Below are 58034 nucleotides of genomic sequence, written 5' to 3' on the forward strand. Positions count from 1 at the left end.
AAGTGCTTTCCTGAGCTCAGATTCCAGCATGAAGCCAGGCCTTGGGAATCTGGGTCTTCCTTTCATCCTTTTCTTTAATCTCAGCCTCTGCCCCCACCATCAGTTTGATCCCTTGGCTCACCCTGAGCCTGGTTTCTCCGCTCCAGTTAGTGGGAATTTCCACATCCATCAATCCTTATCCCAGTTGTGAGGTTTTCTTCCCTGGCATTTCCCCCATGGCATTCCTGGTGGGCTCCAGGCCTGGGCACGCTTTGGCTGAAGTCCTCAAATTCCTGCGGGGGACTGGGGGTGAGAACGGGCATCGTCCCCTCCTTGTCCTTGTTCCTTGTGATTCCCTAAAAAACACATGGATCCCATTTTTTGGGGGTTCAGGGGGCTGGCAGGAACCATTGGCACATGCTGGACAGGATAGTAAGGCCTGGGGGGCACACACTGTCCTTGAGTGGCTGCAGGGGACAGTGTGGCCCTGGCAGAAGCTCCCTGGGACTTTTCCATTCCCCACACAGCTCCCGAGCTCTGACGTGGCTCTTTTCCCGCTGGCAAGGCCGGAGCTCCAGATCCACTCATCCCCTGCCCAGCTTTGGGCAAACCTCGGCCTTCCCCTGCTTTGCTCACAGCTTCTCTTCACCACAAAGGGGATCTGGTGTCCCCCAGCTGCTTTCACCACCCTGTGCCTCTCCTCCTGCATCTCTCCGAGCTGTTTTGGGAGCTCTGGGAATCTCCATCCCTCTCCCGGTGCCAGCCCACTCTGCAGGGAGGTGACAAAACCGGTGGGGGCCGAGCTGAGGGGGAGTTCAAAGCTGGACAAATCCGCAGTTGTTTTCCAGGAGAGCTGATTTCCCAAGACAGCCGGAACACACCCGGCACCTCTCGCTCTGTTCCCGGCCCTCACATGCGGCCGTGTCCCTGTCCCATCCAGCGTGGTTCTCCTTGGCACAGCCCCACTGGAATGTCAGCTGGACATTCCGGGCTCCTGCCAGCGCCGACGCACTCGGGCCGTGCTCAGATGTTCCCTCATTCCTCGCCGTGGAGCCTCAGCGAGAGGCAGCGCCCTGAGGCTCAGCCGCAGCCCCCGGCGGACACCGGCGCGCACAGGTGAGGGTTGGGCTGGTGCCAGGTGGGGTGGATGGTGTGACGGGGACACAGCTTTGGAGGTGGGTGGGATGCTGGCAGGAAGGCTCTGGCTGGTGGGAAGGGATGGGAGTGGTGCTGGGGGCTGGTGGGAATCTCTGGAGCGACCTTGCAGCTGGTGGAATGGCTGGGAAGTGGAGGGGAGGGAGGTGCTGTGGAAGGCAGAAAGTGGGCAGGGGGTGAGGGAACCTGTGCCCTTTTCTGCAGAGTGGTGTGGCACCGTGTCAGTGGTGGCACTGTGTCTGTGGTGGCAGCGGGTCCATGGTGGCAGCGGGTCCATGGTGGCACTGTGTCTGTGGTGGCAGCGGGTCCATGGTGGCACTGTGTCTGTGGTGGCACCGGGTCCGTGGTGGCACTGAGTCCATGGTGGCAGGGGGTCCGTGGTGGCAGCGGGTCCATGGTGGCACCAGGTCCATGGTGGCACTGGGTCTGTGGTGACACTGTGTCCATGGTGGCACCAGGCCCCAGCTCTGGGGTTCCATGCAGGGCTGGTTGGGGCTCCAGGCGAGCTCCAGCACCAGGAGCACACACAGATCTCAGCCACGTTCTTTTCTTGCCTTTTAATGAAGCAAAGGATCTGCAGTGCTTGGAACCCAACTTTGGAGCTCTGGGATGCTCTGGGAGCAGGGAGGTGGCCAGGAGGGGCCACACTGAGAGCATGGGCCTGTGCACAGAGCTCTTGTTTCTAGAGAGATTTTGCTTTTTAATATTCCCGGGTGTTTCTGCCACAAGGACCCAGCCCAGCCTGACTGCGCGTTTCTCTCAGGGCCACACGAGTCCTCTTTGGGATGGGATGGAGTAGGTGCCACTCAAAGATTGGAGAATTGAATCTGCCTGGTTCCTTTTGGCTCAGTTTGGAGTTGGGGATAAACAACCAGTTTAGCTGAGACTCCTTTGACATTTGGCCCAGGGTGGGAGGTGACAGTGCCAGGGGAGCGGCGCTGTCCCCAACGCTGCAGCAGAACTCTCCCAGCTCCAGCCCTGCCAGGAGCAGGGGCACCTTCCACGGTTTCTCCAAAGCCCCATCGCCTTCCTGGAGAATGGAATATTTCTCTTCCATGCAGAGGAATATTCTCCATATCCTCCTTCCCCAATATTTCCTGGCTCCACCTGCAGCACCTGAGCTACTTTTCCTTTAGCTGTGGGAAAAACACTGATGGATTCTGGTTTTGCTTGGAGGGTCTGGATTTATCTGTAATTCTGTGTATTTTCAGTGACGTAAATATCTCCTGGCATTTGCGATACCTTGAGCCAGTGGAAGTGATTTATTTCCAGTGTCTTGTTTCAGGGGAGGTCAGTGTTTGCAGGAACATTTATCTGCTCCGAATGGATGAGCTGCTTCCCAGCAGAAACTCCCAGAAAAGAACCTCCTTCTCCTGCTGCAAATCCTGCTCTGAGTTTTGCTTGGGAGAAAACATTCAGGAGCTTTATCGAATTGTGGATGTTTTTTCCCCATCTCCCTTTGCAATGCTAAGGTTGCCAGAGCTGTCAGGGGGTTGTGTCAGCTGAGTCTCAGCCTTGGACTGGCTCAGAAGCAAGAAAGGATTTAAGTCGTGTTGTTCCCTGCTCCAAAGAGGTGTTATGACAAATCCACTTGCTTTTGGCTTTTCTCCTTCTTTTTAAGGATGGGAGGAAGGGAGGGAAGAGCCACACAAAAAACCTCACAACAAACCTGCGGCTCCCGAGGCAGAAAATCCTCTTTAAAAATTGCCACAACTTAACAAAATGCCGAATGCTTTTATTAACACCCGGGAAGGCTCCGAGGAGCCGCTTTCTTCCCGGCTGGAAAGCGCTGGGCTCGGGAGCCTGGCTTTGTTCCTCCGGGAAAGGTAATTGTAGAGCAGGAATTCCTCTCCAAAGAGGAATAATGGGAGGGGAAAAACCCCACCCTGGGGGAGATAAAGGAGCCACTGGTGCGTTTGGAGGTGGCTCTTCCCTGCCTTCAGCCCACTCCATCCCACCGCTCCAGGTGGGAAACAAAACCGGCACCTGCAGCAGGTGCTTTTCCCTTGGGGGTTAATCCCGGCAGGAGGAGCAGGGGAGATTTGAGCATCACAGAATATCCCGAGTTGGAAGGGACCCAGAGGGATCATTGAGTCCAACTCCTGAGCTCTGGATCCTTCCTGCAGAATGGGGAATATGCTCCGTGCCCGCAGATCCAGCTCGGGGTCAGCGCTGGCTTCAGGGCAAGCCCTTCCTGCAGAGCCCCTGCCCACCGTGGGAAACTCCAGGTGCCTCCAGGAGGTGCCACCACCCCTCTGCTGTTCCCTGGCTCCTGCACAAGGAGGGGTGACAGCGCTGCCCTGGTCACACCTGTCCCGTGGGGCTGCCAGGGATGGAGCTGCTCACCTGGCAGAGCATCCTGGAGGCTTTCCCGGCAGAACTGGATCTTGCAAAGGCATCATTGTCCCCTGCACTGGGGTTCTGCTGGCAAAAACAGGGTGCAAAGCTCCCCAGGTTGTGCTGAAGCTGGAACAATCTGGAGAAAGGGTCTGTGCTGCCATGGCCCCATCCTCAAATGATGATTTTCATGATTTTTTCCCATCCCTGTGAGTCTGGGATATGGAGTGTGAAGCCAGGCTGCTCCAGCACCAACATCAGCTCCTTTTTGTCATCCTTGGTGCATGTGGGATTCAGTTCCTGATGTCCAAGAGCCATCCATGGGTTTCCTGTGAGGAATGGGGGAAGGAGCAGGTGGTTGTGGGTGCTGCTGCTGGGGATGCACCACGGATGTGCTCTGTGATTTCCCTACGTTGCTGCTTTGGAGCCGAGACTTGTTGCTATCAGAATCAAGGAGGAATTTCTGGAATCAGGCATGGATCCATTTCTGGGGGCAGGGTGGAAATCTGGGTGTGAGCCCTGTGGGTGCTGGTGTGACACATCCACATCCCCCTGTGCGTGTCTGTCAGCCTGGGAAGGAAATGCTCCTGCTGCTGCTCCGGTGTTTAAATGCCAGGAAATGCCCCAAACCGAGGTTTCTTCGGAAGGTGCAGAAATTGTTGCTCACCCCACCTGCAGTGTTGTAGAGCAAGGGAGTGCCTGGGGGCTTGCAGGGGCTTTATAACAATGTTGGGAATGTCTGAGGGAAGGCCTGGGACCGTCCTAACACGGCCTGTGGGACAAACTGGGGGTGTTCCACAGCATCAGTGCAGTGTGTTAATGACCTGTCCAAGGAATCCCTGATCCTGCTGCCTTGTTGTCACTGCTTTGATTCACAGCTCTTCTTGGTCTCTGTCTCTTGTCCCCAACACAGTGAAATTGGGGCTTTCTTGAACTCCATGTGCCAGGCCCTGGGCACTGACAGATCTCATCCCACCCCGCTGGGTGACCCTTCTCTAATTCTTTAATTCCCTCTGTTTTGCAGATTTCATTGCTGAAAGACCAGCGTGGAGGAAAACCCAGAGTGGGGGAAACAGCAGAGTGTGTGAGAACTGGCCCAGCACTGCCCGTGCCAGCCTGTGCTTCCCATCCCCGAGCGCTGCTGGGGGTGGGGCCAGAGCCCCCTGGGCTGTGCCTGGCACCATGGTGGGTCAGAGCCCGCTGGGCCCTGGCGAGGGCAGGGCTGCCGTGCTCCTGCAGCCCTTCGTGCACCAGGTGGGCGGCCACACGAGCATGCTGACCTACGATGAGCACACCATCTGCAAGCCCCTGGTGTCGCAGGAGCTGAGCTTCTACGAGTCCCTGCCCCTGGCCATGAGGCAGTTCACGCCTCAGTACAAAGGTAAGGGTAGCTACAGAGCTCTCACCTTCCTAAAAAGCATCCCCAGCTGTGCCAGGTGAGCCTTTTCCAGGCGCAGAGGATTCTCCTGCCTGTCCCTCTGCTGCTGCCCCATCCCTGACCCCCATTCCCAGTAGAATCTCACAGCCCAGCCCCTAGAAAGCAGCACTGGGAGAGCAGCACCAGTGTTTTTAAAAGACATCCTCCCTCCCTTCTCTTTCTTATTCCCTCAGTATTTTCTCCTTTTACTGCCAGACTTGTGCTGCTCATAAAGCTCCTGACCCTGGCTTTTGGGGGAGGCGAGAAGCTCGGTTGTCACGTAAAAACTTAAAATATCTCTTGGTCCTTCGGCATTACAGCAAAGAGCTCAGTCTGCCACGGCTCCAATGCGCTTCCAGCCCAATGTCTCCCTTTCCCAGAAAGTCAGGGGCCTCTGCAGATTTATGGGACAATATTAAAAAGATGCTTAAGGGAGAAAAGTTTTCTCTGAGCGGTTTCCTCTGGCAGGAGCTAGGTTTGGTGCTGCAGCACTGGGCCCTCACTGATAAAGCTGCTAAACAGTCCCAGGTTAATCAGTCCAGGGGTGCCCTGGTTATTCAAACCTTTTTGTCTTTTCTTCTCCTGTTTCAAGTCCCAGAGAGTTTTATGATGAGGGGTAATTAAAAAGCAATTCTCTAATCTGGCTCACAGGTTTATTCCTCTCTCGGCTGTCCCAGCCCTGTTGCCAGGCAATTAAAAAGGTGAAATGCTTTTCTGTGAGGATAATGAAGGGAATGAGTGTCCAGAGGGATGATCCTGGTGGCTCCATCCCCCATTCACACGTATCCATGTACCTCATCTCTATTTCTGGGCTGTGGGAACAGCCCTGGGACCATTATGTAATGGTGACATTCTGTGCAATGGTGATATTCCCTACAATAGGGATCAAATATCATTCAAGCCTCACCCTGAGCCTGTGGCTTTTCCTGCTCACTTCCCCCATATCAGGCAGTTTGGTGACCTTGGGACCAACTTTTTTCCCCTTTGAAGGCCCTGTCTTGTCCCAGTTGAGCTCACAGGGGGATGCTGGGCTTGTTTTCCAGCCCAGTTCTGCTCAGGTTCCCAGTGCCCTCGACAGTAGATGAATGTGCTTGTAAACACAAAAATAAACCCACAAGGGCAGAGTTACAGAGTGAGGCTCCTGAGAGCCTCTGGGATGCCACCAGCGTGGTGACAGCACCCAGAAATACTCTCTGGCTCCTTGCTGGTGCCGGCAGGAGCGGGATTGGGGTGTCAGTGACACCAAAGGCCAGCACAGCCAGGCACCCAAAGGCTTTGGAGAGATGTTTGCCCATGCAGCAAAGGAGGAGCTCTGAGGGTTGTCTGCCACACACAGGTCACAGCAGGACACCTGCAAACCCCCGTGGGATCCCCCCAGGAAACAAAAAGCACTTTTCAGGCTGAGCTGTAGGTTTTTTGAAGGCTGAATTTCCAGCTGGGAGGAGGGAGAGGATCACATTCCCTTCCAATTTAACGCTCAGTTCTCTCCTTTGAAAAATCTTCCCATTAATTTTCATATTAATGGCTGATATTAAACAACTCTTACTTTCACGCTATATATAAGTTTTTTGGGGCCAGCCCGTCAGCACTATGCAAATGAGCCCAGCCCTGCTGACTGCAGGCAGGAACTGGGACAGTTTTTAAGGTTATGGTGTTTGCAATTGAGAGCTCCAGTCGCCTCCCCGTGACTTTTTAAAATGAAAAAGGCTTTGATTTAGGCAAAAGACATGCTGGCTTTTATTTTTTTATTTTTTTTTCCCCCATGCCTACATCCCCTGAAAATGTGAAGCAGTCATCCAGGCTGAGAGGAGATTTGTTTGCTCTCAGAAATATGGATTTTTTAAGAATGGGACTTAGGGAAAAGTTAATGCTGGAGCCTGAGGAAGATGGAACTCCCTGAGCCGAGCATAGAGGGCTGGGAGGGGTAAAAATATTCCTTTTCCCCCTAATGAAGGTTTGCAGCCCCTCAGCTTCCTTGGCAGAGCGGCCTGGGTAGATTTCCCCCATTTCTGTGCAAAGTCAGCCTCTTTAACCCAGCCTGTTCACAGTTATGCTGATTGAACAGCAGAAGGGACCAGGAATGGTTGTGGTGAGGGAAAAACATCCAAACCTGAGGTTTTGGGGTGCAGGACCTGGGGAGGGATGGGCACCCCAGTCCAACTGGGGTGGCTGCAGGGACCATTCAGGTGGGGAAACCCTCCTGGGGCAGCAGAACCTGGCAGGCAAAGCCTTTGCTCAGTGTTTGCTCACTGGAATCACTTGAAATGGAGAGAAGGGGCTTTGCGTGTTTATTTGCTTTGGCACCTTTGCTTGGGAGAGCAGAATTGTTTGTTAAGCTGCTGAGATCATCTCCCCACATGCCCTGCAGACCTGGTGGGGATGCCCTGGGCACAGCTGGACCCAGTCCAGCTCCCCAAATACCTCACATAACGCCTGGGCACAGCTGGATCCAGCCCAGCTCCCCAAATGTCCCACAGAACCCCTGGGCACAGCTGGATCCAGCCCAGTTCCCTGTGTCCCCAACAGGGCTCTTTCCAGTGCTGCCTTTGCTGGTGCCCCTGCCCTGTCCCTGTCCCCTGCCCTCTCTGGGATCTGGCAGCCCGCTGAGCCTCAGATCACAGAATCACAGCATGAACCAGGTTGGAGATGACCAAGTCCAACCTCTGACCTAACCTAACAGCTCCTCATCAACCAAACCATGGCACTGAGTGCCACATCCAGGCTTTTTAAAAACACATCCAGAGACTGTGACTCCAGCACCTCCCTGGGCAGACGATTCCAGTGCCCAGTCACTCTTTCAGTGAAGAATTTTAATTTTTTTTCTGATGTTTAACCTAACCTTCCCCTGGTGCAGCTTAAGGCTGTGCTGTAAGAACGCCCCCGGAGCGTGGGGAGGCTCAGGAGGCTGTGAGGGAGCAGGATGGCGTTATCAGCCTTTCCCAGAAAGGTCAGAGCCAGCGGCGCAGGGATCCATGGCCATTCCTGCGCTGTCACTTGAGACATGCAGACAGCCGGCCCCGTGCCAGGGATGGGCTCACGTTGGGCTAAATCCGTGCTGGACTGGCTGGCATTTGAGCCCTGTGATTCCTGTCAGAGTCAGGGAAAATTGCAACGTTCAAATGCAGGATGGTGTTTTAAGCACTCAGGGTGGAAAAAAATAACCTCTGGTCACGGTGTTGGTCCCTGGAGGGCACAAACACCGGGCGTGTGACACTCCGGACCCCCGTGGGATATCTGGGTGCTGGTACTTGGCGCTGGGGGAGGGACACGACCATGACAATGTGTGGGCAGTGCCAGCCCATGGCCACATCCCTGCCCTGCTCCTGGGGCTCTCCAATTAAAAGAAGCAGTTGGCACGCTGGGTGTCCTTGGAAAATACCTTGTCCCAACCCTCCCTTTTCTTCCTGCCAATGAAATGTGTTTCCAGCCTTGTGCTGTCTTTAAAAAGCACTTAAATTCCTTGTGATAAATAAGCTGGGAGCTCCTGACCTGGAGTGGGGGGCTTTTCTGGGTCACATGGGGCACAGCAGAGCTTGGACGGGTGAAACAAAGGAATGTGGGGTTCAGAGGAGGCAGGTTGCAAACTGAGCCTTGAGATGGGGAACACTTGAAAGTCCTGAGAGTATTTTCCAGGATCTCAGCCTAATGATATTTTATTTGGCTTGAAATCAGAGTGGGATCAGTAAAAGGCCACGAAACACAAGGTGGTGGCCAGGCCCCTGTGATACCCCACGGGCTCATCTCTGTCTCGTTTGTTTTCCTCTCTGTCCAGGCATTGTGTCCGTGCACCTCAAGAAGGACAGCATGGGCAACCTGACCCTGATGGCCAGCCCCAGCCTGGGCCAGCCAGACAGCTGCGGCTGCCTGGACAGTGCCGGCGGTGACCCCCCGGTCACCTTGTGGCACAAATGCAAGTGGAGCCACACCCAGGTCACCAAGACCTTCAAAGACAGGTGAGGGTCTGGCATTGCCTGCAATCCTTCTGGCTGGCATCTGCCACTTGGGTGGGGTTGGGATGGGTTTGTGGTGGGTTTGGTGGCCCAACTGTGGGTTTAGGGCAAAAGCAGTGCCCAGCTAAGGTGAAGAACAGCAGAGCCAAGCAACACACAAGAGCTGTGTTTGTGGTTCTGCTCTTCCCTGGCATGGGGATGGAGTGGGGTGGAACTGGGATGTTGTTGCTCAAATATGTGCCTCAAATTCTGCTCTAAACCCCATTCCTTGGAGCACAGCATGCTCCAGGAGAGGAGAGGCCATGGGAGAACAGTCACCGAGCAAGGAATGTACCTTTGCTGGCAACAGAGGAGCTTCAGTCCCATCCCATCCCATCCCATCCCATCCCAGGGGAGAGCTCTCCCAGGAAGGCACCTGGTGCTCCCAGCACCTCTGGCTCACAGAGGTTTTCTGCAGGACATCCTTCATTCCAAACTGGCTCAGAGCAGGCCTGGGCCACCTGGGACTGCAGGTGGAATATCCCTGCTGTGGAACCGCTGCCTTTGGAGTGATGGGAGTGGTGGAGTTGGGATGAGCGAGATCAAGGAATGGCCCCCCAAGGAGAAGAGATCTCCTCATCACTCTTTCCTTCCCTCCCCTCCCTGGAGCCAGCCCCTCCAAGTTTGGAATCATTCCCATTGTTGGACCATTTTCCTGTGCTGTGCCCATTAGGTGGATAAATAGAGATCCCTGGCAGCTGGGGCTGTGAATGGCTTTTCAAGGGAGCCAGCACACTTTAAATTATAATGAAAAAAAAGTATTGGCAGGCAGCAATAGCTGGCTTTCTGAAAATTACTGTTATGGAGTAACAAAGGATCTCTGCAGGTTGGACATGATCAATATGGTTCCTTTGAGAGTCCCTGAAAATCCACCTTATCAAGTTTGAGGCCCTACACAAAAAAAAAAAGGAAAAAAAAAAGGAAAAAAAAAAGGAAAAAAAAAAAGGAAGGGAATATTCTCCTCTGGAGCTTATAAACACAATGTGTCCCTTTGTGTGCTTTGTCTAGCTGCCCTGGGAAGATGCTTTTGAGGACAGACCTTCAGTATCACACAGATTCCCTTTTGGAAGATGCAAATGGGAAGCAGCCAGAAAGGAAGAGCTACAACCCCTGGGGACTGCACTGTCACCGGCAGCACCTGAACCGCATGTCCTCCAAGCACAACGAGAACAAACTTCATCGTATCCTTTCTCCTCTCTCCCCTCCGGCACAGTCCTGGATAACAGATCAGTGTAGGGTTTATTGCAGAGGGATGCATCCCCTCCTCTGCACAGACTCTAGGAAAATAAGGAATATTCTCTGTTACCTTCTGTCACTGTTAAAAAAAAAAAGAAAAAAACTAAAAAAATAAATCCCATTTCCCATCAAGAGTTCTCAGCAGAAGTCAAAGATCCCCTTGGCATACATTTAAAAACACAACTATACAGGAATTAGCAGCTGCCTCGCCTTTTATTTTCCTATTACACTTCATTACCCACCAGTCATGTGAGTAATAGAGTTTAACAACTTCCCCCACCCACCGGAGTGAGCTCAGCACCAGGGAAGGTGTTGGAGTGACAGCCCAGGGCTACGGTGTCACTGGAGAATGGAGCTGTTGGGGCTTTAATTGGTAGGGCTGTAGTACAGTAAATTAACTGCAATTGGCAGCGAGAGGCCCATAGCAATGACACGTCGGAGAAATTGGCTCAGAAAGTCTCATTACAGTTGTGAGCTGTTATGGAGAGTGTCAGCAGTTGCTTTGATTTAAGGCATCTTTCAATTAGAATTTAAAAGTATTGGGCTTTCCTGAACTCCCACTCAGAGTTTCTCCTGCTGGAAAATGTGGTGTCCAAGTACAGCTATCCCTGCATCCTGGACCTGAAGATGGGCACTCGGCAGCACGGGGATGATGCCTCAGAGGAGAAGAAAGCCCGGCACATCAAGAAGTGTGAGCAGAGCACCTCGGCATCGCTGGGCGTGCGTGTCTGTGGGATGCAGGTAAAGCCTCCATCCCCTCGGTGTGTTGGTTCCCCCCTTGGTTCCTCACTTGGAACCAAGCTGGAATCTCCAGCTTGGCTGGTGTGAATTATTCTCTTTTCCCCCCAAACATGGGCTGTAAAAAGTGGCCTTTCAGAGAGGGTGTCAAATATAGCACATTTAGGGTGACCCTTCCTCTGTGCCACTGCCACCAGTGTGAGCAGCTGGAACCCTTCACTCCATCTGAGAAGCTGCTTTTCCACACAGATTCCTGCTCAGCTCTTGGCTGTTGCATGAAAAAAAAACCCAAAAGCACCACATTGCCCCACTTGTGCTTTGGCTGAGCTGCCCCATCTTGGGGCTCTGAGAGCCAGGGGTTCATTTTGGACTGAATTTTTTCTGCTGGAAATCTCCATCCTTCCTCCTGGAAACCCAAACGCATTGCATTTCCCTCAGTCACTATTCTCCAGCAGATTTCAAAACCCTGCCTGAAAGATAAATTGAGAGTAATTAGAATAGAATGTAAAGCAAAATACGTAAAGTCAAAACCTGTGTCATTTTAAGTCCTTTCAAAACCTATGTCCTTTTAAGTTAAGAGAATAAAGTAGATACTTATTAAAGTTCTTCAACAGATACACCTTTGGCAGTCAAAAGCCTCCCAGAGGCTACACCCAAGATGGACAATGGTCACAGGTTTTTCAGACAGATGTTATAAATTTGTATTGTGATATTGGCTTTCGCAGGTACTAAGATGAATATTATATGTTAAATACTTTTTAGCTATGTATGTACTTTTTTTCTTGCTAACAAATTTTAAGCTTAAAAGAATTTCCTAGGTACAGGGCAAGGAAACCCCAGAGGGCAAGGACAGTGGGGCCCAAGCTGGTTATCAGGAGAACAATAGAGCCCAAACTGTTATCAGCAGAAGATATGAAGCCCAGCTGCCCTCAAAGGAAGGATGAGAGGCCCGGACTGTTATCAATACTTATCATTTGCAGAAGAAAGGAAACCAGACTCAAAATAATGGTGGTCAGCAAAAATAATGATGACCAGCAAGAATAATGATGACCAGCAAAAATAGTGCTGACCAGCAGAAAATAAAAATTGTGCAAAAGCATATTCTAAGAAGGCGTAACTAGGGAGGGGACATGTTTTGAATATGCATAAAATCCTCACAGCAGGAGGGGATAAAAAGAGTGTTCCCAAGATACCAGGTGTGTTCCTGGCAACCCGCCAGGGCACCTGGCCGTTTTAACCCTTTGCTTTATTTCTTTTGTCTCCTAATTGTCTTTTGTTTATATTAAACTTTTTATAATTTATTAAGTGAATCTTGTTTTTAATACAGATATGTTTGGTCTATTTGCATATCAGGGGTTAATTCTCCAATTACAGGTAATGAAGTTATATTCCCCCAGTTTCCTACCCTCCAATTACTTTTGTTAATACTTTTCAGGGCCTGAGGCTGTGGGATGTCCTTGGGTTCCAGGCCCAGAGGAATTATCTAACCAAAGTGTGTCAGTGTTAAGTGTGCACTAATGCAGCACAGGATTTGAAAAATATAAAGGCTAAAATCTTAAGGCATCATTCGTGAATCCCTCACAACTCAGGATGATGCTGTAAGTTTTAGCTTTTATATTTTGCATATTCTGTGGCGCCTAGGTGTATAATTTTAAGGTTCATGTTAAGTGTTAGTGAGCTCTCTTCACAAAGCAGATAGACAAAACAATTCCTTTTCTAGCTTGCTACGAAGGACAATCAATACAAGTTTCAGGCCCAAAAGCATCAACAACAGTGGACTGAAGAGAGAAAACAAGCAGGATGGGACTTCATAACCTGAAGCTGTAATTGGACAATTAACCCAAATATGCAGATAGACCAAAACTTATAAAAATGTGAGACCTCGTGACCAGATGTCCATTTTTGTGACCATTTTTAGGTCCATCTTAGGTGCAGCCCTGGCCAGGATCTTGTACTGCCCAAGGTGTGTCCTTTAAGGCCCTCCAATAAATCCCAGCTTTATTCTGAACTCTGTCCAGCCCCTGCTCCAGGTCAGCCTTCTTCAGGCATCAAGGATATTCTATGATTTTATGGATTATTCCTCTCTTCCCTCCCAGGTTTACCAGGCAGACACTGGCCATTTTCTGTGCAAAGACAAATACTACGGGAGGAAGCTCTCGCCGGAGGGATTCCGGCAGACCCTGCGGCAGTTCCTGTGCAATGGGAACCAGCTGCGGACAGACCTGCTGGAGCCCATCGTCCTGCGCCTCAAGGCCCTGCTCGCAGTGATCCGGAAGCAAAGCTCCTACAGGTTCTACTCCAGCTCGCTCCTCATCATTTACGATGGGCAGGAGTACAAGGAGAGTGCGGATCATCACCTCCCCTTCCCAAAAACTCACGGCACGAACCCCTCCAGGGTGGATGTGAGGATGATAGACTTTGCCCACACCACCTTCAAAGGCTCCAAGAGCAACCCCAACCCCACCCCACACGATGGGCCAGACCACGGCTACATTTTTGGCCTGGAGAACCTCATCAAAATCCTTCAGAGCTTGTCAGAAGGGAAGTGAGAATTTCTGTGAAACGGCCTGGATTTCCTAGTGATTGATAGCCCTGAAAATCCCGCCTGGGGTCGGCTGTGTGGGACCCTCCAGCCACTGGATGTGGCATAGAACGAGCACAGATAAATTGGGAAGTGCTGAAAACTCTCTGTGTCACTGAACTGAAGTGTGGAAAGCAGAGAGCTGGAAGAATCTACTCTCTCTGCCATCCATCAGAAGATTTATTTTCCTTTCTGGTTTTACTGCTGTCCTTGATTTATTTGTGAGCCAAAGAAAGCATTACTTGAGAAGAGTCTTAATGATAAACCAAGAACTTCTCACCCTGCAGCTGAGAGGGAGGAGGGTTTGGGGCAGGAACAAACAGATGGAGCTTCCCTTTGGAGCTTCCCTTCCTGCTCCTGCTCAGGTGGGAGGGAAAAACACCCTCCAACATTCCCAGTGTCCCTGGTCGGGATTCTCTGTGCACGTGTTCAGACCAAGAGCTGCACCTCACCAAGCTTTAACATCCCTGTGGGGGTATAACAGGGAATTTTCCATGGATTTTCTAGGAAAGAGGCTCCACTGGGGCTGGAAGCATGGGAATACGATGACTCTGTCAGGTATCAGCCACAAAAAACTTTCACATCAAGGGATTTTTGCTTAAAAAACCAAGGAAAACAAGAAAAAAAAGTGTGAGATTGATTCAGGGACTGCACGTCAAAGGTCACTCAGAAATTCTTTGATACAAATACTGTGTGCGCATGTGCGCGTGTGTGAGTTTGAAGGAGACAGTAACAAAAGACTCTAAAAATAATGTTTACAGCTTCTGTGGACAGATTTTATTATTATGACGGAACAAATATAATTCCTTCCTTCATGGTGTGGGAAATCTGAAGGAGAAGTCCTTGCACAAAGAATAGAGCTACAGAACTCCACTACCGGGGAGTGGGGATATCAATAAAATTGTGAAAGTAACTCCCAAATGTTGTCCATCTCTTTTTCCCTCCCGCAGCATCCTTGAGGTACTTTATCCTTCGTTTAAGTCCATAATTTTTTAAGAGAGCCGTTATTGCCACAAGTTTAAACACCAGATCTCAAGGGAGATGCTTCACTTGGATTTATGTCAGAAAGCTGGGGAGCTGCTGCAATTTATAGCTGGAAAATTTAAGACATCTGGCCCAGATGTGTATTTTGCTTGGCCCAGAGTCCACCTGGGAAGACTCTTGTTCGCAGTGTTGGGTTATTGCTTGACCACAAACTGTAAAAAAGTAGCTGCAAACACCCAATTTCAGTAGGGAGCAAGCCATGAATTGTCCTGGCTCCCATCAGATGTCTGGGATAAGACTTTGTGGCTTTGTGGATAAGTTTGCAGAGCCACCTGAGCATCCTCAGGGTGCACAGCAGGACACGGGTGGGACAAGGGATGGATGAGAAGGGTCTGAGTGTGACACCATAGCCAGAGAGCCTCGTTGGGCAGCCCCTCGCTCTTCATTGCTGCACAGAAAGCAACTTGTTGGCTGAATAATTAGAAAAAGCTCAACGTGCCCTCCCTTTTTACCCCTCATACACCTGCACAGTGTGGCTGCCTCTTCCCTGGCAGTGTCCAAGGCCAGGCTGAACGGGGTTTGGAGCAACCTGGGATAGAGGGAGGTGTTCCTGCAAGGGCAGGGGGTGGGATGAGGTGGCATTTAAAGTCCCTTCAACTCAAACCATCGTAAATCCTGTGAGGAGCAGGTGAGGGAGCTGGGGAAGGGTCTGGAGCACCAGGAATTGCTGAGGGAGCCGGGGAAGGGGTTCAGCCTGGAGAAAAGGAGGGTCGGGGGGACCTTCTGGCTCTGCACAACTCCCTGACAGGAGCGGGCAGCCGGGGGGTTCGGGCTCCGCTCCCAAGGGACATGACAAGGGAAAACGACCTCAAGCTGAGGTTCAGGTTGGAATTTCCTCATTTTAAATGCGGTCAGGGTTTGGAAGGGGCTGCCCAGGGAGCTGTTGGAGTCCCCATCCCTGGAGGTGTAGCACTCAGCACTCCGGGCCGGCGACAAGGCGAGGACCGGGGGCAGTTCGGGACCCGCCGCTCCGGGAAGGAATTTCCCCCCTCAGGCATTCCCGCCCCGCCTCGCCCGCCACGTGACCCGGCGGCGGCGCCACGTGAGCGGCGCACGTGACCCGGCGCCATGGCCGCCAGCCGGTACCGGCGCTTCCTGCGGCTCTGCGAGGAGTGGCCGGTGGAGGACAGCAAGCAGCAGCGGGACCTGGGCGCGGTCCTGCGGCAGCGGGTGGCACAGGCCTTCCGCGAGGGCGAGAACACGCCGGTGAGGGCCGGGAGGGCGGTAACCCCGCGGCGCCGGCCTGGGAGGGCGCGGGGAGCGGCCCGGCGGTGGCTCCGAGGGGTCGGGGCGGAGCGCGGGGGTTTGGGGCTCACACTCGGCTCTGCCTCGGGGCTCGCTGGGCCGGATGCCGGCAGGAGGTTGTGCTCGGGGCTCCCTGAGGCTTCATGGATAATTTAGGACATCCTGAGCTGGAAGGGAACGGGATGCACAGGGGTGATGGAGGCCTGCTGCTCCTCGGCAGCCTTTGGAACGCACATCCGGGGAAGCCTTTGGAATATCGGCCACGGGCTCGTGCCTCCACGGGGCAAACTGAGGTTGTGCCCAGGTCAGTAGTTTGTGCCCGGGACACCTGGGTTGTACCTGGGACAAATGATTGGTACCCAGGACACCGGGTCTGTACCCAGGACACCTGGTTTGTACACTTAACACTGGGCTTGTGACCAGGACACTGAGTTTGTACCCAGGACAGCTGTTTTATCCTCAGGACAAGTGGTTTATACCCATTTCTTGCACTCTTTGCACCATGTCCTTTGGAGAACCCCATTCCTGTGGTTAGGGGAGTGGCGTACAGAGCTTTGGGAATTTTTCAGCTGTGCTGGAACCCAGTTAATTCCTGTGATCTCCTTACCTCGAGGGTGGGATGATGGGATGCTGCAGCACTGCCTGACACTGATGGAATGCAGCAGTTGTACAATTGAATTCCGCCTCCAGCTGTAATTCTGTTGGAGTTTAGGCTTTGCTGCTGAAATAAATTAGGGAATCTGATGCCTGACTTGGCTGCAGACCTTCCCAGGCGTGGAGGTGTTGCTGCAGAATGCAAATGTGCCCTTTCTTAGCATAAAAACATTGTTCCAGAGATGCGTTTTCGACCTCAAGGGGCCATTATAGGCTCCTAATCCTGTACTGGTGACCGGAATTGTCTGCAGCAGGCATTTTGGGAAGGGTTTTATTGCTTTTCCATATGCTCAGGGCAGCTTAATAATGTTGCACCACTTGGCTCCAAGATCCCAAAGCTGCCACTGATCCTGGAAATCTGAATTGATGCCTGCAGCAGCGGTGGAAATTTGTGTAGAGAGGCTGAATGTGCTGGCAGGAGGAGCTTCTGAGAGGGGAACTAGAGCCACGAGGCCTCTTTAGCCATCTAATGGAATGAGATTTGCTGGATTTCCAGGGGAGGGATGCTGTTTGTGCCACCCTTTTAATGGCTGGATGTGCTGGAGCCTTGGCATGGGGTGTTTGGGATGGGGCTGCAGGGCACAGGTGGGGATCACCTGCAGGGCGGTGTGGCTGTCCTTGTTTCCTCTCCTGCAGCCCTGCTGAAAAAGGAGACTCTTCCTACTTCATCCTGACACCTTTCTGTTGATGTTATTTTTACTCTTGACCTGTTTTAACCATTCATGGAGCAGCAGCATTGAGTTCTGGGGTGAGCTGGGCTCATTGTACCACAACACCCAGGAAAAGCATTGTGGACTGGAAGAGCAGCTGAGCAGGAGCTGTGCCAGGCAAAGACACCTGGCACAGGTTGGGGATGAGCCGGATCTTCCAACTGAAATAGCAATCCAGTTACCCTTCAAGCTGTTCCCTGTCATTTGTGCTGATTTCCCTATTCAATTACAGGCTATTTTTAGCCCCCTACAGGTAGTTTCTACCATCTAGCTTGGCACCTTGTCCTGTGGGATTCCCTACAGTGAGGCAGGTGACAGAAGTGGCCTTGCAGCAGGAAGGGCCACAGATTTCACAGCACCAGCCAAGAACGTTCTCTGTGACCGTGTATTCTCTGTCAGGTCTTGTTGATGCAGAGTTTCAGATCTGTTCTGGAAATCCCAAGTGTTGTTATTCCTGCAGGCCAAGCTGGTGGGAGATGGAGGGGAAAAATCTGGAGCAGGACAGCAGATGGACAGTATCCAGCAATGCACTGGGAATTCTGAGCTGTTCTTTCATGGCCATTGTCCCTTGGAACAAGGAGGGTTTTTGGTGTGGAGGTGTAAAACCAGACTTGTGTGCCACTTGTGTTCCTTGCAGATCTCTGACCCTGAAGCCTGTGACCAAATGTATGAGAGCTTAGTGAGGATCCACACCAACTTCTACAAAAACAAGGTGAGAGCTGCAGCACTGGCCACTGCCCCTCTCTTTGGCGGGGAGCCACCACCTGCTGCAGCATTCCTGGGAATGGCAGTGTTCCTGGGAATTCCTGAGGGACAGCTGAGGGGCGGATGCAGCAGTGGCAGCTGCTGGGTGAACGGGGCAGGCCTGGTTCCTGCTGTGGATGAACAGAATCCCAGCTGGAAACTCGCTCAAACTGTACCAGCTGGTGACACTTGTACCTTTTTCATGCACTACAAGTGACTTCTCTGTCTCTCTCCCTCCTTTTCCTGCTCTCCTGAGAAGTACCCACGCCTGAAAGACACCACCTTCACCGGGGTGACAGTGGAGGATTGCAGGATGATCCTGGCCACAGGTACTGCTGCTGGGATTGGTCTGAGAGGGCAGGGCCGGGGGAAAGGGACATTCTGGTCTTTGGGGTGCTCCTTTGCATCCCTTCTCAGCCCCTGAGACTGGAGGGCACCAAGGGGCTGCCTTCAAATTCTGTGAAGGTGTATGAGGAGTAAGTTGAGGAATAATTCAGTTGAGGAGTAACTCAGTATATTGGGGTGAAGAATCAATTGGATTTTGCACTGTCAGGAACAATAGAGGGTTTGCAAAGGCTCTGTGGAGTCAGACAGCAGGATCTGTGTGGAAGGAACATGTTTGCTACGTCATCCCAGCACTGAGCTCAGCTCTTTCACCATCTTCCAATTCCCTTCATATTCCTTCTGTGTCAGACCTTGGATGGAGCCGGGTGCCCCACGCAGAAATGCTCTCGGCACATCCTTTATAAAGAGCTGGGAGCCAGAGCAGTTTTGTTCTGCTCCAGTTCCTAACTTTGATTGCAGTGTGTGGAAACTGAGTATCAGTTGTTAGTGATAAGAGACTCCCTGCATTGATTGCAAGGGAAACCAGCCTCGCCTCAGGCCCAGAATGAAAATTCATTAAGATGAAAAGTCAGGAAAGGAAATCAGATGGAAGGCAGAGCTCTTTTAAGAGGGTTTCATTCCTCTGCTTTCCTGCTTATCTTCCTTGGGCTCCATCTCTGTCTCCCTTCTCCTTTTGCAGACATTCTGAAACAGATGGAAGACATAAAAAGAGGGACGTGGAAAAGACTGCGGGAAAAGTTCTCTGCCAAGAAACCCGAGGAGGACTTGAAGTGAGGGCCCAGCTCTCAGCTCCTCCACTGTACATATCCCTGAAGCTCTGTGTGTTGCCATGATGAATAAAACTGCTTATTCCTCTTAGCAACAGCGTTTTTGTTCAGCCCTACCCTGTACATTCTTCATATTTAGTGCCTCCTTTTTTTTCTGCTGAGAATCTAGCACATCCCTGCTGGAGCAGTGTAGAGAAGGGAACTTTGTGGTGTCAAACCTGGCCCTTTGTATCTCAAAAAATGGAACAAGCAGGAGCTGCCCAGAGGGAGGAGGTGCAGCTTTAAATGTTCTTGTGAAGAGAACAGAGAGGATGTGAAAACCTCTCTGTGCTTGTGTTTGTGTGTTAGCCCAGGGACCAGGGCAGTGCAGGGAGGGAGAACTTTAATCATCACATTTATTTTCCTTCAGAGAAGACAGAGAGGATGGAGGGTGACTTTGCCATGGTGACAGTGGAGCACTGCACAAGTTTAATTCAGATTTTAATCAGCTGCTGCAGAGCTGCTGCTGCTGGAGGAGCCATCTCTGTGCAGATTCCCCCCAGCCTGAGGAGAGAGGGATGTGTGGGTTAGTGCAGAGCTGAGGGTGAAGGCAGGATTAAATGACATGCTGCTAGATGGGGCCATAAACACATTTCAAGTGCTCTGCAACTTCACTATTATGGGCTTTTTTATTCCTTTTTAGAGCTTTACTGCTTTCATCAGTGTCTGTTCTTGGGCTTGGAGCTGGGGCTGGCTTGGGAAGGATGAGTGTCTGGAGCAGAGCTGTGCCAGGGCTCCACAGCACCAACAGCTGCTGCTTTTTATGGGTTTCAGCAGCGATTGCCTGGCAGGCAGTGAAAGAATTTCAAACTGCAGCAGGCTCTGGTCCAGAGCTCCAGGAACCAAGGCTGGTGCTCCTGGTGACTCTTCATGGCAGCGTTTGGCAGGGGATGTGCAACACCTGGAGCTGGGAGCAGCAGGCTGGGTAGCACCTTGGGTGCCAGCTTTGGGTTCTGCTCCTGGCCTTGTTCTGTGCCTCTGTTTGACAGCCCCATCCCACACCAGAGGGCACAGGAAGGGGACTTTCTTTACCACATTGAAGTTTTTATTATAACATGATTCTGTATTTAATTTAGTTAAGGCAATTTACACTTCAGTTCTTAAGTAACAATAACGACTAAACAAACAAACAAAAAAAAAGGTAAAAAAAAAAAGGTAAAACATGACACCAGAGATGAAACTAAAACACAGGACACCCCTTCACAGTGAACTCCTGTAAACCTGCAGGTTCCTACTACTACTGCTGCCCAAAGATCCTTGGTCCACAGAAGGCAAAAGACTTTTAGTTCCCACTAGGACAAGCTCAGCTCCTCATCTGGTGAGTTAATTAAATTAAATTAAATTCACCTCCTTGAGTTCAGCTGCTCTTTTCTGCACCACGGGATGAAGAGAATTCTGTAAATGGAGAGGGGTCAGCGTGGAGCAGGCACAGCACATAATGAGGGCTGCTTGGCAGATATCCACAGGGACAAGTGGCACTCAGAATAAGTTAAATAGTGCGGCCCTACAGCTACTTACCCCACAGCTGAGGGGCTGGAGCACATGGAGATAAAGATACAACCCTCCACAGTTGCAAAATAAAGAGTTATTGCAATGAGGAATGAAAGTCCTGTATGGTTTATCTTCCTACGAGGGTGTTAGAAAAACACCTGGGCCCAGGTGTGGGGAGGACTCCGGCCAGTCCCTGCTCCTGGAATTGCTTACAAGCGCTCTAAGGGACATGCTGCCTGGGAAGCCCTTTCCATGTGGTCCCCAGACAGCGACAATCCATGCCTGGAGCCCAGGGAGGAGCAGCCTCCTCAGCTGACACAGGTGCAGTCCCTCGGTGGCTGGAGCTGTGTCTCAGTGGTTCATGGTGTTCTGGACATCCACAAACCCCATCCTCTGCCTGCGCTTCCGCTGCTCCGTCATCTGCAATCCCAACAAGGACACGCTGAGGCAATTCCAGGCCCTTCCACTCTTGGATGTGCTTCCCAAGTGTCTGCCTGCACTGCTTTGAGCCTCTGCCAGCAAACTGAGCTGATGAGGCACTACCCAAACCCACGTGTCCCCGATTCCCCCAGAAAAGAGCTGCAGGAGTCCTGTACTTGTATTGTTGTCATGCTGCCTTGGGCAGGTCCTGCCTCCCACTCCCTGCCCTCAGTGGCTATTCTGGGAAGGACAGAGGGTTCCTACGGGGATTTCCCATTTCCCATACCTGTTCCTTCAGCTCGTTCAGCTGGGAGGTGAGGTGGGACACGAGCTTCATGGTGGTGTTGAGTTTGTCCTGCAGATTGCGGATCTCGTTCTGCTCCCCTTCCCCTTCATTGCTGACCAGAGACATGGCTCGCATCCGGGGGAACCAGTCCAGGTTCTTGTTCTGGGAACATGACCACAGACAAGGGGGGGTGGGGTGAGGGGTCAGAGAGAAGGAGGGAAGGTAGTGTTTAACAGGCAGCTTCCCTGTGCTTAGGGATTAAAGAAATTCTCTTTGCAAAAATATGCAATTTTTCCATGCATGTTCCATTTCTAGGTTGGTTCTTGGGCTCAAGTGCAGAAGTTTTTCTTTCCTTGCTTTCCTTTCCCTCCCTTGCCTTGAAACACCCTTGAAGCTCCACTCCCTGCTTGGTTCAAGCCTTCAACTCACGGGATGAGCCCTCGAACAGACCACATGGAAAAAACCAGCAAAGGACGAACTCAGGCACTGCACCATTAGCCAGTATTTTCCAAAAGGATTTCCCAGAGCTGTTTTCCCTTGGCCAGCCCCTTGTTCCCGATATCCTCAGGGCAGGCAGGTTGGGATAGGCAAGGAGCTGCCCCGAGGGCACCTGTACCTTGATCATCTGTGCCACGTAGCTCTCGGGGCCGGTGTAGTCAGTCTTGTTCTTCACCCGCACCAGCACGATGAAGTACAGGTAGTTCCACATGTTGTGCTCATATTTGATGTGCTCCTCAAAGGACACGGTCTTGTTGTCAAACTTGTCCCTTTCCAGCCCTGGAAAAGGCAGGGAAGGGTGGAGAAGGACAGGGAGGAGGTGAGTGAGCAGCAAACACGTGGAAGGAAATTCAGTCCAGTACATCCCCTCCCAAAGGCGACATTCAAGTGCTTTTAATGATTAGTTGGAATTTAGCACATAAACGTCCAAACCAGGTGGCAAGAACCCAGCTGGGGGTTCAGGAGACTTCGGTTTAAAATCACAGAATCAGAAAATCATGGAATGGTTTGGGCTGGAAGGGATCTTCCACCCCCTGCCATGGGCAGGGACACCTTCCACTATGCCAGGTTGCTCCAAGTCCCATCCAGCCTGGACTTGGACACTTCCAGGGATGGGGCAGCCACAGCTTCTCTGGGCACCCTGTGCCAGGGCCTCCCACCCTCACAGGGAACAATTTCTTCCCATGTTCTGCTGGCTCTTCCCAGTAAAATAAACCCAGAGGATATTTAAAGGAAAAAGTGCAGAGAGATTTACTGGGGTTTTCCTTTTTTTTTTTTTATGCCCACTGCTGACTGAAAGGATTTCAGAGTATTTTGTCTATTATATTTCTCCAGTGATGCTGCTTTTTATCTCCACTGGCCAAGGGAAGGTCTCAGCAGTGAGATGCAACAAGAACACCACAACATGGTTTTACATTCACACCTCATTAGCAGGGTGAGGAACAGCACCAAATTTCCCTCCAGTTATGTCTTTGTTTAAACCCCTCCCAGTGCAGTGACCCCTTGCTGAACAGATTCAGCTTTTGCAGTGGTAAATAAAAACCATAATCCAGTTGAAATTCTTTTCCTTCCCCCAGTCTGGGAGGGGAGGAAGAGCTTTGGGGCAATTCCTGTATTCCCAGTGCTCACCACAAATGAAACAGGTGGTCTTCAGGATCTCTTCCTTCTTCTGTTTCTCGCTCCTCAGATCAGCAAAGGTGTCGATAATGACCCCAAAGATGAGGTTGAGGACGATGATAATGACAATGAAGAAGAAGAGGAGGTCGTAGACAACTCGAGCAGGGAACAGGGACTCCTGTAATGGATGAGAGGGAGAATTGTGTGTCTGGCACAGCTCTGCTCCCATCACCCCAGCCCTGACACGGCTGTGGCTGAGGCACCCAGGGGAGGAGGAGAACGTGAGGGATGGAGCTGGATGTGTCACAGCTGCCAGGAAGGGAGGCCAGCAGTGATTGCAGCAGGGTTTAGCAGAAGAAAAGAGGTCCCAGGCGCTGTCCCCACTCACATCCTTGGAGGGTTTCCTCAGGATGTCCCCCACGCCGCCGCCGTTGCGCAGGCCGTGGTTGAGCACGGTGACGATGCACATGAGCAGTGTGTCACAGGCACGTTCCCACTGCTCCGGGTCAGCTTCTGGGGATGAGAGCAGAGCAAGGACTCAGAGCCCAGCAGAGCACCAGACCCTGGCAGTGGGATGGTTCCAGCTGCAGTGGCAGTGACAAAGGAGCAGCTGCCTGTTGTGATGTCCCAGCCATCAACATCCTAGCGGCTCCTCCAGCAGCCAAACGCTCCTGCAGCTCCCACCTCCTTTCTGATTAAATTAATCCACCCCAACATTTTTGATGGCAGGGTCAGTGCAAAATTCACAGGCCTCTTGCCTGACATGTCCCAGAAAGTGGATTTAGTTTCTACCTTGGAAAAGCTGGGATTTTCCTCAGCTGGCTGGCATTTCCACAGGGCTCTCTTACCTTCCAAGGCAGTGGGTGCAGCAGAGCAGCTGATTTTGTCACTGCTGCATGACTCCATGAAGGTCTCCACGTTTCTTTGCATCCCCAAGGGATCATCTGCAAGGAAGAGACCCCAGCCCTGTGAGAGCAGCACCTCTCCCCAGCAAACCACTGCTGTGGGCTCCCAGGAAGATGCCAACCTTCTTGGGGAAAAGTTGCTTCATATTCTCCTACTTTTTCTAGGCCCTGAAGCTTTTTCTCAGTGTTGAGACCCCTGCAGTGCTGACCCTTCATTTGTGGCTCTGTGTCCCCTTCTCTGCCACCACTAACCCCAAACCCTGCTCTGTGCAGCACGAGCACAAAGCTGTCCTCTCTGGGACCCCAAAACCAGTGCTCCCAGTGTCAAAGCCCACACAGCACACCCTGAGATGTGTGTGGAGGCTCCTGTGACCCCGAGCACTGCCCAACCTTTGGCTTTGCTGTCCGGCAGCCGGTCCACCTCGAGGATGAAGTCATCCTTCAGGAACAGGAAGCCCACGATGGAGAAGAGGTAGACGAGGATGAGGGCCAGCAGGGCTGTCAGCAGGATGGAGCGCCCGTTCCGCGTCACGCTTTTGATGACATTAAACAAGGTCTCCTCACGGTAGATCAAGTCAAACAGCTGAAAGGACCCAGGACCAAAGAAATGCTGCGGGGTGCTTCTCTTGATAATGCCTGGCCTATCTATATCCCCTTTTATCCTGAGATCTTGGATCGCTCAGCAGACCTTGACTAACTTTTCTCACAAAGCCTTTAAGTTTCCCAGCTTACTGAAGGGAAGCAGAGAAGAATGGAGTGACTTATGCACAGCAGGAGAGCCAAGAATAGGCCAGATGTACCCTGGCTCTGCCCTCGCCAGCTCACGTTGCCTCCCAGCTGACCCAGATAAAGCACACAGCAGATTAGAAGGAGAGATACAGCCCAGGACCAGGAGAGAGACAGCAATAGATACTGTCGGGAGGCAGAAAGCTCAGCCCATGCAAAGATTAGAGCACAGGGAATTGTTCTCTCTGCTATCAATCAGCCCCTGAAAAGTATCACAGGAACCTTCCAGCTCCTAAAGCAGCAGCCAGGCTGCCTGTGCCCCCAGCCACCTGAATTCATCATACCAGGATGCTGTAGAAGAGCTCGTGCACGAAGAGCCCCAGGACGCTGGTCACGATGTAGCCGACGTGGTACAGGAATTCCACATCCATGATCATGGCCTTGTAGCCACGGATGAAGGTGCCTCGGTTGCCCACGAAGCTCACCACAAACACGATCTTGTTGGTCAGCTGGGGATGGCCAGAAAGGGGAGGGAGTGGGGTTTGCTGCACTCTGGGAAGGCAGGACAGCTTCCTGATCCCCCAGCACGTGGAAAACTTACATTGAGAGCCCCCAGGATGTTGAGGGTGAGCCCGATGCCCAGGTAGTAGATGGAGCGCAGGATCAGGGCCACCAGCAGCGGCCTCACCCCGTAGCGCTTGGTGAACAGGGCCATGATGGAGAAGCAGATCAGGATCCAGAAGAGCAGGGAGATCAGTGGGGAATCCAGCACTCCTGGGAAGAGGAACATATGGATATTAGAGGCAGGGGCACTAACGAGCTCTTTATCAGAAATGATGACGCCGCACTGTGAAGATTTGTGTTGGTTCAGGTGGTTTTTACTGATACATTTTCTAACATCTTTTATCCAAGAGCTCAGAGCCATTGTAGGTGACGGAGGCTTTGCCTGACAGCAGGAATGAGTCCCATCACTGCTTCCCACATTGTACAAACGGGGGAAGGGCAGCCCAGGAGAAGAGAGGTTTCCCTGAGAAGGAAGAGGTGGGAGAGCTGGAAACTGAAATCCTGACTAATCCTTTATCCAGCAGAAGGGAGCTGGGGTTGTGGGAGTCCAAAGAAGCCCAAGGATGAGGCAGTGCCAGTTTTCCTGCATGTGAAGATCCCTTTCCCTTCCACCCCGAGGAGCAGCAGGTGGCACTTACCCATGGAAGTGGCTTCCACATAGGGGTAGAAGAAAGCAATGATGATGTTGATGAAGACAGCCAGGTTGAAGGAAATGCTTCCCCAGAGCGTCATTCTGCGGGAGAACCAGTACATCAGCGGCATGCCTGGGGGGAGAGGAGGCAACACACAAACCTCAGCCAGCCTCGTGCCAACTGGGTCTTCCTGGAGCCCCTGTGCCCTCCTCAAGCTCCTGTGTCATCCCAGACCCTCTGTGCCATCCCTGTGTCCTTCCTGATCTCCTGGATCATCCCAGACTCTCTGTAATCTCCTGAATCTCCTATATCATCCCTGTGTACTCTCTGACCCTCTGTGTCCCCCTGTGTCCCTCTGTGGGCTCTGCAGCTGCTGGTCCCAGACTGACCCAGCCTCCCACCTCCTTCAAACCACTCATGGAGTGTTTTGAAAACACTCCTGCTCATCTGCTGGAAGAGGAATGCACTAAGTGACTGCTCACATTCCTTGGTTTCCCAGCCCTCTGGAAAGCTGCTCTGACACCCCGGAATCAGGTTGGCTCTGTCCTCCGTCACAGCTACTACACTCCTCAGCTGCATCCCAATATCCATAGTGGGACCCTCTACTCTGTCCCCAGGATTTACAGCCAGGATTTCTGGCCTGGAAGCCCCTGAGCAGGTCTGCAGGGGGCAGAGAAACAGGTTTTATTTCTCATGTGCAGCTATAAGACCCTAGTTAGGGAAGGCAACTGAAAGGGCTTTCCAGGGAAAACACCTCACCTGGAATGCCAGGAAATGTGAGCAAGGAGCACCTCAGACTGTGGAGAAACTGCCCTGACAGCACAGAGGAATGCCATCGCTGGGAGTTTAACCCTCACTCCCTGCACTGTGCCAGATGTGTGGTGCTCTGCAGAGCACGGGCAGCTCAGCAGTGCCATTCCCAGGTGTACAGCCCTTTCCCAGCAGGAATATCCCCCAGATTCCCACCAGGGCAGCCCAGGGGAGGCTCTGCCTTGCTCTTACTGCGCAGCTTCTTCTGCCACTCCATCTCGTTGTGCAGGAAGGAGGACTGGTCGAAGAAGTCGCTGACTTTGCTGCCCTGCTCGTCCTGCTCTGTGGTGGTGAAGAGTCGGTACTTGGTCTCCTTGGTGAGGAACTCGCAGATCCCAGGCACAGGGAAGATGATCTGCTCCATGCTCCGGTCCAGCCGCACAATCTGGGCAAAGCAGAGCCCTCAGGTCCTGCTCTGCCATGGCATTTTCCTCCTTCCCAGATCCAGCTGTGCCTTCCCCTCCTCTCTCCCACTCCACAGGATCCAAATATTTTCAGCCACTCATTTAAAAGCTTCCAAAGTGCCCGGAGCAGAGGCAGCCCTGGCTATGGGAGGTGGGAGTGTGGGAATGGGGGATCCATGCCAAGGATGAGGCTGCTGGATCAGCTGCATCCCACTGCTGTTGGGAGAGGAGGGAAGGGTCCAGGGGGCTGCTCATCCCTCAGTTCCTGGAGCTAATGCTCCTGCCAGCATGGGGATGGGAAGGAGGGACAGCTCTTGGTGCAAAATAATTAGACATGAGGCATCTGGAGCCAGGTAGGATTCATGGGCCATGGGCAGGCTGGAAAGCCAACAGCCAGAGGTCTTGCCTCGATTTGGGATGTGTGTTTCTCGTAATAAGCCAGCGGATCCTCCTCTTCCTCCTGCACCGGGGCCGTGGACTTCAGCATCTGCGACAGCTGCTTGTTGTTAAGGCTGAGCTGGATGGGGAGAGGGAAAGGGAGAGGATGAGGATCTAGCCAGAAGCTGGATCCGACTGTTCCCACAACGTGCCTGGACATCTCCCACAGCTGATGAGGTTTTCAGGGAAAAGCAAATGAATTAAAGCTTCCATAAGGGGTGCGAGTGCTCCCCGCGGTGACAGACAATCGATTCCCTGCAATAATTACATCCAGTGCTGCTAATCCACAAATTACAAACCAGTGCTCACAAAACCCCCAGGGAAATCACATTCCTGCTGAATCTTGTCGGGATCTGAGGAACCCAGGCAAGGAACTGCAGCAAAGGACTCGGCCTTTCCTTTCTGAAGGGAATGGGGGAAGTGGGTAAGGGCCCAAAGGCCACCAGCCTATGTCACCCCACAACGGGGCACACACGCACACCACACCTTTGGGCCTCTACCTCTGGATAAAAGGGGCATTTAGGTGTCTCTCCCTCTTTAATCCCCAGGGGACCAAAATCCATCAAATCCTGAGCAACAAAGCCCAGGTGGGCTCTGCAAGGGCTCTTTACAGCCTCGGATCAGGGTGGCTTGGGGGGGCTGTGCCTCTCCATACCATGGATGAGATTCCCTCCTCCTCCTCCTCCTGGATTCGCTTCACTGGCTTCAGGAGCTGCTGCAGAGACTTGTTGTGTCGGGAGAGCTGGAGGGGGACAGGGATGGTGACAGTGAGCCCAGCATGGCGGGACAGGGGGCACAGAGGGTGCAGGATGGCCAGCAGGCCACGGCTGCTCCCCAGGGAGGCCAATCTGCCTGCAGAAAACGTGCACAAATACAGAGAAAAAAGTGTAACCTCTGAGCACAGCCTGGCAGGATGCTTTTACAGCTCCCTACCTGCAATGCCAGGATATAAATGTTGTGTCCAACTTCCCGGGGGGAAACCTCGGAGTTTTCACACTCTTCCTCCTGCAGATAGGCCTTCTTAATCACATCCACCTGCAAGGCAGCACAGGGGCACTGAGCTCCTCCCCACACCCCAGCCAGGATTTGGGCAGGAGGAGCAGCAGTGGGGCAGGGGAGGTGGTTCTTGGGTGCAAAACAGAAACTACAGCACGACCCAGGGCAGCGGACATTCAGACATGGGCTGGGGGCTCCGTGGGACATTCCCAGTTCCCTCACCAGTTCCTGGGGACGGAGGCTGATGAGGATCCGCTCAGCATTTTCGCTGTCATGCCTGCTCTCCATGAGGGCCAGGAGGAGCTTGGAGGCATTGTCCTGGTGAGGAGAAGCCCTTGGTGAGGGGAGCTGTGCCCTGCCACTGCCCAGGGCTTTGGGATGTGCAGAATTATCCTGTGCCCCCGCTAACTCCCCCATGCCAGAGGCATCCGAGCGTGGTGGTGCCCCAGCCCTGTCCAGCTGAGCCCATCTGCTCCCACACCCGAGGGTCTGACGTAGGCAGGGTCCCCTCTACAGTGACCACCTCACCTCACAGCACACCCCGTGACCCCGCCAGGGGGTCCTTGCAGTGACACACGCAGTGGCACACGCAGTGACACACGGACACGTCCCCACCAGCCCAGCCCAGGCCTCTGTGCACCTTCAGCTGCAGGACCAGGTCCATCCGGTACTTGCAGAGGGGGCTGATGTCGTTTAGGATCAGGGCTGTGATGATGTCGATCCCGTTGGACTCGTGGGTCACGATGCAGCTCTGGGGGAGTCGGGCAATGCGTTATCCCACAGATCGTGCCGGTCCTCCCAGCTCTACCCTCCAGCACATCCTGGTCCCAAACACTGCTCTGCCTCCAGCCCTGGGCCCCCAAGCCTCCCCTCTCCCTGCAAAGGGCCCCGTTCACACCACTGGATGATTTACTCCCCGTCTGCATCACCACATTTTGCAGCCAAGCAGACCTGTGCAGGAGCCCTGCTGCCCACGTTCTGCTCCTGTTCACACTCTGAACCCAAAACCTGTCCCTGCTTCCCTCACATCACCCCCAAAACCTCCCCTGTCTGTGATGAGATTTGGGGAATGGCCCCCAGACCTGGTTCTCGTGGCAGGGCCCCTGGCAGTACTCGGTCAGGGTCTCCAGGGTCTGGGTGATGAGAGCCACGTTGTACTCGTTGATGTAGAGGCCGAGCAGCCCCAGCCCACCCGTGGTGCTGCCGCACATGATGTCCAGGAACTGCAGCGTCTCACACACCAGGTTGTAGTTGGTTTTGTTGTTCTGGCACCGCAGAAAGTTCTGTGGAGCAGAGCCCAGGAATGGGGTCCTGATTCCTCTCTCCCCACACCCCTGCAGCTGCAGTCTGAAGGACATTTGGGCTATGACAACCCCTGCAACCTACAGATCTCAGTCCCACAGCTAGTCCTGCCACAAACTCCCCCCACAGCCCCAAGTTATCCACAAGGGATGGTGCACTGCACACGGGGAAACCAAGGCACAGAGCTGCTGGTGCCACAGCATTTTGGGGCCAAACTGGGGCAGATCCCCCAGCTGGGTCCCAGAGCCCTAGCACCAACCTGCAGGTCGCGGTTGTGGTTCTCGCAGAGCAGCTGCAGGAAGCGCAGGATGGGCTCCATGATCAGCACCGTCACCCCCATCTCGTTGTTCTGGCCCTGCTCCCCGGGGTCATGGCCCTTCCGGAACCCCACGGCCATCGGGTACCGCGTGGGGGTGCCAGGCATCAGGAAGGTGTCTCCTCGTCCTGGAGGGAATTGTCCCCTTGTCAGCTCAGGCTGTCCCCGAGCCAGTGCTGGCCCTGCCAAGGGGACACAGCCCTGTACCTTTGGTGCCAGGGTCTGGCTCGTCCTTGTCCTCGCGGGGCTTGTTCCCGATGTCACTCATGTTCACCGACACCGTGGACTTGGTCTCCTGCTGCGCCTTCTTCATCCGGTCGTGCAGAACCTTGAAGAACTTCTCGGACTTCTTGTCGCTCGTCATGAGGTTGTAAAAGGATTTCTGGTAAAAGGGCACTGGTTCAGGTCCCCACCATGGGGTCCAAAGTGTCCCTGCCTGTCCCTGCGAGCAGCAGCCTCAGCACATTGCCCAGGGGAACCTGGCTTTTGCCCGGAGCCCCACTGGGTTTTGCATGCACCATTTTTCAGTTTTCCTGTGCCAAAGGGGTTGGGATAACCCCACAGGTCCCCCACAGGAGCTGCAGCCCTGAGCCTTTTTAGGAATTCCCGACAGAGGGCATCAGCAGAACTCCAGAAACAACCTGGAACCACCTCCCCCTCCCGCAGCCTCCAGCCCTTCACCCAGCCATGGAGCTGGGAAACTCAAATCACCAGATTTCAGCACAAACAAGAGCTGTTTTAGCCAAACCCACTGCCCCGAGCTGAGCACTGGGCCCTCACACTACCCACATAAGCCCCCGGCTGCCCAATCCCCCTCAGCACCTGGATCTCGGTGTTGCCACCGTCCAGCAGGCGGATGGCCAGCAGGATGCTCTCCTGGAAGATCTTCTCGTTCTTGGTGTTCATGATGAGGTCAGCCACCAACTTGGTGGCCCCTTCGCGGTCCAGCCGGCACTGGACAGCGGCAATGGCTGACCAGTCCTGGTCCTGGCCTGCGTGAGAGGGCATGAGGGGTGTGATGCTGTGGTAGCACAGAGCCAGCACGGCTCCACCAGTGCCGGGGCATCTCACTGCCCTCCCTTCACCTCCCCAAATCCTCTGCTCCCCTGCAGGTGGGGACGTGGCAACCAGCCACAGACCTGGTCCCACCACTGCTTGGGAGTCGGGAATTTGAAGGGATGGGTCATGAGAGGAGCACTCACCTCCCCCAGCAGCATCCCCCATCTCCCCCTTGGAGCTGGACCTCTTGTTCTGCAGGTAATTGTTCATGAGCATTTTCCGCAGCAGGTTGCCCTGGCAAGGCAAGCAAATGTCACCAGTGTCCCCATTCCAAGGCTGGGGCCAGGGCAGAACCAGCTGAGCACCCCTGGGTGCCCAGGGTGGGCTCTGCCAGCTGGAGAGCAGGGCCTGACATGAATCACAGTGCTCACCCTCTCTCCATACTTGTTCCTCTTCACCAGCATCTGCTGCAGTGTCCTCAGGACCTTGATGCAGAGCTTTTCTTCCGTCTCCATCAGGTCCTTGGTGTGCTGCACCAGCCTGGCACAGCAAAGCCATTGTCACACAGCCAGGAGGGACCTGGGCATCCCTGAGGGAACCATCCCTGCCACCCCTCCAGGCTGCAGGCACACAGGGACACACAGCCCACCCAGGATGAGGGTCCCAAACCCTTCCCAGCACCCCCAGGGCAGTCCCAAACCAGCCTCACTTGGACAGGAACCCCCCGCTCTCGCATCTCTGGAACGCCTCTGTCCCCTCCATGAAGAGCAGCTCTGGCCGGTGCAGGACGTCCACCAGCACGGACAGCTCGGCCTCCACCAGCGGCTTCAGGCGATCCTCCAGGGCGTTGATGATGTCCTGCAAGCCCCAGCAGCCCCTTCAGAGCCAGGGGACACACGGGAGAGGGACCCCGCAACGCCAGCGCCCTCCTGCCACCTGACCCCCACCACGCCCTGCCCTGTACCTGCAGCTTCTCAATGATATTCTTGTAGTCCCACTGGTTGGGGGTGGTGGAGACGCGGGGGAAGGTTCGTGTGGCTGCCTTGTAGCTCGAGGTGTTCCTCTGCACAGTGCTGGTGGAGCTGCTGTTGAGCAGGGAGCTGACGTGGGCGTCCAGGTCCATGGGCAGCGCGATGGAGCGACTCTTGGCTGTGGGACACGGGGATGGGGTTGGGACAGCCACACCCAGCTGGGTCCTACCACTGTCTGAGCGCCCCTTCACCAGGGTTCACCTCATTTGCAGCAGAGATTTGGGGTAAATACATGAGTAAACTCCTCCAGGCTGGTACAGGCTGGAGTGTTCCCACTCATCCCAACACCTACAGCCCCACACAGGGTGGAAACAGGCCCCAGCTCCAGTTTTTGGTTGGGAAAGCCCAGTGTGGGGAGGCTGCAAGCACCCTGTCTGGAATTCTGAAGGGAAATCCCCACCCAGAGCCCAGCCACCAGCAATCCTTTCCACAGTGACTCAGTGCTAACAGCCCTCAGCCTGAGTCAGGCAGCTGCACACCGAGGGCAAAGTCCTGGCCAGGGAAAACCACTGTCAGCGTTGGCTTTGTGTCCGGGCAGGGACACACCAGGGAGCTCCCAGCCAAGCCCAGGCTCTGGTTATCCCCACATTATCCTTGGTGTGCTGAGGTGAAGCTCAAAAAACAAGCACATCCCAGAGCTGAACATCCCCATGCCCAGCTGGCAGCCCCTCCCCTGTGGTGTCCTGCCACCCCCACAGGAGTGACAGGGTGTCCTGCTCGCTGCTGGGCACAGACACCCCAGGGTGGCTCTGTCCCCTGTCCCCTGGGCACAGCAGTGGCTCCTTACCGACCATGGCCAGCGTGCGGATGCAGGACTCCACCGAGCTCTTGTGCTGCTGCTGCAGCCATGGGCACTCCAGCAGCCTCATGGTAGACTGGAGAAGCTGCACCACGATGGTCTGGTGGGTCTGGAGGAGACAGGAGTGTCAGCACACGCCTCCAAACAGTGTTTTGAGAGCCTGGCTGAGCTGCTGTCCCCCCCACCACCCTGCCCACCCCTTGTCACCTGCAGTGAGGTGCTGTTCTCTGAGAAGGGCGAGCTGAAGAAGGCATTGATGGTGTCCAGCACCACTGTCAGCACGTACTTCTCCAGCGTGGCATCTGGCAGGCGCTTCTCCCGCTTCTTGCACATCTGTGAGGACAGGGAGGACGCTGATGGTACCAGGGACAGCTTGTGTCTGCCCAGACACTGCTGGGACCACACTGAGCTGAGGGACGTGGCTGGTGACACAGCTCCTGTGGTCACGCCAGAGAGCCCTGACCACTCCGCAACCCCAGGTGTGGCAGGTAGGTGAGGTCCCACATGTGTATCCATGCCCTGCAGGAGGCTCCAAGGGAGCCCTGGTGACACCACCCTGTCCCCATCCAAGCCACCACTGCTGTGTCCCTCCCACCCAACCCTCCCCACGCACCTGGGCCATGTCCAGAGTGAAGTTCTCGAAGAGGGTCCAGATGTGGTTGCTGGTGTAGATCTCCTTCATCTCCACCTCCGTGTCCACATAGCAGTGGTTGACAAAGTTCACATAGGCCATCTTCACCTGCCAGGGAGGGGGAAAGGGGCAGGGACACCGTCAGGGGACAACCGGTGCAGAGCCCCAGTGTCCTCCTGGCTGCCACCCTGTACCTCCGTGATGCAGTCCTCGTGTGTCACCACCCGCACCACATCCTCCAGGGGCAGCAGGGACGTGCACTTGATCTCGGTGTAGACGTTCTTGCCCTCGGCACAGGCAGCCAGCAGGTCCACCAGGGAGATGTGGTACATCAGGGGGCTGTTCTCCTCCACCCCGTCCCTGGCTGCCGTCATCATCTCCAGCAGGGTGGCCAGCGAAGCCTTGTCGTTGTAGAAAACCACCACGTCATCCCCGGCGTTGGTGAGCTGCAGGGAAGGGTCAGTGGTCAGTGGTCACCACTCTGAAAAAGGAAGGTCAGAAACCTCCAAGGCCAGTGGTGTCCCCTCTGCAGTGGCCAGGAAGGGGGACAGGGAGTTGTATTTACAGGAAGAACCAGGTATTTACAGTGCAATCAAAAATTGTGTGAAATTGTGTGACACCCAAACTGGCTCTTGGACCTTGCACTGAGCCCCTGGAGATGGTTGATGGCCACTCAAGATGGTCACCAGCACTGGGGCTGGCTGGTTCCAGGGAGGATCCAGCATGGCTGGAAGGCTCTTCTCAAGGAAGAAGCCACTGGTTCAGGTTCCAGGAGCCTTGTCCTACTTCCCCCCACTGCTGCCCCGCAGAAGAGTTCCTCACCTCAGTCATGATCATGTCCTGGCACTTCTTGACGTACTTGCCCTCGGCCTTGATGATGGTGTGCAGGAAGTCGAGGTACTGGACGTGGCGGCCGTGGGTGGCCACGCAATGGATGAAGTGCTGAGGCACCGTCTCGTTGATCTCCGAGCACAGCTGGTAGTTGTTGAGGAAGATGTGCTGCATCGTCTCTGCCTCCAGCAGCTGGTGACAAGGGACAGAGTGGGGTCAGGGGGCTGCAGGAGCTGTCCCCAACTTCTGCCCTGCCTGGGGTCTCCCCCTGGCTTTTCCATCCCATGCTGTCAGCCCCTGGCGTGGTGCTGAATTCCTTCCCTGTGCTGCTGCCCCTCCGTGTCCTCTCCTTACCCCAGGGGTCAGGAACAGGTTGAGGTGTTTGTGCAGCAGGGCCTGGTTCTCCTGATTGCCAGCACAAAACTTCTGCAGGAACTGGTGGGTGAACTTGAGGATCTCCATCATCTTGGCATCCCCCTAAGGAGGGGACAGAGGAGAAACATGTGGAGCTGAGAGCGATGGGAGTGGCAGGAGGCCACTCAGAGGGGTCCTCGTGAGCCCCCTTTGCCCTGGGCACTCAGGACCAGGTTTCTGTCCACCCACCTTCTCATAGGGGATCTGCAGCAGGTCCAGCATCACTTTGTGGGCATCCATGTTCTTCAGCAGGCGCTGCTGCTTCTTGCGCACCTGCTCCCCCACCCCGCACATCTTGTTGAGCCGCTCCAAGATCTGGGAACACAGGGACCATGGTGGGCAGGGGCTGAGCCTGGAGCCACTCAGGGTGGTCACCAACACTGGGGCTGGTTTGCATTCTAGATGTTCCCTCCATAATCCCAGGTGTTCCCTGCTTTGCTCACAAATCTTGGCCCCCACTCAGGGATCCTCCCTGTGGTGCCAACACAGAGCCCTCGTAGCTGTCACCCACCCGGTCCCCTCCAGTCCCCAGTGCAAGGATGTGACAGCTCCTCCCTGTGCTGAGCTGCCAGGAAAGGGCCAGGCTTGGACTTGTTTCTACTGAAGCACAGGAGAATGTGGAAATCCCCCCAGGATTTCACCCCTTTCCTTCCTGCCGGTGCACCGGGGTTTGGTCTCACTCACCCCTTTCACTATCTGGTAGTTCTCACTGCTCTTCTCTCCTGGAGCAATGACCTCCTCGTCGGCACCATGCTGCAGGGGACACAACAGCACTGGGGTCACTCTGTGCCCCTCCAGCCACACCCCACAGGATGCTGCCCATCGAGCCCATTGAGAGGCATCAGGTGTTGGATTACGGTGAGCTGCCCCCCTGCCTCCCTCTCCTTTCCCAGCCTGGATCCCAGCATTTTACTCAGGGCTCTCACCTCCTTGTTCTCCTTCTTGTTCCCCTCCCCTGTGCTGTCCCCTTTGGTGCTGCCCTTCTTGTCCACCCACAGCTCCGATTTCTCCACCATCGTGCGGAGTTTGTCCAGCTCCGACTTGATCACCTTGTAGTTCTCCACATCCTGGGCTGAGATCAGGAGCTGGACCTGCAGCAACATTCCCAGGGGTTTCCAGCTCGGGGCACAAATCCCACTCCCAGATCTCCCTCCCAAGGAAAGGGCCAGGATCCAAGCCACGTCCCCCCCTCCACAGCCAGGCATGGGGTGCCCCAGGTCCCCTCAGCATCACCTGTTTGAAGGTGTGCAGGACCTCCTGCCTCTGGCTGAAGTGCTTGAAGAGGAGCTGCAGGGAGCCGGAGATGAGCGGGGGGTAGTCGTGCATGGTCAGGTGGATCAGCACCCGCAGGAACATTCTCCCTCCCTCGTCATCCACCTCCAACATGCTGCTCGACTTCCTGGAGCAGGATGGAAGCGCTGGGCCTTAACACGGAGCTCAGGGGCTGGTGAGGACAGCTTTAGAGCCTTTAGAGCCACCTCCTCCTCCTCATCACCTGCAGCTCCTGGCCTGGGTGGGATGGATGGAAGGGAAGGGCCCTATGGCCAGGGGAGCTATGGGGGGCAGGGACTCACCCCACACCGAACATGGCCTCGGCGTGTTCCCCAATCCGGTCCAGGTTCATGGCTGCCGCTGCAGGGAGAGGAAGGGAGTGACAAAGGTGGACAATGTGTCTTGGCAGGAACACACAGGAACCAACCCACCTCCCTGATCGTATTCCCAGCAAAACACAAACTCCACCCCTCCCTGCTCCCTGCCAGCAGCAGCTACTGGAGATGTCACTTCTGCTGGAGATGTCCCCTCTGCCACCTGTGTCCTCCCAGCCCCAGGGGTTTGCTGAGCTGGGGGTGTACCAGGAGCAAAGTGGGAGAGTTACTTGTGGAGTCAAAGGCTGGAGCTGTCCCATCAGCTGCGCTGTCCTGCATGGGGTAAACCTCCACAAACTCCTTCTTGAAGACCGAGAGCAGGTAGGAGATCCTGTAGTCCAGCCGCACGTTCAGGATGAACTGGAAGCAGCAGGGAAGGAGAAACCAGAAGTGAATGAGTGCCCCCTTCACGCCAACCGTGCCCCTGCTTGAGAAAATCACATTACACACCCTCATCCCACAGGTCCCACCACTCCATTGGCTCCAACCTGCAAGATCTCCAGAATCTTCAGCTTGGTCTCCATCACCACAATGTTCTCATTCTCAATGCTCCTCCCTCTGTCCACTTGCTCTGGGGCAGAGCCAGCGCTGAGGCTGGGAGTGCTGAAGATGGACTGTTTCCTGCTCAGCACCATGGTGGACATCATCTGCCCCACGCCCTGGATCGACCTCCGCACGTTCTTCCCTGCAGAGGCAGCCACAGTTAGTGTGGATGGAGAGGGAGGTGGCAGAGGCCCAAGGAAGGACCCCCTTGAACTGGAAAATGCTCTAGCCTTAATCAGAGGATGAGCAGAAGGCACTGAATATTTCTTTTGGCATGGACAAGGGCTCACCACCCCATGTCCTACTGCCCCCCCAGCCACATCAGCAAGCCAGTGTCTGGTTTTTCTGCCACCAAAAATTGGAAAGCACTGGGCAGACCACGGAAAACACTGGACAGACTATGGAAAACACCTTCCTGGCCATGAACAAAGGCTCACCTGTCACCTCATCGTTGTAGACCGCCTGCATCATCAGCTGAGGGTTCTGGACGCAGTCGATGATGCCCAGCAGGGTCCGTGTCAGGCGCAGCAGCTCGCTGAAGCTGTAGAAGCCGAAGTAGATGAGGTTGTGGGCAAGGCTGACGACCTGAGGAAGGACAAAGCAGCTCCAGACCTCACCCTGCTCAGCGCTGAGCAGGAGAATCCAGCGTGGGGACAGGGACATTGCAGGGGCAGCGGCAGCCAGACCATGCCACACCCTGCATGGTGACACCGGCAGCGCCCGCACCTCGAAGGTGAGCTTGTTCTTCTCCTCGTTGGCGAAGGGCACAGCCTCGCTCACCACGTTGTTGAGATAGTCCTCCACAAACTCCATTGTGCTGGCAAACTTGTTCTTCTTGTCATCACGTGAGGCGTTGAGGTTGGAGTCGTAGCTGCAGGGGGACACATTGGGGTGAGCTCACCCCACAGTGGGTGTCCTCACACCCTGCTGGCAGGAGTGCTGTCCAGGCTGCTCCTGAGCCACCATGACCAGCAGTGATGCTGTGACAGATGGAGCCCACTTCCTCCTGAGGGCCCAGACCTACCCAGGTCACTCCACAAATGCTCCCCTGCCACGGCATCTGCCACCCCCTGCCCTGTCCTGCCCCTCAAAGCTACCCCCAGCCCCAGCGTGTCTCACTCTTTGATGGTGATGGCTGTGGGGATCTCCGTCCAGAGCCGCGCAAACTTCACAGGCATCACCAGCTCCTGGGGGTCCCTGTCCACATGCACGTGCAGCATGAGGTGGCAGAAGGAGGCACGCAGGTCGAAGGGCAGCATCTCATCTGCCATGCACAGGAAGATCAGGTCCACCCCCAGCTGCTGGGAGATCTCCTTGATGGCCAGGTACTGGCGGTCCAGGCACATGCGGGCAAAGAGCTTCAGCTGGTACCTGCCCAGGGGTGAGGGGGAGAGGGAAGTGAGGCCGTGCAACCCTCACAGCCTCACCTGGAGAGGAGGTGCCACAGGAGTGTCACCTGTAGTAGCTGAGGACGTTCTCGTCATGGGCATTGCCAGCCCGGGCCTCCTGTGCCAGCTGCCGGATGCTTTTCTCGTGGTGGTCATTGTTCTTGTCGGTCCAGGTGAGCCAGACCTCCTCCTCCGAGTACTCGATGCTCAGGTACTCATGGGTCTGGGACATCTCCTTCACTGGCCTCAGCCTGGGACAGGAAAGGGGAAATCTGGAGATGTTCCCATGGATGGAGGGGCTGCACCTCAAGGGGTGACGGAGCTTCAGTGGGACCAGGCCCACCCTGTAGTGGGTTTCTTGTAGGGTGGGAAGAAGGTGTTTTTAAGGGTTTTATTTAACTTCTCCTTATCCTGCTCTGATTTAGTTAAGAAGAAACTTAATTCATATCCCTATCTAGAGCCTGTTTTGCCTGTGATTGTATTTGACAAGCGATTTCTCCTGGTTTTTATCCTAACCCATGAACCCTTCAATAAATTTTCTCTCCTCTGTCCAGCTGCAAAGTGAGCGCCTTTGGACGGTGCCTGACATCCAACCCACGACAAACCCCTGATATGGAGCACTTCTCCCTCAGCCACTCACTCGGTTTTGATGAGGATGTCGCTGTTCTTCGAGTCCAGCACGCACTTGCAGATCAGCTCCTGGGTGACTGGGATGGCAATGTGGTTGGACACACAGAGATCTGAGAGATAATCCAGAAACCTGCCGGGAAGAGGCAGCTCTGCTGTGAGAGAGGGGCTCCCCATGGCTCCCCTTCCCCTTGTGGCCCGCAGAGCCCCCGCACGCACCGTGGCTCACGGTTCTTGCGCACCAGGCTGACAAAGGTCTCCACCTCGGTCTTGGTGATGTGTTTCTCCAGCAGCTTGCGGTTGTTGTGCAGCAGGGCCGTGATGGTGTCCTCGGCCAGGATGTCGTAGCCGATCTGGGACTGCATCATTCCGAACTGCTTGGCAATGTGCTCCTGCAGTGGGCACAGAGGGGCTGTGAGTGATGTCCCCCTTCCCCATGAGGCTCCTCAGGGATGGGGAGTCACCCCCCAGGCACCTGGTTCTTGCGGTAATCCTCCTGGGAATGCCGGAGCACGCGGTAGCACAGGCGGAACATGTATTGGTAGGGAGCGTTCTTCTGGTCCGACAGCTCTTCCAGCCTCACCAGGGGCCCTTCCCCGCCCTTGTCCTTGAAAGGGGCCTTCAGGATCCCAAAGATCTGTCCAAAAGCAGAGATCAGGGCTGTGTCCTGCTCCACACCGGCCCCCTGTGCGTGGCTGTACACCATGGCATGAGCAGGGCACGGCCAGACCTTCCTCCATGGGGTTTTCCATCCCTCTGGCCCCTGGAGTGGCTGTGAGCAGGACGGGACATCTCCACAGGACATGTCCCAGCCTTGCTGGGGTGCAGGGCCCCAGGGCCACCCACCTGCTTCAGGATGTTCTGCTCGCGCATCAGCTTCTGCCGCTCCCGGTTGGGCTTGGTCACCACAATGTCCAGCACGTTCTGGCCATTGTTGGGGACATCACTGACAAAAAACACCAAGTCCTCCAGCAGCTGGATCACGAACCTGCAAAGGGACACAGGGTGAGTGGGCTGGGGGCTGCTCACCTGCCCAGACTCAGGTCCCTGCAGTGATGCTGGTGGGTTTTGGGGACCAAAGAGCCTCAGAAACCCACCAGGGGAGCTGCTGGCCGATCCTGCACTCCCTGATGGAGGTCAGTGGCTGGCTCTGCAGCCCCTATGGTTCCTGTACGTGCCAGGGTGAATGTCTGGGGGGCTTTGCTTGTGGCTTACACCAGGGATTCTGCATTTAACGCCTCTGCCGCCGTGGTCAGCCCCGTGGGACCCGCGTGGGCCAGGCTGGCAGGGCGGAAGCCGCTCGCTCTGTCCCGCAGGGATCTGTGTTTGCTCAGGAAGCACCAAGAACCCACCCACCTAAAAATAATACAGTGACTAAGGCGGCTGCCCCTATCGTGGGGCCATCTCCCAGCCCCTTGGATATTTTTCTAGGATATTTTTCTAGGATATTTTTCTGGGATATTTTTCTGGGATATTTTTCTAGGAGGGGCTCTGTTGTTATCTGGTTTCCTCGCCAGGCTCCTGGGAGAAGCAGGCGTGGATTGGGGTTGTGGGCAGGGAAGCAAGGGCAGCGCTGGCATCAGCAGCGGGCAGAGGCCTGGTCCTGGTGGGGAGCCCTTGGAGGAGCCCAGCATGGCCCCATCTCCCAGGGGCCTCTTACCTGCGGTCATTCTGGCTGAGGAAACCCTCATTCATCTTCTCCACCACGTTGGCCAGCATGGAGCTGGCGTCATTGGCAAAGTCCAGGTCCCGGATCTCAGACACGGGCACGGAGACAATGGCAAAAGCTTCTTTGTCCTCTTTGGTGGGGCATGTGCCCAGCTGGGAAGCAGCAGAGAAGCAGCATCACACAGACAGGGTCATGCCAGGCATGTCCCCACCATCTGCCACCACCTCTGCTGACACCAGTGACCCAGTTTGTCCCCATCAGAGGGGCTGGGGTGAGATCTGGCTGACTGGAGTGACCTCTGGGTGACTGGGGTGGGCTCCAGGCTGGTGTCCACCCACCCCTTTGGATCATCCAGGGTGTTTCAGTCCCCAGGTGCTGGGAGGGAAGGAGCATCCTGAGAGCTCCTGGGGAGCAGGGAACAAGCCCAGGGAGAGAGGAGGGAGTGGGGCCATACCATGAGGCGGATGGGCCTCTCCTCATCGATGTCGATGGGCACGTTGGTGCTCTGGATCCAGGTGTTGGTGCAGAGGTGGCGCAGCCTCACATAGGAGTTCCTGCCAACAGCACAACGTCCTGGTGAGTGACCCTGAGAGTGATCCCCAGGGGGACACACCAGTACCGCTCTTCCCCCAGCACTCAGCCTCCCCTCCTCATCCCGATGCCCCTGCCGTACCGTGGCACGAAGGAATCTGTCTTCTGCAGCGTGGTGGGGTCCAGCTCAAAGAGGGAGGCAATGTCGTTGCCGTGGGGCACGGCCACCAGCCGGTACTTGATCTTCTCCCCGGTGTTCCTGCGGCTGGCACGGCTGCTTCCCCCCTGCGCGGTGGGGAGGGGGTCTCTGAGCCAGGCTCGGGGGTCCCCTGTGCCCACGGCAATCGGGGGACACAGCAGAAGCTTTGCTGGGGCTGAGCCTCGCATGAGCGGAGCACAAGCAGCACGGATGGACCTGAGCTACGAGGCCCCCTCAATCCAAACCTCACCAACAGCACAGAAAAACCCCCCTGAACATCCAGCTCTCTCATCTACCGAGCGTTTTCCCATGGCCTGGCAAGCCAACATGCACTGGAACCCCTCTGAGAGGTTTTGGCAGGGTCCTCTTGCAGGTGGGACACAGGGACACGGTTCTAAGTGCGGGGCAGGGGATACTGTGCTGGCACAGTGGCACAAACTCGGCTCTAGTCCCCTCAGAGGGCTCTGTTTTGGGGCATTTTTCTGCTTTCAGGCCCTGGCTGAGAGCTGGCGTGGTTGGGACAGCGGCAGCAGCGGTTCTGCTCACCGTGGGTGCTGCTTTGGGCTCAGCCACGTCTCCTTTATAACTTGGGTTTTCCTGAAAAGTTAAAGAAGGAGATGAAAAGCAGCTGTCAGTCCTCCCACTCGGCCCCTCCAAACCCCTGGGGATGGTGTGTGGTCCCTATTCCTGCCTTCCCTGAACACAGCATGGAGAGGAAACCTGCCTGGGTGGGGCTGCAGGATGTGACCTGTGCCCAGACCATGGTGTCCCAACCCTGGGAGTAGGATGGGGGAGCCCAGGGGAGCAGACCTGGGCTCTGTGTGTGGCACCAAGAACTCCCTGGAGGCCCCAGGCTGAGCTCCCAGTGAGCAGTACCAGCCCAGGATGGGCTCAGTCCAAGATCTTCTTTCCTCTTCAGGTGTCAACCGAGCATCTTTGGGTTTAAAGCACCCATTTCAGAGCCCCAGTGTTTGCTGTCTTCCATCCCACAGCAGTGGAAGGGGGCTGCCCTTGGGTGTCTTCTCCAGCTGGGGAGCATCCCCAGGATGTCCCTGCTGCCCTGGCAGCAGAGCACAGCCCTTGGTCCTGGCAGTGCCAAACACACCCCAGTATCCAAGTGCAGCAACTCCTTCGTGCCTCTCTCAGAAGGCCTTGAGCTGGCCTTAAATGGCAGCAGAAAAACCTGGCAGATGGTGCTTCCAGACCCAGATTTTGCCTGCACCCTCTGCCAGGCGAGGGCAGCAGGATGAGTCACATCCCACTTCCAACACACTGGGCTGTGCCAGTCAGTCCCTCGGCACGGGCTGAGCACAGAAATGCCCCAGCCACCCCCTCCTGTCCCCCTGGACCAGAAAAGGAGCCAAACCCAGCTGTCTGAGCAAGTGAACCCCTTCACTGGGGGGTTTCAGGGGGAAAGTTTGGTCCTAAACCAGGTCAGTGATGACGGTGGTCAGTGGTCAACATCTCCTGCGAGCAAGGAGGAGCTGCAGGGTCTCCCGGAGCAAACTGGAGGGGACCAGAGGCAATGCTGGGCATCACTCCCTGCCCAACATGAGCACTGCCTTTGGGAGGAGTGCCACAGACCCAGGGCACGTTCCTGCACCCCTCTGCCACCCCCTTACCTCTGCTGCCAGGTAGTTGCCTGTGGCGAGGTGCTTGAAGCGGTACAAGCCATTCCAGTGGCCGGCTCCCCCTCGGCATGGGTCGTGGTGAACCACCTGGGAGAGGCAGGGAGGAGCTCAGCCACAGCACAGGAGGGACTGGGATGTCTCCAAACACCCCCTCCATACCCTCCCCACTCACCTCCACCTCCCACAGGGCATTGGAGCTGGTGGCCGAGGTGGCCGACTGGCGCAGGGTGGTGCGGAGGAAGACGTGCAGCTTGCCCTTGTACTCGTCACAGGTGAGGAACTTCTCCTGCTCAGCATGGAACAGCCTCACCACGTCCCCCTGCAGCGGGACACAGGGGTGAGGGTCAGGATCAAAGAATCCTGGAGTCTTTCAGGTTGGAAAAGACCTCTAAGGTCATTAAGTCCAATCTTTCACCACCATGCCAGCTAAACCATACCCTGAAATGTCTGTCTACTAATTTTTGAGCACTTCCAGGGATGGTGACTGTCCTGGGGAGTCTGTTCCCATATTTAACCACTCAGTTAGTGGAGAAATTTCTCCTGCAATGTGTCTTCTCTTGTGACCCTTCATGCTGCAAAGGGAATGGGATTCCTCCTGGACACAGCTCCCAGCTGCACGGCAGGACTGTGGGACCCTGGAGACTACAGGGCACTGTCACCTATTCCCACCCAACCTCCCTGAGCTCTGCTGAAACCTGGCCCAGGCAGCACAAACGTTCTTCTGAGCCCAGGGGACAGGGCACAGGCACCCTGCACTGCCATCACTCCTGTTATCCATGCAGTGACCCCTCCGCTTCCACCCCCAGGGGATAAAAGGATATGAATCCATCACACTCCACCCTGGAGCAGGCAGAGGCTCTGCTCCCCGACTTGTTTAAGGCATTAACAGCTGGGGAAGGAGCATGTGGGAAGCTGGGATAAGTACAGTGCCTGGGGATGAAGGGCTGTAAGATCCTAACAATCCACATCCACCCAGCTGCTTCCTGGAGGACCTCGGCCGAACAATAGCTCAGCAGGGAAAGTTCCTTTCCCAGGCAACAGCCACCCTGCCGCAGGGCTGAGCAGCTGGAATTGTCCCCGCACAAGAAGCCACCGTTGGCACTGCGTGGGCCTGGCATTGTCCCCAAAAGTCAATTTAACACCCTGAGGTCAGTAATTTCTGCCCTCGGCTCCCTGCTGCCAGCAGATCCTAAAATATCCCACTCTGCCTCACTGCGCAGTTCTCCAGGTGAGGAATTCTCCCAAGAATTACAGCCCTCAAGGCAGGATCTCTTTTCTGCCCTTGTCACAGAGGCAGGTGGCTGCTCACACCTCCTGTCCCCCCAAATCTCCTTCCTTACCCCCTTCAGCACTTCCTCCATGTGGTCGCAGAACTGCATGAACAGGTTGATTTTCCAGCTGGTATTACAATTGACCGAGTTCACCTGCGGAGCAAGAGAGCGCGGTCATGATCCCAGGACAAAGGAAGAAAAGGAAAAGGAAGGAAAAAAAGCCAGGCCCTCCTGTACCTCCTTGCAGCCAGCGTTATCAGCCAGCTCGTAGTTGCTGGCGTGCAGCGGCTGCCCGGCGTTCACAGGGTTCAGGATGACTTTGTCTCCCACGACTACCTGGGGAGCAGAATGGGAAAAGGGCAGCGAGGATGAGACCGGGTTCCTGGTGTGGAGCCAAGCCCAGGCATGGAGCTCTCTGCACACCCCTTCAGGGACTGCCGGGCCCCGTGCTCACGTTATCCCCGTTGCTCCTGAGCTTCCAGAAGGGCTGGATGAAGAGCCAGGAGCCCTCGTTGCCGGTGGCATCCAGGGTCACCCGCATGGCGTTCTTCTCCAGCAGCGCCGGCAGCCGCTTGTTCACCGTCAGGTACTTGTTGCTCTTCATGTGCAGCAGCTGGAGGAGCCGAGCGTGGGAGAGCTGAGAAGCACAGCCCCCAAGGCTCCCCAGACACCGCCAGCCCCTTCCCAGATGTTCTGGATCCATGCTGGATCCATGCTGGATCCATTCTGGATCCCTGTTGGGTGTGTGCTGGATCCCTGCTGCCCCCCATACCTGGATGACGCTCCCGTACTTCACCACGTCCCCATGCACCTTCTTGTTCTCCGTCTCGTTCTGCTTCTGCTCCATCTGGGCTGCGTGCTGCTCCAAAAGGAGAAGAGCTGAGCGTGGAGCAGCACCCTCCTCCCTCCCCAGGAGCAAATCCCAGCAGGGTCACTCACAGCCTTGGCTTTGGGAAGGATGGGATGGGCTGGGGTGTGGGATCAGCATCCCTCTGTGCCCCAGGGCCATACCATGGAACATCCAAGAGCTCAGCCCAGGGCCAAGGTGTGGCCTTGACCAGCCCTAGGAAGTCCATGCAGGCTTTAAATTGAGGATTTTAAAAATTAGGACAGAGATAAGACAACACCAAAATTCCGCCAGGACAGCAGGTTTTGGGGTAGCAGCCAATGAGGGTGCTGGGCTCAGGCTGGGGATGGGGGTAAAACACCCCAAAAAGGGGCTGTGGGCACCGGGGGCTCTTGGCAGCACCAAAACCAAGGAGCCAAAGGCACCGTGCCAGCGGTGCCATGCCCAGAGATGGAGCAGGCCTGGACCTGCTGCAGCAGGATGTGTCCCCAGGAGTGAATGGCTCAGCAGCCCCTCTCCAAAACCACAGAGATTTTCCATGTGCTGGCTCTGGCAGTCGGAGCAGTGATGGGATGCTGACACACGTGGAGTGAGGCAGGAACTTTCTCCCACAGCAAATGTGGGAATGGCGAGGGAGCGCTGACAGCCCCGGCGCCAGGCTGGGCACAGCCCAGGCAGCTCCAGCCCAGGGCTCCCCAAAATTGTGAGGGGAAACAGCGAGGGATGGAGCTGGGAGAGCCTCTGCCCTTTCCCATCCTGCTCTCACCCCTTTCACCTGAGGGCAGAGGAATTGGGAAACATCTGGAATCACAGCTTGGCTCAGGGAGGGAGGATGGGACAGCAGGTCCTGAGTGCCCGAGCAGGTGAGGGCTCTGAATCTGCCTAGTACCTGTCTCCACAGAGCTCTGGGTGCACCCCTCCATCCCCACAGAGCTCTGAGTGTACCCCTCCATCCCCACAGAGCTCTGGGTGCACCCCTCCATCCCCACAGAGCTCTGAGTGTACCCCTCCATCCCCACAGAGCTCTGGGTGCACCCCTCCATCCCCACAGAGCTCTGGGTGCACCCCTCCATCCCCACAGAGCTCTGGGTGCACCCCTCCATCCCCACAGAGCTCTGGGTGCACCCCTCCATCCCCACAGAGCTCTGGGTGCACCCCTCCATCCCCACAGAGCTCTGGGTGCACCCTTCCATCCCCACAGAGCTCTGGGTGCCACTGGAGTCACCCCCACCACCCTGCTGGCTGCTGCCATCAGAACACACCTGCTGCCAAGAAATCCCACACGGATGCAGCTCTGGGAGTTTAACAACAACCCCATGGAGCAACAGGGCTCTGCTGGGAGATCCAGCACCACGGGGTGTCCTACATCTCCCTCCAGATCTGAGCACCTCCCTCGCCAGTGGGGCTGGCAGTGGGAACTGGGGTTTGCTTGGATGGGGTGGGGTCTGTCCCCAAGCCCAGGGACAGGGTGTCAAGGATGCCCAGAGGGGATCAGGGAGGACTGGGAGACATCAGCAGAGGGGCTGGAAAGCCTCCACAGCCTGTGTGAGCTCCTTTGGGCCAAGAAAACACAGAGCTGAAACCCACAAAACACAGCAGTGAGGGGCATGGGCTCGGAAAGGCAACCACAGGCAGGGCTCCCCCACTCCAGACCTGACTGCTCCTCCCTCAGGAAACCATCTCCATGGGCTGGGAGATGTTCTCAGCCTGTTTCTCAGCCTCCCTGAGAACGGGCAGGCTGGAGCCCGGCTCCTCCAGAGCCTGGCAGAGCCAGGCTGAGCTCCCCACAAGCTGCTCTGGCCATGAAGGGAAACACCAGGAGCAGCAGAAAGAAGTGAGGAAATGGCAGAATCTCTTTAAGACAAGCCTTAACCAAGGTGCAATCAATCAGAATCAGAAATGAGCCTCTGGGGCCACTCACGGCCAGGACAGCTGTGACGTTACAAGCCCGGCTAGCGGAGCAGGGGAATGGGGGTTCTGTGTCCAGGGCTGGATGTGGCAGCAGGCACTGACCCCCCAGACCTCCTTCCTTACCCCCTCCAGGGCAGGACACCCTGTCCTGGCACCACTCAGCCCCCGCTGTCCGAGGCAGAGCTGGGGGTGCTGGGGCCGGGGCTGGGCTCCAGGCCCGATGAGATGATTTAGTGAAATCTCTCCCCAGCTTTGGTTTTATGAATCATCGGCGGGGCCTCGCCAGCTGCCTGAGGCCGTTGTGCAATGTTTGATGTGGGCCTTGGCCAAACCTCGGGGAAGCCAACGGGAGCCTTTCCCTTCCCCAGCCCTTTGGAGCACGTCCTGGAAGCAGGGCTCCCTCCTGCATGGGGTGTCCTGAGGTGCTGAGGGGTGCCCTGGGGTGTCCTGAATTGCTGAAAGGGTGCTGAGGGTTGTCCTGAAGTGCTGAAGGGTCTCCTGGGGTGCTCTGGGCTGTTCTGAAGTGCTGAAAGAGTGTCCTGAATTGCTGAAAGGGTGCTGAGGGGTGTTTTGAAGTGCTGAAGGGTCTCCTGGGGTGCTCTGGGATGTCCTGGGGTGCCCCAGGGTGTAGGACTGTGCTCACAGAGCTCCTGTGCCTCCACACCTCTGCACAAGAAGCATCAGGAGGGTGACACAGCAATGGCTGGGCAGGGGACAAGGGGGAAAACCCAGCTGGAAATCCCTTCTCATCCCAAAGCAGCATCACCAGAGGTCTGGATGCCATCATCCACCCAGCTTGTGGGCACTGCCAGCTCTGCACCCCTGGCTCCTGCTCACCTGGAGCTTCTGCAGCAGCACCACATCCGCGATCTTGTCCTTGTCCTGCTTGGTTTGCTTGGCCTTCCAGTACTGCTTCTGGGCAGAGTAGCGGTTCATGGGGCACACTTTGAAGAGGCAATCTGGGAACAGAGCAGAGCAGGGCCTGATGAGGCTGCAGCAGCCACCAGGGTGTCCCCAGCAGGGCCAATGTCACCGAGGGGCAGGGACACTCCTGGAACGGACGATGGTCCCCCCATCCACGAGGGAGACACGGCGGGGACTGGTGGAGGTCACGTCACCGTGTGCTGGCCGCTGGACCGGCTTTAAATCAGGATAAATAACGAGTCCAGGAATTACTGCACTTCTTGGACTCGTGATTAGAAGTGCTCCCATCGGAAATGGCTGCGCTGTTTGGGAAGGAAAGCTTCAGGGGGGAGAAGGAGCTCTGATGGAGCCCAGCTGCACCAAAGGAGGAGAGGATCCCGGCGGGAAGGAGCCAGGCAGGAGGCTGGGACATGATCAGGCACCTCCACATCCCTTGTCACCCACGGGACACCCTGAGGCTGCAGAAGCTGTGGAAGGAGCCTGTGCTGGCCGTGCCATCGGGACACACACGTCCATCCCTCCGTGACCTGCATCACCAGCACTGGATGCTCCGAGCGCCTGCTCCGGAAATCTCTGTGTCAGCAGCTCTATTTCAAGATCCTAAAGGATGCACAAGATGCATCCCAGCTCCTCCAAACTCTCCCTGTACTGCAGATTGCCCCCATTTGCCTGTTTTCCCCCAGGATGGTGGGCGGGAAGTGCAGACATCCACAGCCAGGCTTCGGGAACTGAAGCAGGAGAGCAGATGTCTGGAGACAACGAGGCTCTCACATCTCCCAGCCCCCTTCCTGGGCTGGAAGCTGCGCTGGGGCGAGGGCAGGAAGGGCTCTGCAGCCTGAATCGCCCTAATTATGCCTGAAATAGCAGCCCAGAAAGTTCAGACACAAAAAAGAAAATTAAAATAAAGAAATAAATAAATAGGTCCCTTCCCTGGCTGGCCGAGGGCCCGAGGCGCTGGCGGACGCATATTTATTTACCTGGGAGTGCCGCTGGGGCAGCACCGAGCGCGGTTCTCACCGGCCGGGGCCGCTGGGACAGTGCCAGGTTTCACATTTGGTTTTACAGCCCTGTTTGCCAGTGGCACATCCCGTGCCAAGCAGCCGGAGCTGCCCACGGGGCCGGAGCGGCCGTGTGCCCCCGCCCCGAGCTCCATCAAACTGCTAATTAGTGGGAAGGAGAAAGCAGGGGGAGGTAAAAAACACCCAGCACAGAGACTCCGAAATGGCTGCGACACCAAGGCCTGGCTCCGAGCGTGCCCTGCCCCTGGGCTCAGCGCCGAGCCCGGTTTGGCAAGGAGGGAAACTGAGGCACAGCGAGGGTTGCACGCAGAAAATCTCCAGCACGGTTTGTGCTGGGGGACGGAGATTTTGGCACCTGGGCCAAAGAACTGCCAGATGGAAAGATCTGAAAGATGGATTGGGGTGAAAAAGAAGGGAGGTGAAGGAAGGTCCTGCTCTAGCACTGCCCAGAGTGAGCAGCACAGAGGGTGATGTGGGGCTGACCTGCCAGGACCCAGGAAGGCCTGGGGGGCAAAACTTCCCACCCAGAATGGCTTTGGGAGCAAAACTTCCCACCCAGAGACACCTGGGGGGCAAAACTTCCCACACACTGTGGCTTTGGGGGCAAAATTTCCAATCTACAAAGGTCTAGGGGGCAAAATTTCCAGGTGACTCCTTTGGGGAGCTAGGAGCTAGCAGTGGCACAGCTGAGGGTCCCGCTCCCCCCTTGCCTGAGAGGGTGGAAGCTTTTCCTGACATGCCTGAACTGGGCTGGGAAGAGCCTCGGCGGGAGGAGAAACCGCAAAAAGTAAAAAGCAAATAACTGAGAGGTGTCGAGCGTCTCTCCGAGGAGCCTCGGGCGGCAGAGCCGGGCAGGAACAGCTCCCAGGTGGGTTCTGGCATTTCCAAAGAGCCGTTCGGAGCTGACCTCGGGAGGAGAGTCCTGTTTTCCCAGCGGGAAGCCCCGGCACGACCCGTGTGCGTCTCAGGATAGGGCAGGGTCCGGCCACAGGATGTGGGGACGGCGACAGTGCATGAAAATCCCCCGCAGCCTCTGGCCGGGGCTGCAGGGAACAGCCCCAGCCCGTTGTTTTCACCTCGCTGGAGGCGATGGCTATCGAGCAGGGAGAGCTCTACCTTTCCGGCCATTAAAACAACCGGCTGGATATCCTGATAGGGAGTGCAGCCGAAAAACCTGCGCCTGGAAAAGAGATTGAAGCCAGGCGCACGGCCAGGCAGGGGGACAGGGTGGCTGCTGCGTGGCCAGCCCCGGGTGGAAGTCTGGGAATGCAGCTGCACCGAGCTGGGTGATGCTGGAGATGCTGGATGGGTCGTTAATTCGACTCATGAATAAATTAATGGTGATAAGTCCCATAGAGAGCCAAGTCGCTGCTTGTTGGGATCCTGAGAGAGTGGAAAAATTGATGTCTTGAGACATTTTGGGGTGTGGGGTGAAAGGAGAGTGGCCAAGGGATGAGGGGTGTTAAAATCACCTGAGAAAAAGGTGGAGGCACAAGGCAGTGTGGGGAAGCCATATTTAAAAAGTCTTATTTAAAAGAAGACATAAAACGATGACCGGGGGGGATGAAAGGAGCAGCTGCCCTAAACCAACACAAATCCAACACCACAAGTCACGGCTTTGGGCAGATTTCCCAGCTCTCCACTCCCTGGTTGTGCCATGCAGGCACTCAAATCCTGCCGGGATAGGGCCCTTCCCTGAGCGTGGAGCACCCTGAGTACACGGGCACTCAGGAACACGCCAGCACTTCCCAGGTGGGCGCAGCACAGGGCAGGGCTGTGCCCCCCGGCCCATCCCTGCTGTGGATGCTCAGGGCCAGGGCTGGCCCCGGTGCCGCTCACAGAGGGGTGGAGCTGCCCCATTCTCACCTCGGAACTTCTTGGGGGGGTTGTCCAGGTCTCCGGCCGCCGGCTCCACCACGCACCGATCATCCACCAGCCTGAGGGGGACAAAAAGCGGGAGCAGGGTCAGGAGCAGCAGGATGGCAGCAGGGCTGAGTGTGCAGAGTGGCTGTGCCACCGTCACCTGGCCCAGAGTGACAGATCCAAAGCTGCACCTCGTGTTTTCCATTTCCCACCTGTAAATATTCTTCAGGAGCCGAACACCCTTTCCCTCGGTTCCCACTGCTTCCCTGGGTGTTTTCCATGCCGCTCAGCACACAGGGCTGGTACAGCAGTGAAGGACCAGGGGAGGTTTGTGGCAGTCACTCTGGGCCCTTTGCTCAGTGACCTGTGCCAGAGGGGACCCTGCCCTGCACAGCTGAGCCCAACTCCCCCCTGGCACACAGAGCTCTGTTATTGCACCCTTAATCCAGCAAAAACAGGAGGAGTTCAGCTTCCATTCCCCAGTTCTCCTTCTCTGACTGGGAACTCTTCCCACCGGGACACGGAGGGTGCAGTGATGGAGGTGGCAGGCCCCCCCCCAAACCCAGTTATTAATTATTATCTGATCAGAGCTGCAGGCTCTGCCTATCAGATCAAGGCTCCATGTCTCCTCCCTGCCCACCTCTGTTTTCCCAGCGTTAAGCAAAATCCCTCGGGCTTGGCCTTGGGTGCTGGGGGCTGATTTGGGGATGGACAGGACGCTGCTTTTCAGACTAACCGAGAAGAGCAAAGCAGAGCCCGGCAGGGGGATCTGCCCAGAGCACAGAGGGGCGAGCATCGCCCGAGGGGCTCCCTGCGCTGGGAGCTCCGTGCGAGGCTCCCGAGGGAACTGGGTGCTCCAGCAAGACAGGCTGTACCCGCTCGCCCGCTTTCCCCAGCCCTGGGAAGCCGGAGCAGCAGGAGAAACTCTGCTCCTGCCCGGGAGAGCGAGAGGGAAGCGTGTCCCCACCTGCGGAGCGTGCGGGAGGATGCGGGAATGTGCCCGCAGTGCTCTCCCGGAGGGAAAATCCATCGTGGGACAGCTCTGTCCCTGGGACAGGAGGGCAGCAACAGCCCGGAGCAGCGAGGTGCGGCAACGGCAAAGCGGAGCCTGAGCTGTCCCCGAGGGACTCTCGATGTCCCCAACAAACCAAACAACCCGAAAATCGCTGGAGATTGATGCGCTGCTCTGCAAAGGGCTAAAAACCGGGCAGATCCATCCCACTCGCAGATCCATCCTCCTTCCCTCAGCCCAGCCGCTCTCTGGAGGAGGGGAGAATTCCTTTCTCTCGGCAGAGAGGAATTTGGCCTCGGTGCTGATGGATGGGGACCTCGGGGACCCCGGTGCTGCCGTGTCCTTGGTGAGGAGGCGTGGGCTGGCACCGGGCTCGGACACCCCTGTGCTCCTCACGGCTCCCCGGGGCCGGGGAGAACAGCCTCAGATTTCACATAAAGAGAGAAAAGCAATTTACCTGGTGGCAGCAGAAGCTTCAAAGCCATTAACAAAGACCCGGAAGGTTGGAAAAACCCCAGAGGCACGGGCTGCGGCCGGACAGGGCCGCCCTGGCTTTGCAAACGCCCGTGGGCAGCAGAGCAGGGGGGTTGGGGCTGTCCAAACACCTTTTCCATGGGTCGTGACAGGAGGGAAGTAGCCAGGGATATTCCCAGATCCCTGCAGGGCACGGAGCCTTGGGAGGGCAAGGGAAGAGAGAAAGGGGAAAAGCCAGAGCGGCTGCAGCAGCACAGGGGACACGCAAAGCCCCAGCCCAGCCCCGGTGTCACTCGGGGGCAGTTTTGGTTTCTGTTCTGTTGTTTGGATGGGGGACAGGGCAGAACAAACCCTGGAAATGCGCCTGGGAGCAAAAACCACCGAGGGCTGAGGACACCAATCCATGGGCGGGGTTCAGGGAGTGAAGCGCTGACCCTCAGCACATCCCCAGCTCTCAGCAGCACCCAGAAAAGCTCGATTCATCTGGGCACTCTAAATCTGAAAATCCTCCACTCTTATTGCTGGAGGTCTCTGAGGAAGTGCCTGACCCGCCGGGTTTATTTTCAGCACTGAAGAAAAGAGCATGGGAGCTTCTGCCTCCCCTCGGCCCTGCCCCGGCATCCCCGGGCAGGATTAGAGACAGTGACCTGCCAGCCTGGAAGTCTTAATTAGTTAACGATCTCAAGGCACTTTCAGCATCTTTAATCCCAGGATTATGCACTCGGCAGGAACGCCAAGTGTTCTTTGTATTAAACTGATACTCTGGGCGAGCATTCCTCAGTTAAAGAATTGCTGAAAATGAAAAAAAAAAAAAAAAAGGGGATTCTGACAGAGTGGACATGAGTCACCTGGGAGGCTGCTGGGGCCGGGACACGCTCCCGCTAATAACCGGCATTCCCGCGGTGGGATGGGCCAGGGAAGCTCCCTAAAGAGCAGCGGGGCACCTTTTAATGGGAAAACGGTGTCCAAGCACAAGGAGGAGGATCCTGAGCGAGGCAGGAGGCGGGATGCACCCATGGAATGTCCTTTTGCCATTCCAAATTCCCCCCCGGGAGTAGGAGAGGAGGGATCCAGCACTGATGAGCCCCCTCAAGGCGCGGACGAGAATCTGGCCGGCTCTTAGCCCTGGAGTCCTCGCCGCGCTTCCAGCGGGGCTTCCCGGTGCTTCCAAATCCCGAGCACAAAGTGATTCCCTGGCTCGGGTCCAGCGCGTTTGGCCCCGTACGAGGCAGAGCCTTCCCCGAGGTCAGGGGGGAAGGAGCTCGTCCAGCGCTGCAAAATCCGGGGCAGTCGGACCCTCCCGACCCCTCCCCCGGCTGGAGCCCGCTGGGCTGGGCAAAAATCTTCCCCAGATGTGGCGCAGACGATGCCAAGGGGAGCTCTGGGAGAAGGGAAACCCCAACAGAGCCAGAAGAACCCCAATACAAAGCCCAGCGCCCCCTGAGGTGAGGAAAAGGAGGAGGAGGAGGGTGATGGGAGCTCGTTGCTGGCCGTGGAGCCAAGTCAGCCCCTCTGGCACCCGCTGCCCCAGGGAGGAGAGGGGAAAGTGAGCGGGGCAGCCACATAAATGCAGCTTTTTGGTGCAGTGCCGGTGCCAGGAGAGCTCGGACTCCTCCTCCTCCTCCCCCCGGCAGGGACGGGTTCATCCTGACCCTGCGGAGCTGCAGTTACCCTTTAACCAACTGCATCTCCCCGAGCTGCTCCACCCCGAAATCCACCTGCAACCACAGGTACAGGTGTTATTTCACCTAAAACAGCAGCCCGGCACCCAGCTGGGTTTGTCACCGACCCTCCCCCTCTGCGAGGGCCCGTTCTGAGCCTCTGAAGGGTTCTAGGAGCCTGGCAGGGATGGGGCAGCACAAAATCCTCCTGGGCAGCTTCCCGTGTCCCCAAAACCACTTCTGGCCACTCCAGTCTGCCCATGCCGAGCCCCAGCCCCCCAAGGGTCACTCCCAGGCTGCTGTGACCAGCCCTGAGCCGAGCTCTCCCTTCCCAGGGCGCTGCTTTGGGCTGGCTGGAACATTTCTGCTGGTTTGGGTATCTTGGCTCGGCATTCCCACCGAGCCTGAGCTCCACGCCCGTCCCGGGATGTTTTTCCTGCTCACGAGCAAACGCCCGCTGCACAGAGGGGGTGAAAGGGAGGGTTCGCGTCCGGGGGTCCCGACAGAGAGATTCGGGGAGCGGAGGAGCCTCAGGTGGGGGCTGCAGGGCTCCCCCCAGGGGTGTCACAGCAGCCACCAGTAATGCGACACTGGTGAGCAGCACGGAGGCACGCTCCGTGTCACCCCATGAAGGGAGGATCCCACTGCAGACCCCAGGCGATCCCACAGCCAGCCCCTCCACAAGGAAGGATGTCAGGAACGCTTCCGCAGGGCGCCCGCGTGGGCTGGCAGAGCTGTTTGCCTTGCAAATGAGCTAAGTAAGGTCCCTGTGGCAGGAGGAGCACTCTCGGTGAGTCACCTGGTCCCTTATCACAGGAGTGATTTAAGGTGCGGTTGGGTCTCCCAGGTCTCAGGGCACCAGGGAAAACAATTTTAGGAGGGAGGGGGGAAAGAACCTGCAGGAAGCAGAAGCCTGGGAAAGTGGGGCTGCCCAGAGAGGATGTGCTGGGGCCAGGGAGAAGAGGTTCCCGAAGCCCTGCACTTCAGGTGCTTCTGAGGAAGTCTGGAAAAACACCTGTCAAAAAAGGGGATGTGAGGGCCAGAGCTGCAAAGGGATCAGAGCTCTGAAAACCCCACACATTTCTAACTGAGCCACTGGGACGTGTTCTGGGGACAACCACCAGTGCTGGGTCCCTGCAGAGCCTCCTGCAGACCCCATTTCCCGGAGGCTGGAGGAGTGCTCAGCATCCCCTGCCTGGGGACAGCTCCAAGGAGACCTCTCCAAAAGCACCCGTGGGGATGCAGGAAGGGCTGGCACAGGCAGCAGGTCCTGCTGCCCGACAGTGGCTGCATTCACGGGGATTCTGGGCACAGCTGCACCCCATTTCTGGGCAGGCAGGTGGAGAGAGCCCCGGTGGGCAGCAGCCCAGAGGCCGCGTGTGCCCGGCGGTGGGCGAGGGAACGCGTGTGGGCGCAGGTATGTGCTTCTCCACTTCGGCACAGGCATGTGGGAGCAAGTGCATTCAGCACAGATTATAGAGCCGGGCAGCTCCTGCCCCAGGAATCCCATCCAAGTCAGCATTCCTGCCTGAGCTCAGCCTCTCCTACACGCAGCAGCGTGGGGCAGGAGCGTTGGCTTGGCCCCACGTCCCCCCCAGCTCGGGGCTGCGGGCAAGCTTTGGGGTCCTGAGTCAGGGTAAGGGAAAACGCACCCGTGCCCCAGGGCGGCCCTGTTGCAGCCCTCCCTGTCACCCACCCTGTCCCCGCACCGCCGGGAGAACATTCCCACTGGGAGCAGGCCGGTGGATGCACAGGGGCTGCTCCAGCCTCACCGCTGCCTCGCACGGACACAGGAGTGACACGGGACAGGTCCCCAAGGTCTCCACTCCTGTCCCCAGGCAGGGCAGAGATCCCCGGCCCGTCCTGCCACATCCTCAGCCCAGAGCTGGCACTGCCCTGTCCCCCTGGCAGCGCTTGGTAGCCACGGGCAGCCCGGCTTGGTGACCCTGCAGCGATGCCCGCTGACCACCGGCTGTGTGGGACACTGAGGGGGACAGTGGCAGCCACCACTGCCCGTCCCCCTGGCTGCCCCCAGTCGCACTGGACAGGGCTGGGAGCGCAGAATGACCCCGTGCCCAGGAGAAGCCGCGGCTGCCCGAGCTGTCACCCTCACATGTCCCCGTCCTCATCCCACCGACCCCTCACGCTGCTTAAAGCCCCCAGCCCCTAAGAGGGGGGAAGCAGCTTCTGGCCAGGGGAAGGAGGGCTGAGGGTCCCTCCAGGGCCGCATCCTGCTCCTGACAGCAGCTGGAGCCAGGGACGAGCCCAGGGACACCGTGTCCCCCTGCCCGGCGTCTCTCCCCGTCCCCGCTGCAGCACCCGGAGCTTCCCGGCTCCTTTTGCCACCGCGCTCCGGCTCAGCACCCCCGTCCCGTCCCGGAATCACCGTCGGGCTACCCCAGGAGCCCCTCGCTCACCCCAAGGTGCTGATGAAGCCATTGACGGATCCCTCGGCGTACAGGGAGACGATGTCCCCGATGTGCAGGAAACTCGACATCTCATTCATGGTTACCCTGACCCGGCGCGACGCCGCTTCCTCCTGCAGTCACCTTCCCGGGCCGAAATCCAGCATGGGCGAGCGGAGCCGGGGGGTCCCTGCTCCGGGGGGTGGGCGGAGGGGTCTCTGCTCCACGGGAGGACGATCCCAGCCAGGCTCCTGCCGCCAGCAGCACCGGGAGCGGGACGGGAGCGGAGTCCCACGCACAAGTTTTACATGTGCCGGGCAGGAAGGGAGCCGGGCAGGGAGGGAGGAGGAAGACGAGGAGGAGGAGGAAGGAGAGGGGGCGGGGGATGAAGCTCAGCTAAGGGTCCGCATGGGCTCTGTCCGTCTGTCCGTGCCCCGTCGCGCACGGCTGCGCTACCTGCGGCCAATGCAGCGGGATCAGGAAGTCCCGCCGGCAGCAGCGTGCGGGGAGGGGACCCGGGGCCGCCCGGGACGGGGGGGGCGGAGAGAGGCCCCACCCCCGCACCCGCCTCCCGTCGGGGGGGCCGGGGGTGCGGGGGCTGCCCTCCCCGGTGCCCTCGGGCAGCTCCGGCTCCGCTCCCCCGACTCGGCTCCGCGAGCCCCGACCCCCGGCACAGACCCCCCCCAGCCGCCCCTCGAGCCGCTCAGCACGGACCCCCCCCCATCCCGGGGGTCCTGCCCGCTTGGAACGGCCCCGGGCGGTCGGGGGACCGCGGGGAGCCCCCCGGCCACCGCCCGCAGCCATCGGCAAAAGCCGGGCGCTGCCGCAGCTCCTTCCCAGTCCCGCACGGCCCCTCCCGTGCCGCCCCCTTGGCTGCAGACCCTTCCTCAGGTGACACCCCGAGAGCCGCAGCTCCCCGTCCCTGTCCCTTCGGCCGGCGCATTCCGGGATCCCGCAGCAGGGAGAGCCCCAGGTGAGGCCAAGGCAGCTCTCGGTGGATTTTTCTGCCCCAGGTGAGCTCCTGCGGCTCCCGAAGCCCGAGTGGCTCCTGCCAGCTCGCCGCTCCCAGCAGGGCCAGCTCGCACCTGCTTTGCCTCTCACCTGCGCCGTCCCCTCCTGTCCCCGCAGCGCTGCCAAGCCTCACATCCTCCGCCTCGGTGACACCCCGAGAGCGGCACAGGGCTCACCCAGCACCCAAAATTCCACAGCCAGGCAGGAAGGAGAGACCCTCACCCCCTTCTCCAGAGCCCACTCTGTCCCTGCACTCCTTTAAGGAGATTTCCCAACACCTCCAGGCTGGCCCAACTGCTTTGGGCTCCCAAATTAACAATGGTGGGAAAGGACCACGTCCTCAGAGCATCTTCTGGACAGCACAAGCGACCCAGTTCTTCACTTTAATTAAAACTTGCCTGCTGTAAAAACAATATCGGAAGGGAAAAAAAAAAGAAAAAGCAGCATGATGCTTTTCTCATTTATTTCCCTCCTGTCCTCTTTTCTCGCAAACAAACACAGGTTTTGGGAATATAAACCTTGCCCTAAATAGTGATTTTTAATTTTTTTTTTCTTTCCACTAGGAAACGGACAGGTCCCCTGGCAGAACAAAGGGGAAAAAAAAAATTAGTGCAATTCCTCTGGGGGGGAGATGCGAATCCAGGTCCATCAGGATTAGCTTAGTTTTCAGCACAGGACAAATTTAGAAGCCTTTATCTCAGGGCAACAGAGGGGGAAAAGAGAAGATCATGAGAATAAAAAAAATAACCTAGCTGCTTTTAGAAGCAAATGAAAGTTTCACAACAGGAGCTCAAGGAAAGCCCCAAGGACCCA

General features: G+C 56.3%; 3 protein-coding genes across 4 annotated transcripts; 2 read left to right on the forward strand and 1 right to left on the reverse strand.

Annotated features, from left to right (window-relative positions):
* The first annotated feature begins 853 nt into the window (after nucleotides 1–853).
* Nucleotides 854–14336, forward strand: IP6K3 (inositol hexakisphosphate kinase 3). The gene is made up of 6 exons (XM_005529356.3): nucleotides 854–1095; nucleotides 4496–4852; nucleotides 8661–8841; nucleotides 9886–10058; nucleotides 10679–10854; nucleotides 12948–14336. Exons 2-6 carry the CDS (start codon nucleotides 4654–4656, stop codon nucleotides 13398–13400), a joined length of 1182 nt encoding a protein of 393 aa, XP_005529413.1. The 5' UTR covers nucleotides 854–1095; nucleotides 4496–4653; the 3' UTR covers nucleotides 13401–14336.
* A 1174-nt stretch (nucleotides 14337–15510) lies between these two features.
* Nucleotides 15511–19032, forward strand: UQCC2 (ubiquinol-cytochrome c reductase complex assembly factor 2). The gene is made up of 4 exons (XM_005529355.3): nucleotides 15511–15682; nucleotides 17723–17797; nucleotides 18089–18158; nucleotides 18854–19032. The coding sequence occupies exons 1-4, from the start codon at nucleotides 15545–15547 to the stop codon at nucleotides 18946–18948; spliced, it is 378 nt and encodes a 125-aa protein (XP_005529412.1). The 5' UTR covers nucleotides 15511–15544; the 3' UTR covers nucleotides 18949–19032.
* A 971-nt stretch (nucleotides 19033–20003) lies between these two features.
* Nucleotides 20004–56668, reverse strand: ITPR3 (inositol 1,4,5-trisphosphate receptor type 3). 2 transcript variants are annotated; one of them, XM_005529354.3, is made up of 58 exons: nucleotides 56223–56668; nucleotides 50662–50732; nucleotides 47690–47811; nucleotides 44867–44953; nucleotides 44549–44707; nucleotides 44332–44430; nucleotides 44164–44247; nucleotides 42996–43142; nucleotides 42815–42910; nucleotides 41739–41789; nucleotides 41136–41278; nucleotides 40917–41016; nucleotides 40454–40614; nucleotides 39640–39781; nucleotides 39269–39430; nucleotides 39013–39185; nucleotides 38807–38926; nucleotides 38235–38417; nucleotides 37898–38149; nucleotides 37505–37649; nucleotides 37216–37363; nucleotides 36724–36920; nucleotides 36466–36595; nucleotides 36164–36221; nucleotides 35823–35988; nucleotides 35516–35680; nucleotides 35274–35342; nucleotides 34779–34904; nucleotides 34530–34652; nucleotides 34167–34367; nucleotides 33539–33790; nucleotides 33327–33452; nucleotides 32921–33046; nucleotides 32702–32822; nucleotides 31848–32032; nucleotides 31593–31741; nucleotides 31315–31423; nucleotides 31087–31177; nucleotides 30707–30876; nucleotides 30092–30266; nucleotides 29828–30012; nucleotides 29349–29549; nucleotides 28907–29017; nucleotides 28489–28584; nucleotides 28204–28305; nucleotides 27926–28012; nucleotides 27239–27349; nucleotides 26621–26813; nucleotides 25625–25750; nucleotides 25024–25196; nucleotides 24767–24931; nucleotides 24087–24279; nucleotides 23640–23735; nucleotides 23180–23304; nucleotides 22804–22969; nucleotides 21794–21954; nucleotides 21178–21339; nucleotides 20004–20891 (listed from the first exon to the last, which is right to left on the reverse strand). In XM_005529354.3, exons 1-58 carry the CDS (start codon nucleotides 56309–56311, stop codon nucleotides 20823–20825), a joined length of 7995 nt encoding a protein of 2664 aa, XP_005529411.1. In that variant the 5' UTR covers nucleotides 56312–56668; the 3' UTR covers nucleotides 20004–20822. The 2 variants fall into 2 exon arrangements, 1 of the variants encoding a protein (XP_005529411.1); XR_015774568.1 differs by lacking the exons at nucleotides 20004–20891; nucleotides 21178–21339; nucleotides 21794–21954; ... (3 more) ...; nucleotides 24087–24279; nucleotides 24767–24931 and having other exon boundaries at nucleotides 25184–25196; nucleotides 25625–25719.
* Nucleotides 56669–58034: the final 1366 nt, after the last annotated feature.

Source organism: Pseudopodoces humilis, chromosome 26, assembly GCF_049639895.1.
Source record: "Pseudopodoces humilis isolate 2021_Gansu_Grassland_sample_001 chromosome 26, ASM4963989v1, whole genome shotgun sequence".
NCBI lineage: Eukaryota > Metazoa > Chordata > Aves > Passeriformes > Paridae > Pseudopodoces > Pseudopodoces humilis.

What these genes read in the sequence shown, in the direction of transcription:
- IP6K3 (XM_005529356.3), top strand. Translation starts at nt 4,654, where the DNA reads ATGGTGGGTCAGAGCCCGCTGGGCCCTGGCGAGGGCAGGGCTGCCGTG. An exon ending in GTTCACGCCTCAGTACAAAG is followed by an intron (nt 4,853 to 8,660) that starts GTAAGGGTAGCT and finishes CTCTCTGTCCAG; the next exon opens with GCATTGTGTCCGTGCACCTC. An exon ending in CAACGAGAACAAACTTCATC is followed by an intron (nt 10,059 to 10,678) that starts GTATCCTTTCTC and finishes ACTCCCACTCAG; the next exon opens with AGTTTCTCCTGCTGGAAAAT.
- ITPR3 (XM_005529354.3), bottom strand. Translation starts at nt 56,311, where the DNA reads ATGAATGAGATGTCGAGTTTCCTGCACATCGGGGACATCGTCTCCCTG. An exon ending in ATAACGCTGGCTGCAAGGAG is followed by an intron (nt 44,248 to 44,331) that starts GTACAGGAGGGC and finishes CTTGCTCCGCAG; the next exon opens with GTGAACTCGGTCAATTGTAA. An exon ending in AGCGGGGGGTTCCTGTCCAA is followed by an intron (nt 31,424 to 31,592) that starts GTGAGGCTGGTT and finishes TTGCTGTGCCAG; the next exon opens with GCTGGTGCAGCACACCAAGG.
- UQCC2 (XM_005529355.3), top strand. Translation starts at nt 15,545, where the DNA reads ATGGCCGCCAGCCGGTACCGGCGCTTCCTGCGGCTCTGCGAGGAGTGG. An exon ending in CCAACTTCTACAAAAACAAG is followed by an intron (nt 17,798 to 18,088) that starts GTGAGAGCTGCA and finishes TCTCCTGAGAAG; the next exon opens with TACCCACGCCTGAAAGACAC. An exon ending in CAGGATGATCCTGGCCACAG is followed by an intron (nt 18,159 to 18,853) that starts GTACTGCTGCTG and finishes CTCCTTTTGCAG; the next exon opens with ACATTCTGAAACAGATGGAA.